The 72,089-nt window shown below is 44.1% G+C and overlaps 2 protein-coding genes across 2 annotated transcripts; both read left to right on the top strand.

The window, feature by feature from the left end:
* The first annotated feature begins 8,932 nt into the window (after window positions 1-8,932).
* Window positions 8,933-14,244, top strand: EVA1A (eva-1 homolog A, regulator of programmed cell death). The gene is made up of 2 exons (XM_063291496.1): window positions 8,933-9,186; window positions 13,797-14,244. Exons 1-2 carry the CDS (start codon window positions 9,084-9,086, stop codon window positions 14,153-14,155), a joined length of 462 nt encoding a protein of 153 aa, XP_063147566.1. The 5' UTR covers window positions 8,933-9,083; the 3' UTR covers window positions 14,156-14,244.
* A 28,082-nt stretch (window positions 14,245-42,326) lies between these two features.
* SPATS1 (spermatogenesis associated serine rich 1) lies at window positions 42,327-56,163 on the top strand. Its single transcript, XM_063302170.1, has 5 exons — window positions 42,327-42,336; window positions 47,116-47,277; window positions 47,978-48,104; window positions 49,887-49,947; window positions 56,113-56,163. The coding sequence occupies exons 1-5, from the start codon at window positions 42,327-42,329 to the stop codon at window positions 56,161-56,163; spliced, it is 411 nt and encodes a 136-aa protein (XP_063158240.1).
* The last annotated feature ends 15,926 nt before the right edge of the window (window positions 56,164-72,089 follow it).

Below are 72,089 nucleotides of genomic sequence, written 5' to 3'. Positions count from 1 at the left end.
ATCATCTGGGGGATTGCAGCCCAGATGTAGTAATTGTGCTATATAATGCTATGAGATCATATTACACTATTAGCATTACGAGCACAAGAACTGTTGTCTCTGATGCGTGAACGAACCCTGGGTAAGAAACCAGCCTCAGGCATGTTTGTTGCAATGCAGAGGTTTGAGACGTGTGATTGCGCGCTGTTCTCTGCAAAAGCTCCATGCTGGATGCTGATGTGGTCTTACGCTCTCTAGCTCCTCCCACCCTGCTCAACTTGAGGCAAGAAGAAACAAAACCTCCTTGAAGGAGGTGGGGAGGGAGCCAGAAGGCAGCAGAGAAAACAACCAGACAAAGCTGTGATTTAATTTTGTGGGAAACCACACTGAAGGCGAGGGCAGGTCAGGCAGCAGAAGTAATTGGCTCGGCAGTCCCTGTTGTCCTTCATATTGAAAAAGGATATGAGTCAAAAGGTGAATCTCACAAATGAAAAGCTGCCTTACAGTATTGTCTGCAGAGAAGAGGGAGTGGCGGCAATGATGGAAGCTGTGGATGGGGAGGCCAGGAGCTGATTTGCTTTTGAACAGAGGGGACTGAATTCCACCTTGGCTACAGCCAGCACCTGGGGACAGGGGAGGGCAGCTGCGAGCCGCTCTGCGGGTGCTAAGGAGAAACTTGGGTCCCAGAGGCAAAGACTCAGGACTGCAGTTAAAAACATATCTGAGCCCAAAAAAATTCCACTGGGGAGGCCAAATAATGAAAAGGTGGCCTTTAAGAAGAAACATTTATAAGAAGAAGGGGAGTATTTTTAAAAAATTGTTTTTGCCAAGGATTGTTGTTAGGGATGTGGAGTAAGCACTTAGCATATTTTCAGTGTGTTGCTGAACTCTTATTTCTGCTTCTGAATTCTTTGCTTTGCATCATTTACTCTTTGGAACCACTAGTGATTTGTTGTTAGATGTTCTTCATGTGAATTCCTTTTTAATGGAGTGCATTTTGCAGCACATATGTGGTTATATTTGCCTCGTCTTGTGCATGGATTGCCTCATTGCTTTTATCTGGATATAAATATGTTGTTCTTCTCATTTTCTATTTGTGGTGCACACATTTTTGTGTGGTTTATCTGCCAGACCGAGCTGTTGGGCTATTAGGCGCCACCCTAGCTCATCTACTCACGCACAGCAATCTCCCTACTTTCAGGTGTGAAATGCTGGTAGTGGAATGTCTATGACTAAGTTTGCTGAATCAAATGAATTAAGAACTTGGCAAACTTTATTTGTGCAGGAAGTGGAACAAGCTCAGTAGTTTAAGGCAGATCAAGACAGACTTGAAGTGGAAAGGGAGCAGCATATGTATCAAGCATATACTATGTTCTGGAAGAGAAGATGCTTGGCCAGGAATGAGCAACATGCGTACTCCCTGGGGGTGGTCAGTTCCTGCTCCTGTCAGGTCTAACTGATGAGTTGATCATAGATGGAGCCCAACAATTTCTGGGAGACCACACACTGTGACTCAAAAGCTAACTTTTTTTTACTACACACTATTGCTTTACCCTGTTGCTAGGCTATGTGGAAGCAAGGCCCTTTATTAGATCTGCACACTGATTAACCTGTCACTACAAATGTAAAGCTCTAAGGACAAATTAACCCTTAGTTTGCCCTTCTTTGTTTGATCCTCTATTCCAATGAAAGCAATCATAAAACTCGGAGCAGGCATAAAACAAACGACAGAAAAAAATAGAACATTTAAATGTATTAACATTTAGCTAGTACATATAGGTAATACATCTATTAATAAATACTTTATTTTCAGATCAATTCATTCTCAACTTTAATTTATGCACCAGTATTTGTGGGCATACATGGGCTTCACAGAGATTACTTGTGGCCTGATTTTGATATAAAATGAAATACAACATCTTTGTAAAAGTCTGTCTCATACAGCATTTATTCTCATAGGAATAAATCTTATAGGAAGTTTTTTTAAATAATAATAACAAGAGTTTCTCTTTTTTCCCATTCTGTACCTCTCTTGTTTCTTCCTCTGCCTGTTCTTTCATTTGCATTCAGAAGATCCTTCCTCATAGCCATTGACTTCCTCCCTTACAAGGGGTTGTGGCAAAAACAAGCAGCTTTTTCTATCGATTGCTGGCTTCTGCAACTAATTATGACGTTGCATAAAGGCTGTACAATGCAGGTCCAATGCTCAAATAGTGGAGAATTGACTGACCTTGTCTGAACTTCCAAGGGAATCAAACAGGGATGTATCCTGGGCCCTCATATTAATTCAATTTTTACGTTAATGATACAGTTCAGGCTCTTACCAAGCTGAATTTCATTTCCCCTTCTCTGGCCAGTAAACCAGTCTTGCTTCTACTGTATGCTGACAATGTGTAACCTTGTCTGTAGGGCTGTGATGCAGCCTTCATGCATGAGCAACCTACTGCCAATCTGAAATGCTAGGAAATCAACTACATGAAAACCAAGGTGGTTGTATTCTGTAAGTGGAGTGCTACCTACCTCAACGTTTGGGAGATCAGTAGCTACCAATCTGAGCAGGTGAAGGCTTTCAAATACCTTGGCATCTATTTCCAGTAATCTTTTCTTGGAAGCTTCACTCTTCAAATCTTTTTTTGTGGGCCCAAACAACCTCTAATACAATCATTCAACCCATAGGGGTAACAGTTACATGCCCACAGCAATTAAACTTTTAAAAGCCAAGGTGCTAAGTGTTTTGCTGCATGGTGTGCAACACTGCCCTGACAATAATATTGATGCATTAGAAGCTGTACAATCTAAATTTCTGAGATCCTTACTTCCAGTTCCCTGCTCTGTTGCTAATGCGCTTCTCTGGCTAGAACTCTGCTGTATTTCAGTAAAGGCTTGATTACGACTCTGCTGATTGATGTTCTGACTTAACCATATTTGGGAAGGTAAATCTCTAGCCCAGCTAAGTTTGACAGACAGATACCAGTCTTCTTGGAAGAAAGAAATAATGGATGTCCTGGCTCACTGTGGGCTCACCCGCCAGTTTGTATCACTGCTAGGCTTGGGTGAAGCTTGGAGAGACCTCAAGCAGACAATTTTAGATCTTGATTTACAAAAGTGACAGAACCAACACTTCTCATCTCTGCGAGCTCATGTGCCCTCCTTTTACAATACAATCTGTATCATTCATTAATTCCATCTCCTAGGAGGGCTTTTTCTTTGGCATGTCTAGATGCTCTTCTCTTAATGGTACTATTGGGTAGATACCATGGTATTCCTTACCAAGAGCATTCATGTATTTGCTTAGACATTGAAATTGAGACAGTAGCACACATACTTTTGATATGTCCTATCTATCACTTTTGGAGGACAGAGGTAACTTCCCCTCCAATTACAACTCTTCACACTGCTCTCATATGGCCCTCTTTTTAAAAGTCTTTTCAACTGAATCTCCCTGCTGATAAAGCTTCCTTGACCCTCTACCTTCAGGCTGGACTGATGCCGGGATCCAGCAGTTCATTCACTCAGTAGGAAATACTTCTGTGTAGGTTTAATTATACAATACACTAGGACAAGAGGTGGTGGTGGCTACCAACTTAGATGATTTAAATGAATTCTTAGGGGTTAAGGCTATCAGCGACTGTTAGTCATGATGACTGTATGTTACTTCCTGTATCAGAGACAGCATGCCTCTAATGCCAGCCACTGGGGAGTTACAGTGGGAGAGGATTATTAGATTCATGTCTACCTTATAACCCTCCCATAAGCATTAGTTTGGAATCAGTATGTTCCTATCACCCAGGTGAATTTGAAATGCAACACACAAGTTTGCCCATCTTAGGAATCTTGCTTTTTTCATCAAGGAAGGGGCCAATGACATACCTTCCTTTGATGTTTTTGTGCAGTTCATCCAATCTCCAGGGAGTCCTTGATATTATTTATTGTTACCCAGATCCATACATCCATGTTGTTTATCAAGAGGCAGTGGAATTAGTTCTACAAATAGATATAATCTCATGTCTGAAATTGTGCCCAAAATGTTAGCTGAGCAGTCTATTTTATTACCAGCTATTACTCACACAGGTCATTCTTTAGGCCACTTCTTGTAATGCTAGATTGAGGTCAGATTAGGTGAGGATGAGTATTTTTTCAAGCCTAGCATGTCTGGTGAACTTTGGCTGTCTGTAGCAATTGCAGCTTCATCTTTCATCAGTTCCAATGCCTGCAGTTTCAGGTATAACTTTTGGGCCCATCTCACCTTAGAATAGTAATCAAGAATGGCTAAGATTATTAACAAATGTTTTCAAAAATATTTGTTTGAAAGGGTTTGTTCTTCTCATTTTTTAAAATATGCTCCAATACATTGATTATTTACCTAATGTCCCACTTAATATGAAATACCATATACAGGAGCATAAAACATTGGAATTAACTTTACTTTCCATGCTTTAATATAGTTAAGATATACAGCCTCCTAAAACTTCTCCTGCGTATCTCTTTCTGCAATAATTTAGTTCTGTTTTCACCATCTACTTTCTCCTGGCCTTCTACACCCCCCTGCACTTCCCCAAATCTGCTCTGCGCAGTCCTACAACCCTCTAGAGTAGATTTAGAGAGAATCCATTCTGCTAGAACTGTTTGTTTTTCTGGTAGATGGGTACCACCAGATTTTTACCTCCAATTCTGATGAGTATTTACCCTAATAATACTACTTTCCTGCTCTCAGTCTCCAAGAAACCGCTGTGAGAACCGTCTTCCAACTTGGACAGCTACCAAGAAACTTGGTGGATACATGTTTTGCAGCAGCCAAGAAAATGTAATCTTAGCATAAAAAGTGATGGGGTTTGTGCCTCTGATTCCTCATCCTGCAACACAGAGCTAATGTTGCCAGATAGCCCTTCTTATAAACAATCATGGTGAAAGTGATGTTTCAGTGACAATCATTGTTTATTCATATAACTGATTTCTTAATCAGGAATGCCTGTGGCTGACATGTATCACCCTGACCCCAAAATAGTACAAGTCTTCCAGTGGATCAGTATATATGTTTACATAATATTTGTTTTCACTTGTGAACCAAAGACCATTTTCTTTCTGGTATTTATTTCTTTAATCCAACACTAGGTCACCCTTTGTTCAAGGAGGTGATATGTTTCATTCCCTTTCATGCTCCATATGATACTGCAAAGTGGTTTAGTTTAAGAGTACCTGTGCTTGATCCAAGGTCACAGAGCGAATACCATGGCTGCAGGGTGATATGTATCTAAATGTCTGTAAGTCCAGTTCACAGTACCTGTCAACTGTTGCAGTAAGATATTTGGGAGATTGTGCCATGAAGGATTTTTACATCTTTCAGCATCATTTAAACAGTGCCCTTCCAGGTCATCTGGTATGATATGAGGCATCATTCTGCATTGTTTCTGTTTGCTGGGGGAGAGGTCCCCAAAAGTTATGCTGGGGGATTCCTACTCATCCCTCATAAACTCTTACAGGATTCTCTCATGTTCCCCTTAAGATCATGAAGCCATGGACCAAGGGACATATGTTGACACTCAAGCAAGTCTGAACAATGCCTGGATGGAAAATTGCCTGTAAACCCTATCTCTCTTACTTGGAGATGGGATATAAGTATTAACACAGTATATTAAAGTGATTGATTTATTAATTCTCATGTTATTTAACCTCTCAGTGAAAGTAGTGTATGAAGTGATCAAGGGACTTAAAGTAACATCCTGTCATCAGTAAGCTGATAGCTCTCAGCTACCCTGCTCTCCTACTCATTAGCTGGTCTATGAAAATTCATAATTATATCTGGAGTTAATGTAAGTTATAAATAAGCTGGAAAACTGAAGGTTAGTACAGACAAGGCATATATGAGTACCAAGATATCCAGGGATAGTTGTGTTATTGAAAAAGTTTAATTCTTCCTGAAGGGTCAGGCTTCTAGACTGACATTCCTCTAGAGTTGGCACTTTTCTGAGCACCAGGTTGGATCACGGAATGAAGAGTTTCTGCCTGACTGAGGTAGTCCTGCCACCATTATGTATGCTCTGGTCACTTCTAGCTTGGATTACTACTGTGGCCTCCCTATGGACTGCCTTTGACAGCTGTTTGGTACTAAGTTTGTAGTCCTTAAAGACTAAGACAATGTGAGACCAGAATATTGAGGGAATTCTTCTTCACTCCATTTTGGGGTATAGGTAGTCCTCGGATAATGACAGTAATTGGGACCAGAATTTTCATTGCTAAGCAATGCGGTTGTAAAGGATGATGTCACGTGAGCACATCGCTTAGCACCAGCAATCCCAGTGTGGTGGACTGCAGGGCGGTCAAAAGGGCAGAAATGAGGGGGAGATAGGCAGGTGGGGGGAGTTGAAATGCCCCTGTGATCATACGTGTGGGCAGGCTGCCAAGTGCCCGAATTTTGATCACGTGACTGCAGGGGCACTGCAATGGCCATAACTTTGGGGAACAGGCATAACTACCATTCGTTCAGTGCTGCTGTAACTTCAAACAGTCACTGAATGAATGGTCATTAACCAAGGACCGCTTGTATTTAAATGACGTTCCACATTGTGTCCTACCACTATCTGGGAGACCATACTGGAGAGGCCATTTTTGGTACTAGTACTTAGGACTGGAATTTATTACCCCAGGAAATGCATCTTCAACATTTTTTGTTGGATTTTAAATGCTAATACGAGATCCTTCCATTCAACTGAGTATTTGACTTGAGCAGCAACCAAGTAACCTAAACAATATTTGTCTTGCTGCTGTTCATATTTATTCCTTGATGCTTCTGTTTTTATAGATTAGGCCATCAATTTGTTTTGATTGGTCTTTTTTCTGAATTAGTTCTTATTAATAGTTACTTATTGTGCCATTTTGTTTGCACTGTAAGAGGTAGTGGAGCTGACTTGATCCTAAATGGACAAGAAGTCAGGGTGAAAATATTTTAATAATTTATAGTGCCAAATGGTGCTTCCTAGGAACTGGAAGTCATCACTCTTCCACTGTTAGCTGCAGGTAGGATTATAAATGGCCACCAATGTAAGGGTATCCAGCACATTTTGGGAGTACGTATTTCACTGTTTCATCTATATTATACTGATATATTCAACTTGCGGGGTGATTCCCTCCCCTTTACCCCCACCATTGGTATGTTGGAATAAATATTTAGATTATGGTGATTTTGAGTAGGCCATTGTTCCATTCTCCACTTTCTCAGCCTTGACTTCTAATATTTTGAAGCTGCTGTAGGGGGGCGGGCAAGGGATAAAATGTGTATTGTGATTTTGCAATGCAAGCTGCCTTTTACAAAATTGCATATGACAGTATAATGCAGTATGAAAAGACAAAGCTTGTGTTGTGATGTCATGATGCAAGTTTGCTCATTTTGTCATTATCATGGTTAAGGATTTATGCCTATGGCTGCAATGGAGGCAATTGCATTACAGTAGTGTTGCTTAGGAGCAGCATCCGATGTTCTTGGATGTTGTTATTACTGCAAATTATCTATGTGTTATCCAAATAATACATATGTTTATCTTCCCTAACAAGTCATTCCCACCTCCCCAAAGCTTCGGAATTTGGGCGCAGGGAGGCAATTAGTAATGATAAAGCAGATGGGCTTTGGAATCTCTTGCTCTTCCTCACCAAGGTCATTTCTGAAATTCTTTTTCTCTTGCAGGATTTCAAACATGTTTGTATGGGTAAAAAGAGATTTATTGCAATACATGGTATATAACCCATTCAGTTTGAACATAAATTCTGAAATCAGAAGCAAAAAGAAAAAAGGTATAAAATGGTGGGTTGCCTTCTCCAGTATATGGTCATGGGCATTTGCTAAAATGATCAAAGGAGACCTGGCTAAATTATACTACAATCTACGGATTGTGGTTATAGTCAAGCAGGCCACCATCCTTTGGCATATTGTCTCCCTAATACATCTGAGAGATGCTAACTGTGGTGTCTTTCAGATAACTCTGAGGTATCTCTTCATCCAGATCTTCACTGTTTCAGAGTTACGTGTGTTCGAAGCATCTGTATGTATGTGCAGTCTTTCAGTGCTTAATGCTTTAACTGTCTGAGTGTTAAGTTAGACTATAATTGTTACTGTATTACATGATCTGTGTTTTAAGCTTTATCTTGCTGTTTTATGCTACACCTTTCTTTTTGGGGCGTGTGATCAAATAAATAAATATTCATATATGCATAAAATGTATTTATCCCACTCATTGGGTAAACAGAATTCTACCCAGGAGGCCCTTTCTCTTCCTTGAAGCCCAAACTAGTTGATATAAGTGGGAGACCTTGTTGTGAGGTACAGATTCCTTATGTTAGGGACACTGATCATTCAGATTGTTTATTGTTTTAAAACTCTTGATGTTTTCCCTACTGGCAAAGGAGTTAGCAAACGGATCAGGGTTCAGTGAGTTCTCAGTAATAATTCAGTAAGGTCTGAAAAGGTCTCTTTCAAGCTGAAAAAATGAACCGCCTGTTGAGCTACAAAACTTCAGCAAATAAAATCCAATCATTAACTCATGTCCATTGCAGCCTTTTTCTTTGTTAAAGGGGGCGCACGAAGAATGCAGCCTCCTCTAGGAAGTCATAAAGGGAGTTAAATCCTCCCTCAATTTAATAAAGCTGGAGGGCAAGGCGTACTGTTTATCGTGGGTTTGTCACAAGCTATAGAATTACAGCCAGACCCGAGCAGAAGGCTGCCTGTTGACTGTGATTTTTCTAGAGCTCCGAAAAAGGCCCTTTTGACTTCAAAATGGGGAGGAAAGAAAAGAAAGGCCTCTGATTATATGTTTCTTTCAATCATCTGGATGAGCCTAACCAGGGGCTTGAAAGTGGAGGAAGTCAGGGGAGGATAGACCCAACTATTTGGAGCATGTTCTGAGTGGTCAGCTGAAGTCTAACTGTCATACCAGTGCACTTCATAGAAATGGTTGGAGTTCTTTGCTACAATTTTCAAAGGCAGGAGAAAAGTTCTGTTGCTTGAATGATGGGCCCTAAGATCAAATGTGCTTCATCCCCAACTTGCTTGTGTTCCAAAACAGAGAAGAAGAAACAGAAGCCGACCTTTGACCCAGACCTTGCTCCTGCAGTGAATGAAGCACAGAGGAGAACATCAAAGAAGTATGAAGCCTGCAAGTACCAGCACAGGGATATCCTTGTTCAGCAATATTCTGTCAGCGTATTCCTTTATCACAGGTACTCTTCTCACCACTTACGCCTGCTGAGTGTTTTCCTGAGCTAGCCTCAGGAAAATCCGTCTCTTCGTAATATTCCTCTCTATTTTTCATCTCATGCCTTAGTTATATTTCTGGAGGGAACAAAGGAGAGGAAAGATGCCCATACGTATTTATTATTACTATATGTAATTTCTAATGGTCTGCTTGGATAAGAAGTGATGGGAATCCTGGTCCAAGTGGAATGTGTGAACTACGTCAAAAAGAGGAAAGCAATGTGGCATGGTCAAGCAGTTTTATTTATTTATTTATTTATTTATTTATTCATTCATTCATTCATTCATTCATTCATTCATTTATTCATTCAAATTTCTATCACCGCACATCTCTCCCGGAAAGGGGACTCTGGGTGGTTTATTTTCAATGCCTGATCAAAATCAGCGTATGGTGAGAAAATGTTATAATAAAATTTGGTATTTGTGAAGTATTTCCAATGACTTTTCCCAATACATCTCCAGATACCCTTGTTAACCCCATATTTTGGGTAGCAGGCTGAGGCTAAAAGGTGTTACCTTGTTTTTGGCATCCTGAAATTCAGGCAAAGGTGAAATTCAAATTAAACCTCCCAATATAATTCTTTGCTATCCTAATTATCTTTCTACTGTACCACTAGTGTTAGGAACAGTGCAGTTTTATTTAAAGTGATGTTATGTGCCTATCAGACTGTTAGATTTGCTGTTATCACTAGAGATTTAGCTCCTCACAAATTTATTATTCTTTTAAAAGGGTTATATAGACAATACAAATTTTCTGTTGTGTAGTCTGAGGAATTAATTGCTACATATATTTGCTGTGCCAGTTAATTTGATTTTACTTCAGTGGATTTTTTAAAATAAATAATTCCTTAGGTCACAGAGTTTATTTTTTGTATCTTTGTTATGTTGTAACAAAGTTTACAAGAAACCTTTCCATTCTTTTCTCCATGTCTTTATTTTGAAAGCCTCCCCCACTGTGAAAATTAAACATTTTTTTCTGTGTTCCAGCTGATCCTTTGATTCTACCCCAAGGAGAAAATAAACTCAAATTTTGGTCCTTTAGAATAGTGGTTAGTTGTGGTGGTAGTAGTAGTAATAATAGCAATAATGATTTTTTTAAACCCCTTTTAAAAATTAAGCTTATCTAAAAATATTTGAGTGAAAAAGAGCAGCTATTATAACTCAAAATAACCTGGTTCTTCAGCTGCAAAAGGCACTTTAACTTATATTAAGACATTTCAATCATATTTTAGTAAGAGCTGTCATGGATAGAGTTTATTTATTTATTTATTGTTTGTTTTTGTTTTGGTGCCTTTGAGTCAGTGTTGACTTCTGGTGACTGCCTTGACAAATCCCTGCAGTTTTCTTGGCAAGGTTTCTAGAAGTGGTTTGCCCTTGCCTCCAACACAGTGGTTCATATTTATAGGAGATGTGGGCCCTGTATTCATGGTAATCGCTATATTTCAGTCTTGTAATGTTCTTTAAATGAGACTTCTCTTGAAAACTGGGGAAACTTCAGTTGGTATATAGTGGCTTGTGCAAATAGTTGCCAGGATGGAATTACTGTGCAGCAGTACTTAAAAAAAGTGAAGATATATAAACTATGTCAATTTTTGTGTATAAAAATTATTTGTGATAATAAAGTGAGACACAAATATGAGCGAAGATTTAAACTAAGTAGTTTACTGATGAATGAGCAGCAACAGACCAGTTAGGTGCCTCCACAGAAATTATGGAGTGGGGAGAACAGGGTGGCTTAAGTACAAAGACAGTATTCTAGCACAAATTCTCCTCTCCCCTTTTCCTGTACATGACAACAAATCCACCATTAACTAATATATGCTCCATATTTACCACACATATAATCCTCTTTTTGAAATAGTTGTCTTGGTTGCCTTTATGTTCGTGGGATGAATTCAAGATGCTGGTCTTGGGGTAAAAAGTTCTGCACAATTTGGGGCCAGTAAACGTGAAATAAGGTCTCACCTTGTACTACCTGACCCATATGTTTATATCTGGAGGATGGAGAGGCCTGTCTCATATCACCAATAGTTGACATACAGTGCAGGTTGACATGAGATGGGACCTTTTCCATGATGGCCCCTGAATATCAAGCGCTAAACTCCAGGATGTACGCTAAGCACCCCATAACTGATATTTCAGTTACCCACTAAGATCCATCTATTCCACCAAGCATTAATGAATGGGTGGCCAGTGTAATATAAGAATTGCATGCATGCGTGCGTCTTTTATTTTGCTTTTTTCTAGTGTACTTACTGTTTTTAAATTTTGTACTGCTATTCATTTACAAATTTATTCTATAAAATCTACATTATGTTCTGCTATTACATTTGCAAGATTAGACTTAATTCCTTGGTTTTACTTTTTAAATACAAAACTTCTTTCTTCTTATTTTTGCTACATTTTAAGTTCTAGACAATTGCTTGGTGAAGGGGCTACAGCAGTTGCTTTGGGGAGCCAGTATAGGGCCTACAGGCACAGGGTTCCCAGTTATCTGAATAGGCAAAGGAGAACATGGAGAATTGGAAAGGAGGGCACACTGTTTAACTTGACAAAAATTACAGTGAAAAACTGGAAAAAATGTACTTGGCCTACATGTACAGTATATGAACTTATTTTTTCCAGCTTCAGAAAGACTAGTTTTTCACTTACAGTATTTTTCCAACAAATCTTTATTTTCAAGAACATGCTAGCAATAATATAGAATTGATGATGTGCTTTTCAAATTTCACATAGAAACGTATGACAAGTCATGTGACTACAACGATCATAGATTTGAAGGGGCTGGATTGAAGCCAATTGCCAGAATCAGGAAATAAATAACATAAATCTAGGATGTTGAGCCTGTTGATGGAGAATGGAAACAAAGAAGCAGAGAATTTACAAGGTCACCATCCATGGACATTTGAATGACGACTGTTGTGAAAACAGTCCAATTTTTTTTTAAAAAAACAAGGTACCCAAAAAGCTGGACATTATTTGATTATTATTTGATTTTAAGGCTATGCCTGCGGGATGGAGGACATGCGCTCCTTTTGCCAGACATCTGGTAACCCTATACCGCCCAGAGTCCCTCTTTTGGGGGAGATGGGCGGTAATAAAATTTGAATAATAAATAAATAAATTCTTAGGAAATTAAGATAATGGCAGCTGCTGCAGCCCTTTCACCAAGCAAGTTTCTTATCAGGGCTGGGTGATCATTCCCCAGTAAATTAAGGTCCTCTTGGAAAGAAGAATGCTGCTGGCAGATAGTTCTGCTAGAGGTGTGCAAAATATTTTGAATTCTAAATGGGGCATTATAAGTTCAAAACATTCTGTTTTGAATTCGAAACTGTGTGTTTTGACTTCACTATCAGTGTTCCAAAGCTATTTCAAACTTAATGAGCTTGAAAAAGCCTCACAAAGTTGGAATAGCTTGTCTTTAACTTGAAATGATGGTTTCAAGCTCAAAATGGATGTTTTGAGCTTTTCCATACCCATAAGCCCTAAAAGCAAAAGTTATTTTATTTAAAAAAAGGATAAAGAGAAGGAAAGGTACCTCTCTCATTATCCTACTTGTCCTTTATTTTATCTCATTTGGGGATTCATTTTCAAAGTCAACTCCAAATTGGACAAACTTCCCAAATAACATATACATTTTTTCTGTTATTAATTTGGCAGTTGAATTTTCCTGTATTCTATTTTCAATATTTGCTGCCACTTTTGTTTCCATTTTAGCTACCTGAAGAATAATACAACATTTGTACAGGTTGGAAACTCATATTGTGGGTATTGATGAATCAATAAAAGCAGCCATCTGTTTAACTATATAAATTTATTCATATAGTACCACATTGCATTTCAGAATGCATTCAGATTTCTGAGAAACATTCTCCACTGAGAACTAAATAAGCCATCAGCCAATGAATGAGCACACAAATTTTTTAATTTCAGAGTCTGAAGCTTTATATGATAATAGCCTATTATTCAGAGGCATCTGAAAATGGAAGACAAAGCAAAAAATATTTTGTTAGAGAATTGGGACTAAGAAAAGAATTAACTGCTCTGTTTACTCCAAAGTATCCCCCCCCAAAAAAACACATTTTCTTTTGTCAAATTTTCATGCACCGGTTAGATTCTTTCATCTAGTTCTTCCTCTACTTTCTCACCCATGATCCTTGATGTGGCAATAGCCAATTGTGTTATTACTATCATCCCTAATAATTTGTTCCTTTAGTTTTCTCCCATGCTTTCTGGGCTACCTGTACCCTCACTCCCAGAGAACCCCTAGACTGTGCCTTTGAAATTCAGTGGTCAATATTCGGCAAACATGATGGTTAGCAATTTTCAGTAAAACCAAAATACAAATCAACGTTAAATTTCTGGGAGGCTTTATATATCAACTTTGACTATTCATCCCTTCCCAAAGAGCCCAAACCAAGCCAAAATATTATGTGTTGGTCTCTCCAACCCAAGTTCTGTCAGTCACTTCGATTTGTAAAAAAGGCAAAAGTTACATAGTTATTATCAATAGCAAGGTTTCTGTTTGTGAATATATTTCCTGCTCTCTTTAAAAAAAATCTCTTCCATCTTTCAGAAAACCCTGAACGTGCCGCTCTCTGTTTTCTGTCTGGGATTTGTATTGGACTTCTCTTGACCTTGTTGGCTTTAGTTGTCCAAATCTCCTGTCAGACTGATTGCAAGCGGTCGTCAGCCCAAAGGCCATCATGCAACAGTGACGGTAGCTGGAGTGACAGCGACTCAGATACCACCTCGGACCTGTCTGTGCGACTGCAACGCCGGTTCGAAAGGACTCTGAACATGAATGTTTTTACCTCGGCTGAGGAGCTCGAGAGAGCCCAACGGCTGGAGGAAAGGGAGCGCATCATCCGAGAGATATGGATGAACGGCCAGCCAGACATTCCAGGAACCAGGAGCCTGAATCGCTACTATTGAGGGCAGCAAATAGGATTGAACTCCTGGGGTCTCTTAAGCCTGCTGGGAAGAGGACTGAAGGCCTACTGCGGAAAGGCAATACTTTTACTCTACCTTTACTTTCCCCTCTCCATCTAAGGACTGCCTTTTTCAACCTTTTACACAGGTTGCAAGGTTGGGGGAGCAGGCAGGTTCATTTCTTCCCAGTGCTTTGGTTGCTGCAGATTGGAAGGGCTGAGGGTGAGGATGGGGAGAGACATAAACGCACACAGATACTCCCTCCCTTTCCCCTCTCATCTAACCATGCTGAGGATGAATAGGAAAGGGATGCGTTTTTAGCTTTTCCCTTTTCTTTAGACATCACTTTCAAACTGGGTCCCCAGCATGACCTCAGGAAACAACACTACCAAACTCCCTGCTCTACTTAATGTTCCTGTTTAAACTTTTTTAATTAAAAAATGAATGGGAAACTAGCTTGCTGCAAAGCAAAACAGCGGCCTCACAGATAGCTTATCTCCAACAAGGTCTGTGGTCCTCCTGTAGAAATCGAAGGTGTTCTCTGAAGATACAATGGTAGGTGGTTGCAGGTTGGTGCTTTGTTTGCTGTCTGATAGATGGGTGCTTTGTGACTGGCCACATTCACCATGGCAGGACAATCATTTGCTGAGAGTGTCCATCCCTTGTTTTCTAAATTCCAAGTGTGCCCCATTGGGGAAAAAAGGTTGAGGACCCCTGCTCCACCAGATCTCTCTTTTCCTGCTTCTGTTTGTAGTAGGATCTGTCCCTCACTGTGCAGCTGACGCCTTCTAGGGAAAGTGGGCAGAGCTCTGATCAAATGAAGGAGTGGGGTATGTCCCCCTCAGCTGTGCTCTATAAATCTTCCTCTCTTATGCAGTCCACACCCTGCAGATATGCTGCGGTTAAGCTATCCATCTCCGTAATTCTGACAATCACTGTCCTCCCATGGTTAACCACCATCTTCACCAACAACTTTTCTTGAGTTGTTATTGGAAATAAAAGGGGGCATACTGTACATGCTGAAAGGCTCACTTTATAATTTGGAAAATGTGAGATTTATGGTGTGGAATCTTTCTCCAGGCATATGTCTAAAAATACAAATTTTAACTTGCTTAATGTTTTAATAATAAGGAACCCGATATTATGAGTGACCTTACCAACCAGAAAAACAAATCTAAAATAAAACATGCACTATCTGAGGTTGTGAGAAGTTATGGGCAAAGAACATGAAGAGCCTGAAGCAACCACTGGCAGCACCTTTCCACAGTTCAGGAGGAAGAAAGTTTGGGGTGATGCTTGTAGGCATTCACACTTACCCATAAGCTGTAGCTAACAAAGCATCCAAATGTGCCTTATTAGAAGACAGTACTGGTGAAGGAGGAACAGAACAGGAAGGCATTCTGGTGAACAGCTATCTCATGACTTTGAAAAGTCATGGCATTGACCTGATTTCTCTTTCTTTCCCACAGATACTTCAAAACTGGGCATTTCCCCATTATGAAATCAGCTTGCTAGCTGCACATTCAATAATACATTGTGTTATTTAAGACTGTGTTTTAAATCTTGCTTCGGTGGCAGCATTTTTTTCCTGACAGCTCAGGGATAAAATTCTTCCCTCAACTCAAGTTCCCACATTCCCCTCCTTGCCCTTGTTTTCTGTTCAGTCTTCTTCCAGTCAGGAATTTTATATTAGTATAGGAGTTGTGCCAGTTTTAAATACATTGTTAACAACCTCAAAATGATTGGCAGGATTTTGTGTGTTTTTATGTGTGTGTACATATGCCATTTGAAAGTACTGATTAAAAATGTTTTCTTATAAACTGTGATATAGTATTTTATATAGTATAGCCTCTCATAACAGAAATTGAAAAGAAAAAGAAAAAAAGGCTGTACTTTACAAGTTGAAAATGGAACTAAGAAAGGTTAAGATTCTGCCCTATGCAGATAAAACTCTGCTTTCTTTACACACACACACACACACAAACACACACACCAGATCTTCAGTTTTGGGTAGATGCTTTGTTACACTGGAATGCACCTCATCTTCCCCATATTTAAAGTTGCTACAACTATACAAACAGCAAACAGCAAGATAGTCCTGTAATAGTGGATTAATGCCTGAGCATTATTAGTGGTCCAAGCAGTTCAAAGAAGGGGTGGTCCTAAATTTCAGAAGATTTGGAGCAGGCTGTCCTGTGCTTTAAGTATATACATGTAATATATAATTCAAACCATTGGAAGCGTTCAGCTGCATTTCACACACTCATCCCACATGTGGTATTTTTGCTTAATTCCCTGATGTATCCCAATGATAGTGTTTATTGCTTTTCTTCTGTCAGCCCTGGTATTAATATTCTGATGAGAATTCCAGTGAATTAATGAGGCATGATTTCCCCTTCCTGAATCTACAGTAATATGCACACACACATGAGAAAAAAACACTTTATGGGCTCTTTGTATTTCGCAGGGCTGGATTTTTCTGCAGTCTGTTGGAGAAATTCTCAGCTATTTCTAGAAATTAGCCTTTTATTATTCCAACATTCTTACTGTAGTTTCAACAAGAATTTGGTAACTTGAGTTATGCTCTTGATATCAGTCAGAAACTATGCAAACATATTTTGTTCAGCCACTGGTTGGAATAAGGATATAGCAGGGCCAGCAATCCTTATCTCCCTATCCCAACAAGGAAAAAATAGGAAACAATATAAGGTTTGCAGGATGTTTTATTCTTATGGAGAACTCCATAATAGTCAACAACTCTACACACAAAAATGCCTCCTGTTTTCTTATTCTGTTTTCTTATTCTTAACAAAGAGCTTTGTTAAATACATGAACCAATTTCCTTCCTGTTAAAATACCATTTAACAAGGCCTGCACTTCTATATCTGATTTTGTTAGAACAAGAAGTAGACAAGGGTAAGGACGTGCTGTAAAGTGTCCCATAGTTTCATGCCCATCAAAACTGTTATGTTACATATTATATTGCAGCTAGATAATTATTACCCTGCATTCATCAATAGCAGTTGTATAAATCACTTCTTGGGCCTAGCTACTACTTTTCATCTTTTTCTGGTTCATTCTAATTTTTCCATATACACATTAGACAAGAAAAAATCTGGATTTCTTGCAGAGTACACTAACAATACAAATCCTCTCAGTGAATGCCAGCTTTCTATGGTTAACCAGAAGTTATCTTAATAACATACATAGTGTGGTTTAGATAACCTGGTTTAATAGCTTTATTTGAAGATTCAAACATGGTGTGTTGTACATGACGGAAGAATGTTCCTATTCCTGCTACTGTATTCCAGCACAAGAAAAAAGATTCTTCTTTTGCTTACCACCTTTTCCATTCAGAGCCCAAGGGAACTTAAAAAAGCTTAGGCCTGCCCTAATCCCAGTCAAAGTTTTTTCTGTGGGTATTTGTCGACAGCAAGCTCTATCTTCTTTTCTAAAAGCAACTAGCTTAACCACCATTATTTATAAACTATGCCTCATGCAATCCCAGGGCGTGGTCCATAAACAAAAGCCTACATCCAAGGACAGAGCTCTGAGGAAGAGCTTTTGTTCTGGAGTAAAAATATTCAATAAGTTTAAAATGAGAGTATCAGATCACTTCAATTTCCACTGATGCTTCAAAAACACAGGAAATTAGAATACGGGATCAAGAAATTTCACATAACACAATCTGTAAAGACTTTCTTCTATGGGTAAAGGAGGCAAGTGATAAAATGTGCATGACCACATCATGCAAATGCTGTGACATCTATCAGGACATAAGTGTGTAATGGAGGCATTTGTGCCATGACATCATGGTGTGATGCCAGTGTGGTTTCGGGGTATGCCAGTTTTGTTCAATCTTGTAGTTAAGATGAATGTATAAGTGAGGTCCATAGCACCACAATTTGCACTGGTCTTTCAAGTCAACCTTGCTGGAGAGGAATGTGTTCAAGTAGTTTATTCAAGAAGTAAAGGTTCTCCAATCACTTGACAGAGACGCCGCTGATGAAATTGTGCCTAATGCATCTGTACAAGGGTAGTGCTTCTGCCAAATTTCTCCTATTGTGGTAATTGTGCAGATATGTTTTTTTAAATTTTTATCCCACCTTTATTATTTTTATAAATAACTCAAGGCGGGGAACATACCTAATACTCCTTCCTCCTCCTATTTTCCCCACAACAGCAACCCTGTGAGGTACGCTGGGCTGAGAGGGAGCGACTGGCCCAAGGTCATCCAGCTGGATTTCAGGCCTAAGGTGGGACTAGAACTCACAGACTCCTGGCTTCTGGCCCAGCACCTTAACCACTAGACCAAACTGATGCAGAGCAAGAACATCTCAAAATCTAACAATCTAAAACACTGTTTACTGAAAGCACAGAAAAGATGGCAGTAATGAATTGGCAATCAACCATTTAAAAATGGTTAGCTACCTAGTCTTTGGAGAGAAAACCTATAAAGATTTCCACTGAGGGGAGTAAGTAGCAACCCTTAAATTGAGAGTTCTGCTACACCTGAAGTGCCTTCACTACTTAGTGAAGCTCCTGAATAAGGGTTCAGTTCTATGTCAGCCTCACCGTTAATGTTAAACTGGGATCGGAGATTCCTTGACTCCCATTTCCCATGACCAAACACATAGAAGAAGCCGACGTTACCAAACGTATTATACATATTCTATGTGGATAGTGGGGCAGGGTATCACACATTATATATGAGTTAAGTATCTGCTAGAGAGAGAGAGAAAAAATGAAAGAGAAAGCAATTTGCAATTTATCTCAAATTTCTTCTACATAATTCTCTGAGGCTGCAATTTAATACATGCTTTAAAAAGGTAAAGGTTTCCCTTGACATTAAGTCCAGTCGTGGGAGTAATTGGTGGAAGTTATTTTGGAATAAATATTCATGGGAAAATCATGGTCATCTTCTCTTTCTTCTTCCTCTGCCCATTTGCTTCAGATTTTATTTCTTAATTTTTTTTCTTGTGCATCACAAAATTGATGCTTCCCCCCCCCCCTTTCTACCTGTTTTGTTTAATTGCACTTTTTATTAGCTGGATACATACCCAATCTTTCCGAGCAGGATAGAATTCCATTTTTTTTAAGCAGAAAAGCAATGTATAATTATGTTAAAGAAATTTTAACCAGAAATTTTCCAGTAATTCTCTCTTTCCTTATCCACCTGCCTGCCCTTATACTGTAAATCTTACCTAGGTCATAATGCTCAATGTATACTTCCAAAGGCTACATTTCTGAGTTAAGCTTAGTGTCTCTAAAAGAGCCACCTCTCTGGGAAGAAACATCCAAGATTTTGACCTAAGTGAGTAATGTCTGCTCTAGGCAGTCTCAAACAAAATTGGCTTCTCTTCCCAAGTCCCATAGCTTATACAAACTATGTTGAACAGAGCTCAGCACCACTCCTGGCTAGGGAAGGAGGCTTGTTCTTCTTAATTGATTTTTTTGGTGAAAGGGGAAAGATAGAAGAAATTTCTATCTTCTTTCAAAGGAAGGTTGAATCAAAAAAGATTACAAATGGAAGATAACTTACTTTGTCACATATATTTTTTTACTGTAATAGTAAAATCTAATACAAACTAAACTTAAAGAAAAGAAAATAGGAGTAAAAAGTGCAAGCAAAAAGAAAAGAAGAGTAAGAATATAATAAAGAAAAAGAAAATAAATATATAAAGAAATGACTTCCAACCTTCATCACAACAAGTGTAAATGAATTTAGTAACTGTTCAGCCTCTCTAAAGTTACAGACATTTATCTCTTTATCCCATATCCCATCTCTTATCTATAAACAAATCTATGAGACATCATCTTTTCAGTCCTGGTGTCAGCAGAAAGTCCAAAAAGGGTTGCCAGAGGTAACAACATATCTTATTTTAAGTGTGATCAAATAAACAACTTTATATTCCTTCCTTTTACTTCCAACAGTCTTAATCTCCATTCAAATATTGTCATAGGATTTGATTTCTCTTCATTTCTCCTTTGTCCCATTGCACAGAGTTCTTCAAGGCTTTAATAAGCCTCTTTTGTAAATCCAGCAGGAAAAATTATCCAGGTCACTCTCTTGGTTTGTCATTTGTATTTCCTTTTTAAATTTTAAAACCTCAACCAGTTTCTTTTATAGATCCAGTGAAACATCCTTTTCTAAACTGTTCTCTTAGCCTGTCAGTTGTAAATCCACTTTCGATAACATCTCTATCTTGTCAGATAAAATTTGTTCTTCATCTGACATTTCTTCAATAACATCTTTTGGACATAGTCAATCCATAGAAGGAGACCTCATTACTGACATTGTTGATATCGTGTCTATTTTCTGATTCCATTCTTCAAAAGTCTCCTTCTGTATTTTTATTGTCATAAGCATCTTGCAGGTTTGTATATCTTTTGTCTGCCTAAAATCTTTAATCTCTTCTAGTATCGAGTTTTTGAAATCATGAAATTATCTATGTTGTATCTTGTAAAAACCAAAACAGGATCTATTTCCAATGAGAAGCTGTTTGTACTTTATAATTAATTGCAAAATCTTACTGTAAAAGTTTCAATATTCCCAGGCTTCTATGGGAGGTATGGTGAACTGAAGACAGCTCTGTGAAAGTGGAGCCGATGACCATGGTAAAGAACCAAGAACTGGTTAGTAGACTGGTTCCTTGGAACCTCTCTGGATAAGGAGAGGACGGGAGATTGCCCACATGTACTCCAGATGGCTGTTTCTCATGAGGAGACCGCAGGAGAGTGTTTTTCCATGGGTTTGAGCACAGGAGATGACAGGATCAGCCATCTTGCTCGCAACTGAGGTGGAGACTTTTAAAGGACACTAAGTTTGCAAACCTCACTTTCTAATCACTTTTGGAAATTACTCATTAACTACTTCTAAGCTATTAGAGACCTTCAGAATGACAAATTTGAAAACGCCAGATAAGTCTGCCTTTAATCCTGAATGTAAGAACACTTTAAGGATGAAAAAGTGAAGTGGTTAAGAATTTAAAGAATCTGAAATAAGCAGCAAAAAGCTAAATAAGATTTTGATCTTAGAAAGTTATAAATGGACTAAGGGTCCAGATAAAATTGGAATATGGAAGATGACTTACTTTGGATTCTCAGGAAAATTCCATATCCGAGTCAGGGTGGTCACACATAAAAACCTCTAGAAGTACCCTGATAGCAGCATCTTAAGCACATCTACTTGAGAATAAAGTCCATGAACATGACAGGATTTGCTTGAGAGACCATGCATAAGTCTGAAGTGTTAAATCATAATTTTGATGTTGCTAACAAATTCAGTGATTAAAATGATTTCAACATTTGGCATAGAATCCAGGTGAATTTACTCTGGAAAATTGTATTCCCACCACTGAAAGATTAAAGAAAAAGTTATTGTCTTCAGAAGATTGAAACTGGATCTACACTGGCATACATTAGGACCGAGAGATACTGCTGTAGTAATATATGCTCCAACAACTATTGTTGCATAGGGGAGATTTGATAATAGATATAGTGGAATATCCACTATATAAGTGGAAGCACATGCCATATACTGTAATGTTTTACTGGGTACAAGTAGGAATTTCAGTAGCCACCTCTGTCTTCCATCTTAGAAGGCAGTACTGTAGGCTTTGGCTGCTGCTGTTTGTTTTTGAAAGGGGTCTTAGAATTGTGGCCCTTGAGATTTTTTTCAAATAATATGAGAATGCATACACCATATTTTTCTCTTTTTCGTTGGAAGAGCAAACTAAAAGCTAGCAAATAAAGAGAAGACATTCTTGCTAGCCGCAGTTCTTCAGATCTGAGGTTAGGGCGGTGAAGCCAGTTCAGCGGCCTGCTAGAACCACTGAAATGGAGCAGAGCTTATAACACAGCTGAGAAGCTGGCACAGAAAAAGAAAATTATCTTAGATAGCTTCAATGAGCATGTCAGGGAAACACAGGTTATTAATCTTAAACACTCCCAAGCATAAAGAATCACACGCTTAGACACATTAGGTTAAGATAAGTAAAATAATTTCTTACTGAGTTTATTGTTGCTTCTGTTACATCCATCTTGGTGAAAACAAAAAGTTCCTTTGTTCTTCTTTTCTTTCTAAATACTTAGTTTTGCCCTAAACTCTCAGCCCTACAGCTGCCAAGAGCTGCATGGAAGAAAGGGGAATTCCAGGCCCACCACATGGTGCCCAGAATGGAGGAGAGCAGCACACACCTGTGTGCTTGCTTCTGGTGTAGAAGCAGAAAGAGAGGGAAAAGAAGTGGGATTGGCAACAGACAGCTTCCTCAGAGTTGCATTGTGGGACAACTCAATTTACATGTTAATTCACATGCAAATGAGGCATGCTGGACTTGCCAGAACTTCCAACAGGCGGAATCTTAGGCAGAGTTCAAATTGTTTGTTTTGCCTGGCTTTCGCATCATATAGCAGTGGCACCATTCAGATCATTATTGTTCCAGCATCTTTGGCCAGGTCATTCTAAGGTTTCATAGCTTCCAAAGTTTCCAGTTAAGATAGGTTCAAGCAGCACAGGTAAAACTGAAGCTGTTCATCTTACTAAGATGGTTCTCTTCCAGATTAACTATGATGATGTCAGAGGCATTTGTTGTGAATAGTCAGCCTGCATTCACAATCCTGCAGCCTCCCAGTCTAAATGCCAGACAGCGTCTGAGTTTGAATGCACACGTTCTCTCAGGAGTAGGCTTTAGCACATATACTAAAGAGATTCCCTCTACTCCCTTCTACCTCCCCTCCTAGGTAGAGGGAAAGTTTTGTTCTTTTAATGACAAAGGAAGAACTTCAAGGAAAAAGAGCAAGACACTTCTGGAGCTGAGATGGGAAAACAAGTGAGAGTATACCATATATCCAACAGCTCTGATAAATGGCTGGAATTACCCCAAGAAGTCAGGAGAAGTCCAGGGAAAAGAATCAGAGTAGTTAATTGTTTTAATCAGAAGCTACATTAAAATTTAAGTTATTTTGTATATACATGTTAGTTAAGTTTTACTGTGTCTTGTTATGATTCTGCACAAGTCAGGAATTACATAGAATTAGAAGATGTATTTTCTCTTTATTAATGTTTTGTGTGCTGAAATACAACTTGGAAGCAAAGTTTCTACCTAAGATCACTAATTTTAGGAAACCATTACCATCTTGTGGTCTATTGACAACACGGCATGCATTTTTTGTAAGTGGGATTTCACATCTTTGAATTTCTTTTTTTAAAAAATAAAGTTTGATTTTGTTTATCTGATGTAAAATTGATTTATCTAAAAAAAAAAGGATGAGGGGAAGAAAAGGCTGAAGCCTTTAATCACAGGCCCTCATGCTATAGGGACAGGAAGTTACATACATACATTATTTCAATATTCCTTTATAATTTTTTTCCTGCTGCTAAGGCAACACAGAGAGCCAGTTTGGTGTAGTGGTTGAGGCACCAGGCTAGAAACCAGGAGTCCGTGAGTTCTAATCCCATCTTAGGCACGAAGCCAGCTGGGTGACCTTGGGCCAGTCTCTCTCTCTCAGCCCTAGGAAGGAGGCACTTCCACAAAATCTTGCCAAGAAAACTACAGGGACTCGTCCAGGCAGTCTCTGAGAATTGGACACGATTGAATGGACTAAAAAAAATAGGCAACACAAGTGGCAGTAGCCCTATTTCTCTCACACATTGGGGTTAAAGAGAGGATATCAGGTGAGGTGCCCCCAGAAGATAGCGTTGGCGGTAGTAACTGCCAACCAGTTACACCAAGGCAAGAAGGTGGGGCTAGGATTGTAGACCCAGAGTGGTTTTGGGAGAGGATGTTTGAGATCTCAGCCTTTACTCTAAGGGCCCTGCTGTGCTATTACAGCATTAAATCACATTTATGTGTTTTTTTCATTGTGCTATGGACAGCTATTTTTCTTGCCTCTCTGTCAAGCACCACTCCTCTGGGCAAGATAAGATTTCAGTAAAGTGTCTTTGCCAGCCTCTAACTTTAGAATCTTGGAAATTATAAGAGGAATTTCCCACCCTCGTTTAGATTGAGTTAATTAAGGTGGAAGCTCTGAATGATTTGAAATGCTACTTCCCAGGTTTCTTGCCACTTACTTTGGCAAATTGCTATAAATTGCCATTTATGAGATCAGCTGTCAACTAACTCACTTTCTGTCTCTTGACTGTTTATGTTGACTCTTCCACTCCTTTCCCAGCCTCCCCACAATCTCTCACACTGTCAGTGCTATGTGTTCTGAGGATCATTTGATTCTCTGAGAATATGCCATCTGAAACTCTGGCAAAATGTATGTTCTCCAGGCTTGGAAGGGCTGGAAGGATTTTAAGATTTCACCTGACATTTGCTTATACTTTTCACCAGTTCATTAAAGCCAGTAGTAAATGATGACAGAATTCTTTCTGGATGTCGTTTTAGCTCATTCCCAGAGAGTTTTATGCTGTCACATCCTAAAGCCAATGGTTTTAATTAAGGCCAAGTGTTCATTAAGTAGCTATAATCCATCCTGATGATGTCTGCTGGATTGAGTGGACTTGCCCACTAGTGGTGATTGGACAGGGTTGAATCTGCAACCATGGAGGGGAAAAGAGTTTTAAAATATATCAGGGATGGCTGGGGACAGTTTTGGGAGGACTAATAAGAAACTACTTTCATGTCTTTCCAAGCAAGCTGATTTTTTTGTTTCAGAAATTGCTGAATTGTATATTGTAATATGCTGGTAAAACCGCTCGGGCAACATTTCTGTTCCCTTACGAAAAATGATGCACTCAATATTTTTCTCATGATTGTCAGGAGGCTTGCCTGTATATGGTGTATGCTGGAGATATATTTTCTAGGAAACATTCCTTTCTAGAGTATCTCCAAAACCTTTTAGAAGAAAGAAACTTGAAAGGGTATCCTCTTTCAGCAAAGCGGCTGGAGAAATCAGGTTGAAAGGCAAGCAGATCCCTCAGCGGGGAGAAAGCTGGTTGGGGATTTCTGAATGGATGACTTTGTACCTGTTTTAAAGATCAAACCATATGAAGGGCTCCCCCCACTCCAAACTTCAAAGCAATAATTTGCTCATGCAAATCGACATAAAAGCTAATGGCCTGATATAAGAAAAATGTTCAACCTATTTTTTTCTTTCAAGAATGTTTTGAAAAAGTCCACTTGAATATGTGGACTCTGAGTATCATTAACGGATCAGAGTGTTACAGCCAGTTCATCTTGTTTTAATTAGCCTCCCTTTGCCTGGGGTTGCCTTGGTTCATCAGATGAAAAGCATATGCTATAGCAGAGGCAACCTTCTTGAATGGTGCCCCATTCAACTCCCAGGAAAGACAGCTCAGCCTCTGGCCCTTTCATTTCCATTGGCTATTGGGACCCTTAACTCCTCAGTTAAACGATGGAAAGCTAGGTGAACAGAGGCAGACAAAGGTTCCCTTCCATTCCCCAAACATCTGAAGAGTAGATAATTTCTCAATAGTTTGTCCTCAACCACTAATCTACAAATGTGCTGAAGCACTGAACAGCAGAGCCAGGAACCCAAAGTCCTACTGACATGCTTTTATCAAAATAAAATGCACCACTAAAGGAAAATCCCAGCAATGCAAAATCTAAGGTATGCTGCCAGACAATACTGCATTTCACCAATAGCAGACCTTGACCAGAATGGCTGAGTCAAAGGCTGCATATGACTGAGCAGAAGTCCAGATATATAGGGTAGTTCAGTCTCCTGAAAGAAGCTGTTTATGTAACTCTGTGTCATGCGCTGCCTACTACTGAGTAAAACACAGACACTGATTCAGGGAAGAGCAGGTTCAGGTTTATTTCAGCATAGTGCATAGCTAGAAAAAGCTGAGAGTGAAGGGAGCGCGCCGGTGCGGGGTTTAAATAGCCCGCGCCGGTCAGCGCCCCCCCCACCTTGGGTTGTGTCATCCCCCCAAGTCCTGTATGCTTCATTGCCGGTAGGTGAGGGGTCGCGGGGCCCCTGCTGGTGCCCCAGGCTTCACTCATAATCGTTTTCTTCCTCCGGCCGGTGATTGCTGTCAGCTGGGCGATATCCGTTGCGTTCCTGCTGACAGCTTCAGGTGTGCCTCGTGATCCGCCCTGTCTTTGTCGTTCTTTCTTCCCCCTTTGTGTTCTAATGACTGGTTCTTCCGGCCGGGGTCGTTCCCTTCTCCTCAGGGTCTGTGTCTGTTGTTTTGCGTGCTTTGCTTATCTTTAAATCCCTTCCTCTAGTTTCCGAGGTATTGTCATGTGTGCCGTTGTGCTGATGCATTCAGCTCAACGGTGCTCATGACATACTGCCCCCCTTTCGAATGGTAGCCCCCCCCCGGCATTCCGGTTTTTTCTGGGAGAGCTGTCAAAAGTTTTTTTTTTTTTTTGTATTTCCCGCCGGAGTGCTTTTACCCCTCCCCTTGCTCCACCCTCTACCTCGTTTCCATCTTTTGGGTGTGTTTCGAGTGCGCATGCCTCGACCACACCCTGCGAGTGCGCATGCCTCGACCACACCCTGCTTGTTCTTGCTCAGTTCGTCGTGAGGGGAGGCGTGGCTGGTCGGGTGCTTTTCAGCTCCAGGTAGGATCCTTATCTTTTTGTTTTGTTGCTTGTTTATTTTGATGTTCGTCGTGTTGTCATGTGTGCATCCTGGGTATTTGCCCCCTGGCGATGCACTTATGACCAATCTTCTCTCCCCAGTGGGCCCGGTGAGGGCGGGGGGAGGGTGAGTCCCAGGGGGGAGGAGGTCTACTCAAGTCGCAGGCTTGGGGGGCCCCTTCCCCTGGGGGCGACGCAGGTGGGGGGGGGAGGCCCGAGGGGGGAAGTGTGTTCTAGGGGCCGGTTCGGCTGGGCGCCCCTTTGGTTTGTCGGGGTACGTCGTGTGGAATGCTCGGGTCAGGTCCGGTGCCTTGACGAGTTGAGCCGCCACCCATTCTGGGTGGGGGAAGTGTTTCCATTTCACTAAGTAGTATAGTGTGCCCCGTTGACGGCGGGAATCGAGTATTTCTTTTACGTCGAAATGTTGTTGGCCGTCGATCATCACTGGGGAGGGCAGAGGCATGCTTGGGTGCCATCGGGAGGTGGTTGCTGGTTTCAGGAGGCTGCTGTGGAATACCGGGTGGAGTCTCCTTAGATTGTGCGGCAGGTCCAGGCGTACTGCCACCGGGTTCACTATCTGTGTTACTCGAAGTGGCCCGATATACTTAGGCCCCAGTTTCTTCGAGGGTTGAGGTGATTTCATGAATTTGGTGGATAGGTGGACCATATCCCCTGCCTGGAATGTTGGTTGCTGGCGCCGGTGCTTGTCGGCCTGTTCTTTGTAGGCAGACTGTGCTTCCTTCAGCACTGCCGTGATTATTGGCCATGATTCCGCTATCTTCCGTCCCCAGTCACTAGCACCCACTTGGGGTCCCGGGGGTTGCGGTAGCTCCGGTATGGGTACGAACTCGCGCCTGGAGACTACTTCGAACGGGGTTTTCCCTGTACTCGTGTGAACGGCGTTATTGTATGCGACTTCTGCAAACGGAAGCAGGTCGACCCAGTCGTCTTGGTGGTAATTGGTATATGAGCGTATGAATTGTTCTAGGGTGGCATTGAGGATCTCTGTGGCTCCGTCCGTCTGGGGATGCCAGGCCGTGGATAGGGCTTGTTGGGTCCCAATCAGTTTTAGGAAAGCCCGCCAGAATTTCGAGGTGAATTGTGTGCCCCTGTCGGTCACCACACGTATGGGACATCCATGTAACCTGTACACGTGTACAAGGAAAAGTTTAGCCAGTTGCTGGGCGGACGGGACTGATGAGCAGGGGATGAAGTGTGCTTGTTTAGAAAAGTAGTCTTTCACCACCCAAATGGTTGTTTTCTTCTGGCTGGGTGGTAGATCTACTATAAAATCCATGGAGATTTCCTCCCATGGTCGGGAGGGCTCCGCCACCGTTTGTAGGAGTCCTGGGGGCTTACCTGGTGCCCGTTTGGCCATAGCACATGTCGGGCAGGACGCTACGTAGGCCTTCACGTCCCATCTCAATGCAGGCCACCAGAATTGTCATCGTGTTAGGTGCAGGGTCTTTAGAAACCCGAAGTGTCCCGCTTGTTTGCTGTCGTGTGATCTGCACAGGATCGCCTGGCGCTGCGAGTCCGGGACATATATTCTGCCTTCACCCCATGCTAAGTCCTGTGCCATCATCACCTTGTCGGGGTTTGCTAGTAGCCAGGGGTCGGTTTTGAGGGCGGCAGTGAGGTCCGCGCGTATTCCTCCTGGCAGTTGCGGGTGGCACCGTCTGGTCGCTGGTTGGCTTGCCGTCGGTTGAGACATGGGGTTGAGCTGTTTCTGAGCGCCGCTTCGGGTGGTCACAGCCATCCCCAGCTGGGAGGCGGATAGGACCGTCCCAATCATATCTGGAACGGGCTCTTCGTCTTGGGGCAGTCGGGAGAGGGCGTCAGCCAGGAAGTTCTTTTTGCCCGGTATGAACTTCAGTTGAAAGTTAAAGCGGCTGAAGAATTGGGCCCATCTGACCTGTTTTGGGCTGAGGCGTCTGGGCGTCCGGAGGGCCTCGAGGTTCCGGTGGTCTGTCCAGACCTCGAATGGTTGGGTGGCTCCTTCCAGTAGATGCCTCCATGTTTCTAGCGCCGATTTTACCACAAACGCTTCCTTCTCCCATACGTGCCAGCGCCTTTCCGTCTCTGAGAATTTCCTCGACAGGTAGGCGCATGGCTTCAGGATTCCTGTGGGGTCCTTTTGGAGTAGGATGGCCCCCAGGGAGAAGTCTGAGGCGTCGGCTTGGACCACGAACGGCTGTTCTGGGTCCGGATGTGCGAGGATTGGCTCCGTTGTGAACAGCGCTTTCAGTCTGTTGAACGCTGTCTGACACGTGGGAGTCCAATTTAGTACTGTCCCTGGGTTCTTGGCTCACCGTGTGTCCCCAACTCCTTTAGTTTTGAGGAGGTCTGTTTGGGGGAGGGCTATCTCCGCGAACCCCCGTGCGAATGACCTGTAGAAGTTCACGAAGCTGAGGAAGCTTTGAAGTTGGCGCCTGTTACGTGGGTGTTCCCAATTCACCACCGCCTCGACTTTTGCGGGGTCCATTTCTATGCCTTCGCCGGAGATTCGGTACCCCAGGTAGTCTAGGCGTGCTTTATGGAATTTGCACTTTGATGGTTTGGCATAGAGTTTCGCCCTTCTTAGCTTCTCGAGGACTTGTCTGACTAGGGTTACGTGTTCTTCGTGCGTCTGGGTGTAGATGAGGACGTCATCTATGTAGACTAGTACTCCTTTGAACAGGTGTTCATGCAGTACCTCATTGATGAGCTGCATGAACACTCCCGGGGCCCCTGCTAGTCCGAATGGCAGCACCTTGTACTGAAAGGCGCCTAGGGGGCAGTTGAACGCTGTTTTCCATTCGTCCCCCTCCCTGATTCGGATCCTGTAATACGCCTCGCAAAGGTCCAGCTTAGAGAATACTCTTCCCGTGGACAGGTGGGCGAGCATGTCTTTCACGAGGGGTAGGGGGTATTTATTGGATAGGGATGCCGCATTGAGGCCCCGGTAGTCGGTGCAGAGCCGTAGGGTGCCGTCTTTTTTCTCTCGGAATAAGACGGGCGCTCTGACCGGTGAGCATGCCGGCTCTATGAAACCCCTAGCCAGGTTTTTATCGATGAACTCCCGGAGGGTTGTCATCTCCTTCGGGGTCATCGAGTAAATCTTCGGCCTGGGTAAGGGGACATCGGGAAGCAGCTCAATTCTACAGTCCGTCTTGCGGTGGGGGGGTAGTTGGTCCGCCTCCTCTTCCCCGAAGACCTCTGAGAAATCAGCATATTGTTCAGGTAGGTCTTCTGGGGTTGCTGTGTTGTCCTGGGCTGCAGCCTCTACCCGTCCCACTGTGGAGTTGATCCTGCCCGCCGGAACTGGCGCCCGGTACGCACCGTCGTCGAATTGGAAGGTGCGGGTCTTCCAGTTAACGTGCGGGTTGTTGGTCGCGAGCCACGGTATTCCTAGGACTATGATGGGCCGCCCTATGTGGGTTACCACAAACGATGTTCGCTCGGTGTGGGTGCCCATTTGCAGGGTGACCGGCTCGGTCTGCGTCGTGGCTGGTTTCCCTCCCGCTGTTGAGCCGTCCAGCTGGTGGAAAGCCAGCGGTGTGGGGAGGGGGAGGCAAGGCAGGTCGAGCTTGGCGACTATGTCGGGGTGGATCAGATTCTTGGAGCACCTCGAGTCCACTAGCGCCGCGGCCGTGGTGGCTCTGTTGCCGAAGGAAAGCCTGATTGACCCCATTATTACGGAGCTTTCGTCACTCTGTCTATGTGTTTCGTGCCCCTGTCCCACCACCTGCCTCGCGGCGCGTTTTAAGGCAGGCAGGGAGCGTTTCCCACCAGCCGGTCTGGGACTTTGGCATCCTCCCCTGCCAAGTAAGCGTCCACGTCTTCGTCCGGTGTCGCTGTGGCTCCGGTCATCTGGTGGTGGTGGGGGCGACGGTGGGTTAGTTGGTTTGGACGTCATTTTCGGTGCGGGTTTGGGAGCGCTAGTTAGTGTTCGGTTAGAGAAGCAGTCTGCCGCTTTGTGCCCCATTTTCCCGCACGTCGCGCAGGGTCCGCGAGCAAACTTCTTCTTTTGGTACGTGGGACCGGCCGGCCCCAAGTGTGGCGCGGGTACCTTTGGGCTGGTGTTTGTTTTGTCCTCTGCCGTCATCATTAAGAAAGTGCGCTGAGCGTGTTCCGCTCTCCCCACTAGGTAGATCCAGCCTTGCAGTGTCTCCGGGTCGTCTCGGTAGAGTGCCCATTGGAGTACCTCGCGGCTGAGGCCCCTTTTGAACATCTCTAGCAGGGTAGTCTCGGACCAGTCGTTAATCTTCCCTGCGAGGGCTTTAAATTCGAGGGCGTAGTCTGCGACAGTTCATGTGCCCTGTTTGAGGACTTGAAGCGCGCTTTTAACCCTCTCCTTGGCTAGCGGGTCCTCAAAATAGTGCTTCATCTCAGTGATGAAGGCGTGGAAGTCAGAGAGGGCGGGGGAATTGGACTCGTACATTTGGACGTACCAGTCCGCCGCCCTGTCTTGCAACTTGATTGCCACGGCTGCGATTTTGTCCGCTTCGGAGTCAAAGGAGTGTTCATGCCGCCCCATGAACTCCCTGGCATTCGTGACGAAAAACGACAGCTTCGCGGGGTTCCCGTCGAAGAAAATGGAGAAGTCCTTTGGGGCCCTGGTGTTTGGTGGATCCCCTCTCCTCTCGTCCCGTCCCATGGCTTCTTCCGCCGGGGAAGCTTGCCGGTTAGCATTTGGCCTGTGGGGGTGCCAAGACCCGCTCAGGGTTTGAATAGGGGTGTGTACCTGCACGGGTATGTTCCTGTGAGGCATGGAGGACATCAGCGACTGCAGCATGGTCCCGAGGTCCCTTAATTGGGCCTCCATGGCCGTGAGTCTGGCTTGCGCTTCTCGGTCCAAGGTCTGCGTCGCAGCCGTGGTCGGACCGGTCGGCGTCTCCGCATAGTTGGGCCACCGGTGGGGTTCAGGCGTTTCCGTCCACTGGTCAGCTCCCTCGACTTGGGGGCGAATCAGCTGGTTCGTCTCTCCGTCCTCCACCGCGTTTGTTGCAGTTGGGCTGAAGCTCCACGCCTGTGGCTGGGGTGCGATGTGGGGCGGGGAGGTCTCCGCGGGTCTCGGGAGGTATGTTGCTCCCTCCCGTGGTTGGGTCACCTCCGCCTCCCTCCGGGGGTGGGGCTGAGGCTCGGGATGGGCCGGGAGGGTGTCCGCGGCTCCTGGGGTCCGCGTTGCCTCTGGCCTCTGTCAGTTCTCCTCCGCCTCTTGCCGTGCGGCTCGCCCGTCTTGCCTGCGACGCGTCAGCTCCATCGCTCTCCGCTCGTGTTCTTCTCGCCGTCTGTTCCTCCCGCGGCTCGTTGTTGTCCGGTGGGGCTTGGCGAGGCTGAGTTTGTGACTCTCAGCTTTATGTCATGCGCTGCCTACTACTGAGTAAAACACAGACACTGATTCAGGGAAGAGCAGGTTCAGGTTTATTTCAGCATAGTGCATAGCTAGAAAAAGCTGAGAGTGAAGGGAGCGCGCCGGTGCGGGGTTTAAATAGCCCGCGCCGGTCAGCGCCCCCCCCACCTTGGGTTGTGTCATCCCCCCAAGTCCTGTATGCTTCATTGCCGGTAGGTGAGGGGTCGCGGGGCCCCTGCTGGTGCCCCGGGCTTCGCTCATAATCGTTTTCTTCCTCCGGCCGGTGATTGCTGTCAGCTGGGCGATATCCGTTGCGTTCCTGCTGACAGCTTCAGGTGTGCCTCGTGATCCGCCCTGTCTTTGTCGTTCTTTCTTCCCCCTTTGTGTTCTAATGACTGGTTCTTCCGGCCGGGGTTGTTTCCTTCTCCTCGGGGTCTGTGTCTGTTGTTGTGCGTGCTTTGCTTATCTTTAAATCCCTTCCTCTAGTTTCCAAGGTATTGTCATGTGTGCCGTTGTGCTGATGCATTCAGCTCAACGGTGCTCATGACACTCTGCAAAGGTGGTACACAGAACAAGGTCACTGCCTGCTGTATGTGGTCTGTTTTCTTACACTAGAAGGGATGGAACAAAGATCTTACATTACAGGAAGGTAGATCTATCATATTTGATTGAGTGACTGATTGATTGATTGATTGATTGATTTAGGAAAAAACTTTGAGAGGTTCAGCAATGGAATCAATTAGACAGATGGTGGTCCCCTTTTCACTGCATGTCATCAAAAACAGGATGGACAGAGACTGAATAAATTTGTACCAAGAGGATATTTGCTCTGTGCCACCCCTTTCTTTCCTTTTGCCCCTTTCTGGGCACCCATTTTGAATGTGGTCCTTAGTAGGCCACACATCATAAAATGTGGTCCTCAGCCTAAAAAAACATACCCATCCTCTCAGCTGTTAAAAGCCTTGACGCTTATGATGTTTGAGGGCTTCTTCCCCAAATATTTTGGAGGTGGGTATTGAAGAAAGACAAGCAATCTCTATAATCTGATGTTTAGGGCAAGAAAGGGGCCTCCTCCCCCTCAGAGCAAGTACACTTGCACTGAGAGACTTTCCCAACCAGCAGCTCAAGACCAGCACCTCAAGCCTTTCCATGCATGCTTAAATTAATTGCAGTATTTTCAAGATGATTTTATATTTTCTGATTTATGCTGATATTCATAGGACTATAGTAATAGTCAGTTTTGCAAGTCTGGAGTTGAAAGAGCTCTTGCTGCCTCCAGCTGGTCAGTAGCTGAACATCTTCTGTATCAACTCACAGGTCCTGCTTTCAGTGCATTTGGAGATTCCCAGGTCATACACTAGACAAAAATTTCTACAATCCCCCTTCCATAAAAATAGAAGAAAATAACGTACAAGCATCTTCAACCCTCCTCTCACTCCATGTCCAGGTATTCATCTATATTTGTCTGGCTATTTGCAAAGGAAAAAAAATCCATAACTTTTATGAGGGGTGCTGGCTGAGCAAAATAAAAAATGTAAATGAAATTAAGGAATGAAATAAGAGCTTGGAGAATCAGTGGCAGCTCTGTAGGGACATTTCCCCCCAGTGAAGGGAAATGCCTCCAAAAGGAGATATTTTTGGCAAGTGTCCTGATTACCAGGAAACACACTGAGACAATGACTTGGTCTCTAATATTTATTAGTAGTACTTAACAAGAATCCTAAATTAGAAACATTGGAGGTAAATTCCAGGCAAAAATGGGTATGATCAAAAACAAAGATGGCAAGGACCTAACAGAAGAAGAAGAGATCAAGAAAAGGTGGCAAGAATATACAGAAGACCTGTATAGGAAGGATAACAATATCGGGGATAGCTTTGACGGTGTGGTCAGTGAGCTAGAGCCAGACATCCTGAAGAGTGAGGTTGAGTGGGCCTTAAGAAGCATTGCTAATAACAAGGCAGCAGGAGAAGACGGCATCCCAGCTGAACTGTTCAAAATCTTGCAAGATGATGCTGTCAAGGTAATGCATGCTATATGCCAGCAAATTTGGAAAACACAAGAATGGCCATCAGATTGGAAAAAATCAACTTATATCCCCATACCAAAAAAGGGAAACACTAAAGAATGTTCAAACTATCGAACAGTGGCACTCATTTCACATGCCAGTAAGGTAATGCTCAAGATCCTGCAAGGTAGACTTCAGCAGTTCATGGAGCGAGAATTGCCAGATGTACAGGCTGGGTTTAGAAAAGGCAGAGGAACTAGAGACCAAATTGCTAATATCCGCTGGATAATGGAAAAAGCCAGGGAGTTTCAGAAAAACATCTATTTCTGTTTTATTGACTATTCTAAAGCCTTTGACTGTGTGGACCATAACAAATTGTGGCAAGTTCTTAGTGGTATGGGGATACCAAGTCATCTTGTATGCCTCCTGAAGAATCTGTATAACGACCAAGTAGCAACAGTAAGAACAGACCACGGAACAACGGACTGGTTTAAGATTGGGAAAGGAGTACAGCAGGGCTGTATACTCTCACCCTACCTATTCAACTTGTATGCAGAACACATCATGCGACAAGCTGGTCTTGAGGAATCCAAGGCTGGAGTTAAAATCTCTGGAAGAAACATTAACAATCTCAGATATGCAGATGATACCACTTTGATGGCTGAAAGTGAAGAGGAACTGAGGAGCCTTATGATGAAGGTGAAAGAAGAAAGTGCAAAAGCTGGCTTGCAGCTAAACCTCAAAAAAACCAAGATTATGGCAACCAGCTTGATTGATAACTGGCAAATAGAGGGAGAAAATGTAGAAGCAGTGAAAGACTTTGTATTCCTAGGTGCAAAGATTACTGCAGATGCTGACTGCAGTCAGGAAACCAGAAGACGCTTAATCCTTGGGAGAAGAGCAATGACAAATCTCGATAAAATAGTTAAGAGCAGAGACATCACACTGACAACAAAGGCCCGCATAGTTAAAGCAATGGTGTTCCCTGTAGTAACATATGGCTGTGAGAGCTGGACCATAAGGAAGGCTGAGCGAAGGAAGATCGATGCTTTTGAACTGTGGTGTTGGAGGAAAATTCTGAGAGTGCCTTGGACTGCAAGAAGATCAAACCAGTCCATCCTCCAGGAAATAAAGCCAGACTGCTCACTTGAGGGAATGATATTAAAGGCAAAACTGAAATACTTTGGCCACATAATGAGAAGACAGGACACCCTGGAGAAGATGCTGATGCTAGGGAGAGTGGAAGGCAAAAGGAAGAGGGGCCGACCAAGGGCAAGATGGATGGATGATATTCTAGAGGTGACGGACTTGTCCCTGGGGGAGCTGGGGATGTTGACGACCGACAGGAAGCTCTGGCGTGGGCTGGTCCATGAAGTCACGAAGAGTCGGAAGCGACTAAACGAATAAACAACAAAACAAGAATCCTAACAAACTGAGGAAGCGTGGGAAAACCCCCGCCATATAAACCCCAAAGGTTAAGGCGGTCCCGATCTGTGTCTCTTTGAATGGCTGAACAGTTCCTCAGTGCTACGCATGCGCTTGACAGTCTGGGTGGGAGCCCCCTGCTCGCCATCCTTACTCATGACAGCAAGTGACTCAAGTACAGGAGATATGTTAAACATATTTCTCATATATGCTTAATTATTACTTTAACTGTTGTTTTCTCTGTAAACATTTCTAGTAAATACTGCTAGTTTCCAATAACTATTTGGGATGAATGTCATTTTTTAGATTAATAAAGCTATTATTCTATATCTATATTGACCTGCCTTACTCATCTATTGGATTTAGGACAAAATGTTGGGTTCCTTGTACTTGCAAAGGAAGGCAAGCAGGAAGGCAGATTTTCCATTTTGCCTGGACCAGAAGCAGACAAGGAAAATAATCCCAAAATAAAACCAGAGGTGGAGGTGGCAGCATACCAACAAGGAAGGAAATTGTGGTTGTCTTAAATGGCAGCCAGCCAGAGGAAAGGGCCGATGCTGCCAGAAAAGCTATAGAAGGGGTCAGGCATGAGCTGGAAAGAATAGGGATCACTAGGCTACACTTTTTTTTTCTAAGAGAAGGGGAAGGGATATTTTATATGGAGTTATGGGATGCGCATTTTGCATATTTATTGGAACAAAAATAAACCCATTCATTCAGTAAGGAACAGAATCTCCTAAAGGATCTGCAAATGGCCCAGACAGCCTCATCAGGATTCTTTTTTCCCTGTATTTGTTGTCTTCTGTTTCCTTGGTATCCAACGGACAATGGAACTCTTGTCTGGAGGTGGTAGATCTGTGCCATCATTATCTATTTACAAGGTTTGAGTGTATACATTTTGCAGCTAAACAAGAATTTTTGAGTGCTACTTAGGCATGATGAAAAGAAAGGAAACCCAGAGCCTTCTCTTCTCAGGAGATTATGACTGGTAAGATATCTAGGGAAACACTCTCGATGAATTACAAGGAAAGGAGAGATGGGTGTGCTTCCCAGAGACCAGGAATGGAATCCCAGTTAGTTAAGACCATCAATTACTTAAGTGTGTATTTCTATCTGTTTGTATTCAACACTGTTTGTTTTGCTGGAATAGATGTGCTATAGCCAGATAGAAGATGGCTAGACATCCCGTGGCTCAGTCATTCAGGGATTTTGGATGCTGTAAGCATGCTTCGCAGGAGCTACAGAGGGATGTATGCTGCAAGCCTCACAGCATGTTCAATAAATCTGTTGGAGGAGATGCGTTTAGACCCATTCCAGTGACTCAAGTCTCAGGAACATGAAGTCCAGAAAGAATTCCAGAAAGGATTTTTCTTGTTCTCATTTGTATTCTGTCTTTCTAGATAAATATAATCAAGGTGGTTTTCAAACCCTTATATTAAGCGATAACAACAGTGCTGAATGAATAGACTGCAGCTCAGCCCTAGCAAGGCTGAGTGGCTTTGGGTTTTAGGGTCTCCTAGACCCAGTGATCTTCCATCTTTAGTTCTGGATGGGGTGGCACCGCCTCAAACAGAACTGATGCACAATTTAGGGGGCCTCCTGGACTCAAGGCTCCTTTAAAGATCTGGATGTGTTCCTAGGCATTGGGATCAGCAGGTGAGTTGGACCCTGTGAGATATTATTATTTTATTGTTGTTAATTAGGCTTTTATCCTAACGTGTGTTGATATTCATTTTTGTATTGTGTTTTTATGTGATGTTAGCTACTCAGAGTTTTTATGGTGAGATGGGCAACCATATAAATCGAATGAATGAATAAATAAATAAATAAAATGACAAGGATCCTTTACAGCAAAAATGTCCAGCAATGAAGTAATTCATGAGAGGTGGTTCTACAGCCTCTTCTGCAAAACCTCCAGGACAACCCATAACCTCTGTTGCTAGCCTGTTCCACTATTGCACAGATCTTACTATTAGGAATTTCTGTTGGAATTATCAGGGGTCAACTCAGCATTGTCTCACAACAATAGTAAGGTGGTTTCTCTATTGTGCTTGTGGGATGTCACATGGGTCGCCTGATTTCCATGTCCTCCTCCTTCTTGGGCTTGGGGATTAACAATCTCCATTACCCTTCTGGCACACATGCAAGCAGGAGGTGCTGCGTGCAGCTCCTCCCCCTACCATCTCGCTTGCATGCAGACTTTCTATTCTACATAGAAAGTGTCTACAAAGAACCAGTGATGATTATGGGCTTTCTGCTATGAACCTGCCTGTATCCAGATCTACTGAATAAAAGTAAGCCATCTCTCTTTTTCTTCATCTAACTACAGTATGAAGACTGAATTTATTTCTGAACGTAATTAAGCTTAATGTGCAAGTTCCTTTTTTGGTTCACGCTTCTACTCTGCAAGATTGCTGTTTGCTGCTTGGAGTTCTTTTATTAACCTTTAAAAACTCCATCAACTTCCCCCTCATGTATAGCCTCTAAGTTCCAGTCTTCTTCTGTGAAGATGCAGTTCTCTGAAAAATCAAGCAAGCCAATCTCATTGGCAAATGAGTTTCTTCTGCAGCAGCTTCCACTTTTTGGCTGACTGTCAAAAAAGGAAGCATTATCTCCTTTTGCCCTTCCTATGCCCTAGGGACCCCTGCTTAAAGAGCAGGAGAAAATATCAGAAGTGATTTTATACAGAGCAGGGCAGACTTAATCATAACCACCATTACCACTTAAGCATCTAAAAAGAGGCTGAATCTAGAAGTGTTTTCAAGCTCTGTGTGCCTGTTTTAGGCTGACTCCCATTCCATTTTAAATAGGCTATAGGCCTACTCCTGGAAAATAAAACACTCCAACCAGCAATAATTCAGCATTTAAGCTTCATTTTATTCACCTTCACCTGCTCTCAAACAGCTCTTGTCCCTAGTCTATTGCTTTTCCAGAATCAGACAGTGGAAATGAGGCATATTGAACTGGATGTCAGCTGCATAGTGAGGAAACCACAGCCCACATGTTCAGAGGCTGTCTTCTCATATAGAAGCTAAACAATATGGGAGGCACAATACCACTTTCTGAGACTACCCTGCAGTTAGGATAGGAGCGGTTATAGTACGGGGTTGCCTATCCTTGTAAGGTAACTGAGAAAAATCCCACAGTTAATGAAATCCAGAGTCCCTGAGAGATCCTGCGTTGCTTCATCTCCCACCACAAATAATCCAGCATGCAATCAAGAATTTAAAAAAGAGACTTATGAGGTGGTACATAAAGAAAAGTGTGAACTTTTAAATCCACAGTCAATTTTGGTAATAGGAGAATCACACCTAGGTTAAAAGAGGTGTGGTCATGGATGTTTCTGTGAAGGGGTCCTGTCAGGGGTAATTCTTATTCCATTGCAGAGTTGTTGTTGTTGTTTTAATTGGCCATATCTCTAGGCATCCTCAGTGTACTTCAGATAGAGTTAATCACCCTGTTTTGTTCATTACCTTTCAGAGCCAAGCAAATGTTCAACAAAATCCACAGTTGACTCAACATTGCCATCCTTCCAGCAAAATAACAACCATGAACATCTAGAAGCACCGAGTCAGCCCTGTGGAGAACTCCATCTTTCAGCGTATGTACCAGATGGACAAATATTTATGTAGCATTAATTTATTCATGTAACTAATAAGACCAATTTTGTTTTTGTCAGGCATGACTCTCCTTTGAAATCAAACTCCGCTTCATCAGCCTTTCCTCACCCTTCTAGTAGTCCTCCACAAAAACAATATTTGGTAGACGAAACAGGCCAATTAGATAAGTTCAGATGGCAGAATTCCTCACCAAGTAAGTAAAACTGCAGGAACATTTTGAAAGAAATATTGTTTCATTATTCATAGCATAGGATGTCACTTTATTACACATACATTTGAGTTTGATTTTTTCCCCCAGTTATATTCTGTATACTAATAGCAGATGCAAATGCTGAATTTGTTATTTTGTAGCCAAAATAATGCTACCGAGAAATAGGATGGAGATAACAACACGCTTAGCAGAAATTTATGGAAGGTTTATGGAAGGGAAGGATTAAGGGGAAACTCTGCCCGAACTTCAACTATTTGGATATATTACTGCAGAAATAAGTATCTACAGGTTTACAGATAATTCCTACTTTTCTTTCAGTCACTCCTGTTTACATGCTATAATTTTCATAACTGTCTCTGTGTGTATAAAAAACAGGCTATATTTATTATTTGGTGCCTTATTGGCAACATGTAGCTCTCACAAAGCAAACCCGCTCTCCAGCCAGCAGGGCAGGATAATTACAACTGAAATGGAATTGGTCTGTTGGTTAAAGAACAGCGCTTCTCCAATGAGAATACTTTATATATTTGGGTTTCCCCCCCCTGGATGTTCTCAGCCCCTGCCCTCCCACACTAACCTCTGCTTATTTCCTTCTGGGGGAATTTCTGACCTCATGGACAACCAGGCATGGAAGGAAACTGTAGGATTATTCCCTGAGGTAGTGATCTTAAGCTCTATGGGAGGGGGCTTAAGGGCCAGAGTAAAATGCAGAAGTGTCCCTCAGCCAGCAGAGAGGAAGGCCCACCTGCAGGATGGTACATCCACTTCCAATATGGCTCCCATTTGTGGTAGCAGAAGGCTTCATTGTCACTGCCCTGCCCTGCCAGTAGGAGGATCAAAATAGAATACATTGACGTTAATGCCATACATCTCAGATTCATTGTCAAGCTAACACTCGAGTTCTTCAGAGCCAGGGAAATAAAAAACTACAGCTACACAGCTGAATAGAACAGGAACAGATAAAACTGCCATGTTCTGTCAAACTATTGGACCGTTTGTGTCAACATTTAATTTACTGGGGCCTCAGGTGGGAGATCCTCTCCAAGTCTCTTTAGCTGAAGATAGAAATGACTTTCTTTAGGCAAAGCATGTACTAATTAGTTGTGCTCCATCTTTCCCATGTCAGCTATCAGTTAGGGTATTTCTTAAACTTTTTGCTCTCAGCACCCCTTCGCACTTCTGGAGAATTCCAAAAGAGCTTTTGTTTGTATGGGTTATATTTATCAATTTATTTGATAACCTTGTTAAAATTCATTCATAGATTATTTATTTATTGACTCATGTAAAAATAACAATATTAAACCCATTAGATATTAATATAAATAAAATGTTTTTCATTGAAAAAACCCTCTATTTTTTAACGAATAAAAGTAACAATGAGAAGAGTGACATTGTTTTAAATGTTTGCAAATATCTTCAATATCTGGCAAATAATTTTGATTTTGCAGACCCCTAAGAGGGTCTTGGGGGCCCCCAGGGGTCCTCAGACCACACTTTAAGAAGTTAGGGTTGTGCAGTGCTCCCGAGTATGCAGAGACACAAATGTAGCCCCTGCCTGCAGATACTAAAACCAGCTGCATTATTTCCCAGGATCACTTGACAGGTAGCTGTGCAATTTCAGGAAAAGATGCAGCTGTTTTAAACAGTTGCAGACTGAGATTATGTTCACGCCCCTATCTGGTCCAAAGCACCTTTGTTTGAATGATTTCCAAAGCACTGCACAGTCTTAATATCCATGTGTCCATCTAGTGCACTGAAAACAAAACTGTGAAGAGAAATACTGGAATTAAGGTTTGGGATTTCTCTGTGCATTCTTTTTGTGTGTAATGAATGCCTATTCTAGAACACTCTCAGACTCATGAGCAGGAATTCAAAGATATCTGATTTATTAAAGAATAGTATGCAGGATCACAGAGAAAGCTGAGAATGATAAAAGCACGCCAAATGCAAACTAAAAACCCTCAGTGCAAATGAGATCCCTCCCCCCGTAGAATCTTCCCAAGCTCACAATCCCAGGTGCTCCTAATGGCTTCTGATGGTCTTTGGGAAAAGTCCTTGAACAGAGCACATAACCCAAGCACATTCCATTGAAATGAACATAGATACAGAGCTTGGCACAAGGTTTCACAGCAGTTCCCTCCCAAACAGAAACGCGCATCAGCGCCATGGCATGTGAAACGTTACGATGTACAGTGCACATTGAAACAGTGAACATGACATACTGCCCCCCCAAAAGAAAGAAAACACTAAGCAGCAGGCTTCAAAGGGTACGCCAAGTGGAAACGGCAAATTAAATCAGGGGCATTAACATGGCGAGCAGACACCCATTCAGGATGAGGAAAGTGTTTCCATCAGACCAGATACTGGAGGTTGCCTTGAAGCTTGTGAGAATCAACAACCTCCTTGACCTCAAAGTGCTGTTGGCCGTCAATCATGATCGGAGCAGGAGGAGGAGGTTGGGGATGCCAGCGGGAAGAGTGGTGGACAGGCTTGAGCAGGCTGCAATGGAAAACAGGGTGCAAGGGTTTCAAATTGTGAGGCAGGTCCAACTTAACAGTAACTGGATTGATAAGACCAACAATAGGGAACGGACCAATGAACTTGGGAGCAAGCTTTTTCAAGGGCTGTGGTGACTTGATGAATTTGGTAGATAGATACACCTGATCTCCAATCATGAAGTCGTGTTGCAAGGAACGATGCTTATTGGCTTGAAACTTGTAAGCAGCCTGGGCATCAGCCAAAGCCTGTTGAATCACCGGCCAGGAATCAGCAAGCTTAACAGCCCAGTCAGAGGCAGAACATGATTGGGAAGGGGGTTGTGGCAGTTCAGGGATGGGAACAAAGTCGTGACCAGAAACCACACAAAAAGGGGTTTGCCCGGTACTCTGATGGACAGCATTGTTGTAAGCCACTTCAGCAAAAGGCAGTAACTCCACCCAATTGTCCTGATGGTAGTTAATGTATACTGTAAGAAATTGTTCAAGGGTGGAGTTTAAAATCTCAGTAGATCCGTCAGTCTCAGGATGGAACGAGGTGGGCAGTTCCTGTTTGGTGCCAATCAATATTAAAAATGATTTCCCAAACTGGGAAGTAAACTGTGTCCCGCAGTCACTGACCAAACAGGAGGGGCTACTGTGGAGACGGTAGATGTGGATGAGAAATAGGTGCGCCAATTGCGGGGCGGACAGGATGGATGCACATGGAATGAAATGTGCCTGTTTGGAAAAAAAAATATTTTACAACCCAAATGACAGTTTTCTTCTGACTGGGAGGAAGATCCACAATAAAATCCATAGAAATCTCATCCCAGGGATGGGACGGGCTGGCCACAGGCTGCAGAAGCCCCTGCAGTTTCCCCCCTTTACGTTTTGACATTGCACAAACAGGACAGGAAGCCACATAGTCTTTTACATCGCATCTCAAGGTAGGCCACCAGAATTGACGACGAACCAAATGCAATGTTTTAACAAAACCAAAATGCCCAGCAAGTTTATCATCATGGGACGCTGTAAAATGTCAGGTCTTAAAGTTTTGGGTACATAAAGGCGGTGTTGCACCCATGCCAGACCGTTTTCAAAAGAAACAGTGTCTTTATTAGCTAGCAACCAAGTGTCAGATTTCAGCGCCTGGAGAAAGTCTTTCTGTAACTGGCAAGGAACTTGCACTTTCCGCTTCCCAGACTGGGCTGGGGGCGGGGATGCCTGCGCACGGGTCTGGCTCCGGGTGACAGCAACTAAGCCCAGTTGTGGTTCAGTGAGAACAGTCCCAACCACATCTGCCACGTGGTCAAGGTCCTGAGGTAAACGTGACAAAGCATCAGTCAGAAAGTTTTTCTTTCCCGGAATAAATTTTAACTGGAAGTTAAAGCGACTGAAAAATTGAGCCCAGCGAATTTGTTTAGGACTGAGACGCCAGGGGGTGCAGAGGGCTTCCAAATTCCTGTGATTGGTCCAAACCTTGAAAGGGCATTTAGCGCCTTCCAGGAGGTGACGCCAGGCTTCCAAAGCGGCTTTTACAGCAAAAGCTTCCTTTTCCCAAACATGCCACTGGCATTCGGTTTCAGAAAATTTTCTGGACAGATAAGCGCAGGGTTTTAAGTGATTTTCAGAATCTCTCTGTAACAATATAGCCCCAACTGAGAAGTCAGAAGCATCAACTTGGACCACAAAGGGGTGTTCAGGATCGGGGTGCTGTAGAATAGGCTCAGCAGTGAAGAGGGTTTTTAACTTCTCAAATGCTGCCTGCATTCAGGCATCCAATTCAGCACTGCCCCAGGGTTTTTTACTTTGCGTGTCTCCCCCAAACCCTTGGTACGAAGTAAATCAGTGAGGGGCAAAGCAATCTCAGCGGACCCCTGGATAAATTGGTGATAGTAATTACTGAACCTGAGGAAACTTTGCAATTTCCTCCGGGTGCGGGGACGTTCCCAACTTAAAATCGCCTGAATTTTTGCAGGGTCCATTTCAATGCCCTTGTCAGACACCCTATAGCCCAGATAGTCAAGATGGGTTTGTGAAACTCACATTTGGAAAGTTTGGCATAAAGTTTGGCATCTCTATGCTTGCTTAACATCTGTTTGAGGAGGCGTTCGTGTTCCTCCTCAGTTTCAGTGTAAGTGAGAACATCATCTAAATAAACCAGGACCCCTTTAAACAAATGATCATGTAATACTTCATTAATCAATTGCATGAAGACTCTGGGCGCCCCTGCCAACCCAAAAGGGAGGACTTTGTACTGAAATGAACCCAGTGGGCAATTAAAAGCGGTTTTCCACTCATCTCCAGCTCGTATGCGGATGTGGAAATAGGCTTCACGAAGATCGAGCTTGGAGAAAATCTTGCCCTTAGACAAGTGAGCTAACATGTCCTTCACGGGCGGAAGAGGGTACTTGTTGCAAATTGAGATGGAATTTAACCCCCGATAGTCCGTACAGAGTTGAAGCGTGCCATCTTTCTTTTCCTGGAATAGCACAGGGGCCCCAACTGGGGAACTTGCAGGTTCAATAAACCTTCCTTGACAGATTTTTGTCAATAAAGTCCCGTAATGCCTCAAGCTCCTTCTGAGTCATTGGATAAATTTTTGGCTTGGGCAATTGAGCGTTGGGAACCAACTCTATTGCACAGTCAGTTTTCCGATGGGGGGGGGGTAGCTGATCTGCTTCCATTTCCCCAAAGACGTCTGCAAAGTGTTGGTATCGATCAGGCAAGCCTTCTAAATGTGCCAAGCTAGGGCGCGGCGTGGCAATTGCAGCCCTTCCAACCCCCGCACGTGAAGCTTTCTCCGCTGTAGGAGCTTGGTGAAACCCATCTTTAAAAGTCACAGTTCTGTGTTCCCAGTTTATATATGGGCTTCGATAGGTCAACCAGGGGATCCCCAGAATTACCAAGGGATTGCCAACAGGTGCTACTACGAATTTTGAAGTCCCACGGTGGCTGCCCATTTGCATTGCGACAGTTCCAGTGGAATGGGTTGCCAGCCCCCCCCCCCCGCCGTTGAACCATCCAACTGTGTGAAGATCAAAGGCTGCTGGAGGGGGAAGCTAGGCAGGTCCAAAGCAGCAACCAGATCAGGGTGAATCAGACACCTGGAACACCCAGAGTCAACTAAAGCCCAGACCTCTATAGTCTTTGTGCGGGAGCCCAATTTCACTTTCACTGCTAGAGTGGGACAGTCAGCACTCACTATAGCATCCTTGTGCCCATCCTCCTCCACCTGCCCACAGGTGCTCTTCATGGCAGATGGCTGGCATTTCCTGCCGGCTCCTTAGAGTCATCTTCAGCCTCTCCCGAGAAGTAGAATACTTCCTCAGTGTCGGCTGCGCCCTTGGCTGCTGTCATCCGCCGCGAGGGGGGAGGGGCGATTTGGCTGGCAGCTTGCCCGCTCAGTCTCCAGCCTTGGCTTTTGGGCAATCAACTGCTCGGTGCCCTTCCGTTCCACATCACAGACACTGACCCCTCGCATAGCGCCGATCTCTCTCCTCTTCCCAGGCTCTATAGCCTGGCCGGGCAGCAGTCGCAGCACTTCGGGGTCCCCTCATGGTGGCTGGTGGTTTTTCAGGTCGTCTGGTTTGCATGAAGGTATGCTGGGCGTGCTCAGCCTTGCCGGCCAGACAGATCCATTCATACAATGACTCTGGGTCATCTCTACACAATGCCCACCACAGGACGTCCCTGTTGAGTCCCTCTTTAAACCTTTCTACTAAGGTTGACTGAGACCAGTCAGGGATTTTCCCAGCTAAAGCCTTAAACTCCAGGGCATAATCAGCTACAGACATCTGGCCCTGGGTAAGATCCTTCAGTGCCTTCTTAGCTCTTGCCTTGGCCAGAGGATCCTCAAAATGCAGCTTTAACGCCCCCATGAAGTCCTCGAAATCCTCAAGCTCAGGGGAGTCAGCCTCACTTAATTGAACATACCAGTCAGCCGCTCGACCCTTCAACTTGGTGGCAATGGCAGTTATCTTAGCCTCTTTGGAAGGGAAGTATGCTCCAAACTGCCTCATGTAACTTTTAGCATTGGTTAGAAAGAAAGATAACTTGGTTGGATCCCCATCAAACTTGACAGAAAAGTCTTTCACCCCCACTCCTGTTGGAGCAGAATCAGCATCTGCTTGAGTGGTTGGGCCCCAGGTTACAGTAGTTGTCCCTCTTTGGGGTGGGGACACTGGTGGTCGAGCTCTGCGGGGTGGAGATTCATCCTGGAGCCGTCTCCGGCCCTGCTCCGCTGGCGGTCTGGGTGGGAGGATGGGGGATGGTTGCATGAAGCTGGGACCTCTGTCGTGCCTCCCCTGCCCCCCCAATGATAGAGACAGGTTTCTTAACATGTACTCCATCGATTCTATTTTGGCCTCCACCACTCTTAGCCTTTCAGGGGTTTGAGATTCCTCCCTCCCTTGCGTGTTAGGCTGTCTCTCCGTTGATACCGTGGTAGATTCTACGTCTGGGGTCAGTGGGAACCGATACTTCCAGGACGCCTGGGACATCCCTGGCTGGGGTTCTCCCATTTCATCCCGGGTGATCAACTCTGCGGGTGATTCGCTGGGTGCCGGTTGCTCTGGTTCTCCCCCATCGTCAGATTCCTCCACCTCAGGGCTGGAACTCGAATCCTGCCAGAAATCTGAAGGTTCTGGGGTGAGGCTCAGTTCTCCGCTCTTGACCGTCGACTTGGGCATCAAGCTAGCCGGCTCCTCAAGTCCCCCAGTTGTGAGCTTGGACTCGGCCATCGTTAACTATTTTCCCTCACAAGAAACTGATCTTGGTAGGAGCTAACGGTACAACTTTGGTGATTCTCTGCTTTATGTAATGATTGCCTATTCTAAACACCATCAGACTCATAAGCAGGATCACAAAGATATCTGATTTATTAAAGAATATTATGCAGGATCACAAAGAAAGCTGAGAATGATAAAAGTGCGCCAAATGCAAACTAAAAACCCTCAGTGCAAATGAGATCCCTCCCCCCATAGAATCTTCCCAAGTTCACAATCCCAGGTGCTCCTAACGGCTTCTGATGGTCTGTGGGAAAAGTCCTTGAACAGAGCACATAACCCAAACACATTCCATTGTAATGAACACAGATACAGAGCTTGGCACAAGGTCCCACAGCAGCTCCCTCCCAACCAGAAACGCGCATCAGTGCCTTGGCATGTGAAACGTTACGATGTACAGTGCACATTGGAACAGTGAACATGACATTGTGCAGTTTAAAAGATGAGGGTTTAAAAAATACTGACTATATTACTTGATAACATGAAAGTGGACTGGGAGGATTCTGTAACTTCAACTTTCTCACACTTTTATTGTTCTTCCTTTTCAGGACATAATGAAAATTCAAGTGTAGAATGGACATTTTACCCAAGTTCTGGTAATCACACTTATCATACAGGAAAAAGATGTTTGTTTCACGGTATCCACCTCCGAAATAAGTCTACATCTTCTGAAAGGACGCTGGAAATGTCTATAGGGAGGAAGAAATATGGTATAGCCTTAGAAGCCTTCTAGTTTTGTTACTAAATCCTAACAGTTTAAAGGAAGGTTCTTATTCCAAGCATTGGAATTAAGTTTTCAAATATCCATATATAGATATTCCATGGTGAAAAGTGATTAGTAGGATGCAAGATCTGAAATATTGAGAACCACTGGTGTATGCAAACCTTTGGACTAATAAGCTTGAGTTCTTTTTGCAATTAAGCAACAAATTGTTATTAAAAAGGCTATGAGGGTAATGAGCCTCCTTCTGAATTATTAATGAACATACTGTGTTTCAAACAGATCTTTAGCCAAAAGAAGAAATGTACTTTCAATTAAATTCATGTGTTTTGATGTACACACACACACTTGTAGAAGAACTGTTCGCGAAATGCAAAATTTATTTATTTATTTATTTTCTATCCCACCTTTATTATTTTTATAAATAACTCAAGGTGGCGAACATACCTAATACTCCTTCCTCCTCCTATTTCCCCACAACAACCACCCTGTGAGGTGAGTCGGGCTGAGAGAAAGTGACTGGCCCAAGGTCACCCAGCCGGCTTTCATGCCAAAGGCGGGACTAGAACTCACAGACTCCTGGTTTCTAGCCCAGCACCTTAACTAATACATCCAAATTGCTCAAATGTCAGAAAATATGCTTGTGGTCAAGATGTTTTATTAACTTCTACTTTTGTTTTTAATACCAGTGGATGAAACTTCCTCCCGAAATGGCATTGCAATGAGGATGCTCGGTGACCATCCATTTGCTTCTCCTGAGCAAAGTACAGACTTTCACAAAAAGGGTTCAACAATATCTCCAGTGAATTTTGGGAGGCAAGTCCTTACCCAATAGCTTCTTTTTTAAAATTAAGTCACAACACCTCCTTTGCTTATAGAAAATAATTGAGGCAAGATTTGCTGGATTACCTGGAAAGATGGAAAATCATGGGAAGGGGCTACCTACCTTCCTGATTTCCGCACCCTGTCCTGCTGCTGCTGGAGCAGAGAGCAGAGGAAGAGGAAGGGAGGCAGTGGAGAGTGGGTCTTTGCAAAAGGAAAGGGGCAGGGAAACAGGCAGGCCCAGAAAAATTGAAGTAATTTAGGACTCTTCCGTTTAATCCAATGAAATATTTGTTGTGACCAGGGTTTCTCAACCAGGGGTCTGTGGCACCCTCGGGTATTGTGAGAGGTCACTAGGGGTTTAAAAAATTATTTCAAATTCAGGCAACTTCACATTAAAGAGGTCACTTTCATTCTTTATTTTTAGTTTAAGAACACTGTTAATGCATACATACAGCCTACACATGAAATGAATATCGTAATTTTGTAACTTCTGGCCTACAGTTGAGCCTGAATGTGCAGGGGTTCCCTGAGGCCTGAAAAATACTTCAAGGGTTCCTCCAGGGTCAAAAGGTTGAGAAAGGCTGGTTGTGACTCTTTGTCGTTCTGTTACTTTTCTTTGAAATATATTCATATCTGACATTACTGTACTTGAACTGTGATCCATCGCTGAGGCAGAGAACACCTGTGATATTGTTGGAGGTTCTATTTGTGCATGTGAACATTTCCAAGAGCCAGAATTGGACCTGAGCAAGGATTTGTCAAGCGGGTTTTATAATCATAACAGAAAGGAGATTATTTATAGGAAGTACAGTTTAGAGATAAGCCAAGCCTAGCACTACAGTACATCCTCCCAGGAGGAATGTCAGAGAGCGAGGAGTCTGCCTGTGTGCCTGGGCACCAGGGCAGATGGAAGTGACCTGTGATTCTTAGAGAAAGGGCGGGCAGAGTGACAGACAAAGAGGGGGCCTGCAGGAAATCCTTCACTTACCGCACTGCCCCCTACTGACACTTCCGAAAGATATGTAAGTCAGTGATGTGAGAAGTTGAAAAGGAAAATGAAGGAACACTTTTTGGAAGATGCAGATGTAATTCCGAATGAAAGATCAGATCTGCAAGGATTTCTCTTTGTACAATGATAGGTAAAGGCACTGTATATGAATACAGGTTATCTTTCAGATTACATGTAAATCGTTGAAAAAATTTACAGTTTTGCCTGGGCTTTAGTAAGATGTCTAATAAATCAAATGTTTGCATGTAATGTTCCCCGAGCACTTTGACCAGTCTTCAACAATAATGGTATTATTTTCACATAACAGTATTTCTGCAACAGAATGAAATATTTGGGTTCTTTTGTATTTCACTTTTCTCCCCCATATATGTGTAAAAATATACTGTGAAGGATATAAATATTAAATATCATGTAGCAGCATAGATTATGATATCATCTGCATGTGGTTTGAACTGGAACCAAAGCAAGAAACGTTATAACTTTAACTATAAATAGAAAATGCTAAGCTTCCCAAACATTGGAAGCAAATTAGAAACTTCATCTTACTGCTGATGCACACAAAAAGAAGCTCTTGCTTCCCTTCAATTAGCATGCAATGCGAAATGTGGATTTTATTTTTGCATATCAATGTTTCACGGTAGACTGCGTAGGAAATTGCAAACATTCCTAATGCAGCAATATACAGTAATCAAAGCAGGAGCTGGCATAACCATACCAAAAGATCCCTCAGCTCAAAGTCTTTTGTTTCCTTTTCATAGTTTTAGGTATAAAAAAAAGTCAGATACCTTTATTCCTCTCCAGCGTTTGCCAAGAACTCCATGGTATGTATCACATGTTTTAAGTAACATTTATTTTCTTCTGTAGGCTTTCATTGTATATACTTGTATTATTCATTTCTAGAAGTTATCTACTGCATTACCAGCTACAATAGATTTTGACATTTTCTACAATATACTGTAATATGCAGCAATGTAAACTTTATAATAAAACTTCAGTAACATCCCCTATCATGTTGTACCTTGCTTTGAGTACCTTCTTTAAAAGAAAAGTAAGGTTGCAGTAAAGAATTACAAAAAGGAGGAAGTAAATGTGGGACTATTCTGTAACATTTGAAAGATGAAAGGTGCCCTGTGCAAGCACCGAGTCATGTCTGACCCTTTGGAGGGACACTGCTTTTGCGACGTTTTCTTGGCAGACTATAGAGCGGGGTGGTTTGCCATTGCCTTCCTCTGAAATATTTACCGGCTTTAAAACTGGCTGAGTATATATGATTTTTAATACAGGTGGTCTTTGCTTAACAGCCATTCATTCAGTGACTGTTCAAACGTATGATGGTGCTGAACGAGTGGTAGTGACCACCAGACATGGTACTTATGGCTCTTGCAGTGTCCTGTGGTCACGTGATTGCGATTTGCAACCTTCCCTGCCAGCTCTCCAAAAGCTGGCAGGGAAGACAGCAGGAAGTCAGAAGTTTCAGTCATGTGAAGTCCTCCCTTAATGACCTGTGTGGTCCTCATTTAACAATGGCAACCAGGACTGCCGGAACTGCTGTCGCTAAGCAGCACAGTCATGTGGTTTTTCGACTTACAGCCTCATCACTTAATGATGGAGTTTCTGGTCCCAATTGGCATTGTTAAATGAGGACTACCTATAGGTAAATGTAGCTCCAAAGTACTGTTTTTTTACTGACCATCTGTGGGTCTTTGTAAAATCTGAACATGGTAAAATAGAGAGGTTTATAATATGGGAGTTATTCAGACTGACAGAAATCACTTGACATGTCATGTACTGATTTGATAGCTGTGGTTTTTCATGCCCCACCATTCCCAGTTGTTGAGGTTGTCCTAGCTGCACACAGCTCTTGTATGGTCTGGTTTACCCACATGCTAACAAGTGGGTACACTAATCCTAATACAAAAACTGATTTATCTTCATGGGTAAAGTTTCATTTAAAACAAGGGTGAGCAATCCATGACGTACAGGAACCATATGGGGTCCAGCTTTTCTCTCAAGGTCATCCCACTGAAAATTTAAAAATCATGCTGCTGATTGTATGTATATTAACCCTACAACAGTGCACATCTGTAAGACTAAACATCCATACTTCAGTTTGTACAAATGAACAAGAATTCTAACTCTGCCCTCTCTAGTGATATAATCAGTAGCCTTGGAACATTTAAAAAAATGTTCTTCCTCTGTGCAAAAAGCTTGCCTATAATTAATGATCAATTTCTTATTTTCATTTCTTGTTTGTAAAAATATTATTTTGACTTTATTGAAAAAAAATCTAATGTTATTGAAGATTAGATTGTTTTAATCAGACCTGAACTCTATTTGCACTGCAGTAAAAAATACAGAGTTTGGTAGCACTTTAAAGCAGTACAAGCATGAAAGGTGAAAGGTGAAAGGTCCTCTGTGCAAGCACCAAGTCATGTCTGACCCTTTGGGGGGATGCCGCTTTCCTCTTGCATATCAAGGCTAAAAAAAAAAATGAAGACGACCACTAGATGGCAGCAAAAACAGACCAAAAGCTTGGACCATTTGCTACCATCCAGTGGTAATCCATATTTGGGCAGTCCAGATCTAGCACTCCTGCTTTAAGATTATCTAATTTATTTCCACAAGAGCTTCAGTCTATGAAACTGAAAGCAACAATTGATTTCTGCCTAGCAAAGCTGTATAGTATCTCACAGCCCTATACAGATCTGCTCAGAAGTACATTCCACTGAGTTCCATTGGACTCAATTGTCAGCAATACTGTAGTTTGTCTTTAAAATATTATGGAACTGTTTGTCTGAATATAGTTTGGAGTTATAACCTTGACAGAGTCAGAACAAAAAAAATTCCACTGGTCAATGGCAAATATTTCTAGTGTTAGTATTCTGTGAGTATGATATTCCTTACGTACTTTCTCCATAATGTTGACATGATGCCAAACACACTTGTGTTTTGCTCCTGCCTTTGCAGCAGACCTGACTGTTGTCAAGGTAAAAATCTGTGGTTATGCAAACAGTGAAGCAGATTATCTCAGGGCTGCTTCTGTAGAGAACCTTACGTGCTGGTGGGAAAAACTATTTTGACACAGCAATGTTTCCAATATTTTGGGACAGAAGCAGGAAATTGTCAAAATAATCTAGAGAGCAAAATGTTTCTTGGCAGATAATTAAAAAGGCAAAAGCCGATGCCCAAGGGAAGTACATAAAATTTGCATATGCTAATATATATGCAGTAAAGGTGAAAGATTAAACCAATTTTAAGTGAAAAAAACACTTCCTTAGCGTGGGCTAGAGAATGCCAACAGCATTTTCTGGATTGTATATATAGATAAGTTTATGCTGTAACTGCAAATAGTAAGATTAATCCCAGTCCATCTTTCAGAGCTGTTTTAAAAGCTACCCAGATTTAAATGCACAAATATCAGAAAGACTGTCCACCATGGTGTACATATGGGTCCAAGTTCACATACTTGTTGCATTCTCCCATTTCTGAACAAATGTCCTCATTCAGTAAATGCCTGCATAGAATTGTACAGTATACACTGTATAATATGGAGTATTAATCATACATGGATGATTAGTTTGTTACACGGCACTGCCTTCTATGTGAGCAACTTTGTTTCAAATAAAAGGACAGTAAGAACAATACCAAAAGTGGGGTCAGATCTCTGTGGAAAGTCCTACCACCCCTTGATCAGTCAAGGGGATTGATGGGTGTTCTTGTTCATGCCAGACTGCAGCTGCTTCTGAACGTATGGAAGATGAACAGTGACGAGATTGGGTGACAGGCCTTGGTGGGAGTCTCTTCTTTAAATCTGGACCAGCTTCAACAGGATAAAATAGTTGGCTTAGAAAAAAAAATAGCCCAGGAATCTCAGTGATAGAAAAAGGAATCTTGGAAGGTGACTCCTTATAAATTTAGAATATAATTCTAAAAGTTCCTTTGTTCTACTTTCCTGTTTTTAGTTTCCATTGAATTGTTTTGTTTTTCCCCTCCTTGTGGCTACAGCCTCTCCCAGATCAGGAAAATGAAACCAGAAGATAGGAAATACCTAAAAGAATTTTGGCTGATAGGACAAGTTTCAAGATAGCAACTATATGTGGACATTTTTTAAACCCTTTTGATGAGTTTGACTACGTAGCAACATTTGTATTTGAATTGGCAAATCATATAACATGAAAATATGTGCGCAGATTAGTCCAAGGTCACCCAGATTATTTAAACCTGTAGTTATCAGAGCTAATCCTGCACAGCAATATCCACTGTTTTGATAATCTTTGCTAAGGCCAGCCAGCCGCAGCACACAGAAGAACTGAGGCTGTGACCCTTGGCTGCATTCTGATTAAATCATTGAACTCCCTTGGTTTCTTAGATCAGTCTCTGTAGTTTCTTTACTAAGCATGTACAGGCATTTATACAGTTGTAATCAAAATTATTCAACCCCCGTTGCAGATCAAGTTGATTGTCAAAACGGACAGACTTTCAGCTGTTTGCAATGAACAAATCAAACAAAGGCAATTGAAATAGCTCAGCACAACAAATGCTTCAAGTGGTGTCCGCAAAGTCAACTGAAAATGCAACTTATCATGACTTCTCCAGTCTCAAAATTATTCAACCCCCTGAATAGAATCCGTCACAACAGCACACATACAGTTCAAGGGCTTCATTAGTTGCACCAGGCATGCTTGAACTGGAAAACACGAAATACCTGACCTGGCTAGGGGTTTGTTGAATGTCACTTTTGACTGCATGTTAGAAATACTGCATGGCCTAGTCAAAAGAATGGTCCAAAAAGGTAAGAGAAGAGATCATCACCCTTCACAAACAAGGAACAGGATACAAAAAGATAGCGAAGGCACTGAATGATCCTAGAGACACATTGGAAGCATAGTTCGCAAGTTCAAAGTTAAAGGAACAGTGGTTACACTACTTGGACAGGGCAGAAAAAGGAAGCTGTCAATGGCTGCAACCAGGTTTCTGAGAAGGCAGGTGGAGAGAAACCCTCGAGTGACTGCAAAAGACCTGCAGCAAGACTTGGTGGCAACAGGCCCTGAGGTTTCAGTGAGCACAGTAAGGCACATACTAAACACAGAAGGTTTCCATGCCAGAACTCCAAGACGTACACTGCTACTGACCCAAAAGCGCACAAAAAGTCGGCTCCAATATGCTCAAATCATATAAATAAGCCACAGAAGTTTTGGGATTCTGTTCTGTGGAGCAATGAAACAAAACTGGAACTTTTTGGCCTGATGGATCAGCGGCATGTCTGGAGGAAGAAGAATGAAGCATACGCTGAAAAGAACACCCTGCCTACAGTTAAGCATGGTGGTGGCTCGGTGATGCTCTGAGGCTGGTCTGCATCCTCTGGGACTGGAAACCTGCAGCGTGTGGACAGCAAGATGGATTCATTGAAGTATCAGGAAATCCTAGGAGAAAACGTCATGCTGTCTGTAAGGAAGCTGAAGCTTGGGCATTATTGGACCTTCCAACAGGACAATGGTCCCAAGCATACCTCAGATTCCACTAAGGCTTGGATGCAGAAGTCCTGGAAGATTCTACAGTGGCCATCACAGTCACCTGACTTGAACCCCCTAGAAAATCTCTGGTGGGATTTGAAGAAGGTGGTTGCAGCACGCAAATCCAAGAATATTACTGACCTGGAGGCCATTGCTCATGAGGAATGGGCTACGATTCCTCAGGAACGCTGTCAGAAGCTGGTGTCTGGCTATGCATCTCATTTGCAGGAGGTCATAACAGCAAAAGGGTGCTCTACTCAGTACTGAAGATGCTTGCCATGAAGGGGTTGAATAATTTTGAGACTGGAGAAGTCATGATAAGTTGCATTTTCAATTGACTTTGCGGACACCACTTGAAGCATTTGTTGTGCTGAGCTATTTCAATTGCCTTTGTTTGATTTGTTCATTGCAAACAGCTGAAAGTCTGTCCGTTTTGACAATCAACCTGATCTGCAATGGGGGTTGAATAATTTTGATAACAACTGTATGTTTATAAAATAAACAACTAAAATTCATTTTATCACTATGGCCAGATGCTCAGAATATTATGCCATTGTTTTTAATAAACCCACATTCTTCAAGAATATTAGAACTGGCATAAGCGTTTTTCTATAAAGTAGTTAGGTACGTTTAGGGATTAGTGATGGAAAGAACTAGCCTAATCAGGTTTAGAATTGGGCTGGGGGGATTTTATTTTTGGAAAATGATTTATTCATTATTCAGCCCTATTATTCTTCATGATACCATTACAGGGCAACAGGGCTGGTTATCTCCTCCCAGACTCTAAAATAACAATGCAGCCGCCCAGCTTCCATTGGTTTGGAGTCTAATGGTAGCAGCCCCCCTTGCTGCTAATTAGTTGGGAAAAATAGTTGTATATATTTGGGGAGGAAGTAATTTTAAAGCTCTTCTTTGTTTGCCCTTAACCACAACCTCAACATGCCTGGCAGCAGCTTTTTCCTGCCATGTCCTAATGATATAAGATGCTTTCATGGCATCTCCAGCACCCCCTAAAAGTTGTTCCAGTTTTAAATAGTGCTTTCCCTGTTCTCCCAACAGTTTTTGTGTATCCAGTTTGGCATATTTCTCTGACAATTGGATTGCTAATCCCTGCTGGCCCCTTCAGGCTGTTGTGGGCACAGCCCTCCCCCCCAGCCATGGGGCACTGCCCCCTATGGCCATTTCGGTTGCAGGACAGACTGGACACCTGGCTTCTGCAGGACAGCATTTTCCATAGTTCTTGTTAGGTCTTACTGTCAGCCCTATAAGGTAGATGAGACTAAGAAACCAAAGCCCCAAAGGTCAGGACTAATTTTACTGTAAAACTATAGTAACGCAATCTTGCAAGTCTGAAAGTGCTTCCCACTCCCTCGCTTTATCCTCGTGTGAACTAGGGAGGAGCTTGTCCGAGATGTTTTCTCAAATTAGGTTCTTGACCCAGGTTCAAGCCCCTCTTTCCTGACCATTGCCTTGGTAGCGGCTCTTCCTCCTGTCCTTTGAGGCCATTCCTGATGCCCTCTATGCTTAGCGGCTGGTATGTCATGAGTGCCGTTGAGCTAAAGTCATCAGCGCAATGGCACTCATGACAATGACAAGGAAATAAGTGAAGGGGCACAAGTTAAGTAGCCATCAACCCACAACAACTAACGGCTAACAAACAATAGCTAAACGAATCACGGAGCCACCCAAGCCATCAGCGGCAATACAACGGGGATCGCCCAGCTGAAAGCAATCAGCAGAAGAATGGAAACCTGAGGATGGGCGATCCTGGAAACCCTCAACCAATGGCAGGGCAACGCATGGGACAAAGGGGGGTGACGTGACCGTGAGCGAGGGGGCGCTGACCGGCGCGGGATATTTAAACCCCGCACCGGCGCGCTCCTGTCACTCTCAGCTTTTTTCTACCAACGTTGTACCTACCCTGAAATAAACCAGAACCTGATTTGCAAACCAGCGTCTGAACGTTATTCAGAGGTAGGCAGCGCATGACATAAAGCTGAGAGTCATAAACTCAGCCTCGCCGAGCCCCACCGGACGACAACGAGCCGCGGGAGGAGTAGACGGCGAGAAGACCAGCAAGATGAGGCCGGAACGGCGCGGGCCAGGAGGGCGAGCCGCGCGGCAAGAGACAGAGGAGGACCGACCGAGGCCAGAGGCACCGCGGACTCCCAGAGCCATGGACGCCCACCCCACCCGACCCGAGCCTCAGCTCCAACCCCAAGGGGAGATGGCGACGGAGGCAACCCGACCGCGGGAGGGAGCAGCACGACTTCCGAAACCAGCGGAGGACCCCGCGCCCCACATCGCACCCCAGCAACGGGCGTGGAGCGACAGCCCCACGGTGCTCAACACGGAGGAGGACGACGGAGACACCCATCAGACGGAGGAGGAAGCGGACCCGCGGCGGAGGGACGATGAACCCCACCGGCAACCCACCCCCGAGGACGCGCCAACGGAACCGGCCCCAGCGGCGGCGCGGGCTGTGGACGAGGAGGCACGAGCTGAACTCGCGGCCATGCGGGCTCAGCTGACGGAACTCCGGACCATGCTCCAGACGCTTATGCCCCCCGCGCCACCCAACGACGTCCCCGCACAAGCCCACACCCCGAGCGAAGCACCGAACCCACACGAGCCAGCGGAGAGCCAGCAGACGGCACAGGCGGCCGACACCACACCCCGGGAAGCGAGAGGCGGGGCCGCACAAAACGCCCGGGCCCCAAAGGACTTCCCCATCTTCTTCGATGGGACCCCCTCAAAACTCTCGTTTTTCGTTACCAACGCTAGGGAGTTCATGGGGAGGCACGGACACTCCTATGACTCCGAGGCCGACAAGATCGCCGCCGTGGCGATCAAACTCCAAGACAGGGCGGCGGACTGGTACGTCCAACTGTACGAGTCCAGCTCCCCCGCCCTCGCCACCTTCCCTGCTTTCATCAAAGAGATGAAAAACTACTTCGAAGACCCCCTAGCTAAAGTACGGGCGAAAAGCGCACTCCAGAGACTTAAACAGGGCACACGCACGGTCCCTGACTACGCCCTGGAGTTCAAAGCCCTCGCGGGAAAGGTCTGCGACTGGTCTGAGACCACCCTGCTGGAAATCTTCAAAAGGGGGCTCAACCGCGACGTTCTCCAATGGGCCCTCTACCGCGACGACCCAGAAACGTTACACGGGTGGATCCACCTCGCGGGGAAAGCCGAACACGCGCACCGCACCTTCCTTATGACAACCACGGAAGACTCAAACTATGTCGGGAAAAAGGTACCCGCACCACACGGGGGGATGGCCGGCCCCATATACCCAAAAAAGAAGTTCAACCGGGAGCCCTGCGGGAGGTGTGGCAAATTAGGGCACAAGACGGCGGATTGCTTCGCCAACCGACCGCCGACCAGCGCGCCCAAGCCCGCCCCGAAAATTAGCCCCAAACCACCCAACCCGGGGCCGCCCCCTCACCGCCGAATGACCGTGGCCACAGCGACACCGGAAGAGGGCTGGGACGCGTACTGGGGGGAAGAGGACAATACCGACCCCGACCAGCCGGCGGGAAATGCTCTCCGCCTGCTCTGAGACGCGTGGCGAGGCAGGCGGTGGGACAGCAACGCGGACCACCTCAACGAAACGACAAAAGCTCCGTAATATTGGCAGCAATCCAACTCTCTGCCGGCAACGGAGCCACCACGGCTGCGGCACTAGTGGACTCGGGGTGCTCAAAAAACCTCATCCACCCCGACCTAGTCGCCAAACTCGACCTCCGCTGCTTCCCCCTCCCCACGCCGCTGGCATTCCACCAGCTGGACGGCTCTACAGCGGGAGGGAAACCAGCCACGCTACAAACCGAGCCGGTCACCCTGCAAATGGGCACTCACACCGAGCGCACATCGTTCGTAGTCACGCCCATCGGACGGCCCATTGCAGTCCTGGGGATGCCATGGCTCGCGAAAAACAACCCGCGGATCAACTGGGCGACCCGCACCTTCACATTCGGCGACGGCGAGTATCGAGCACCAGTACCAGCTGGCAAAAGCAACCCCACGGTAGGACGAGCGGAGGCGACCACACAAGACAACGCCGCTACCACAGCAGACCTACCAGAACAATACGCCGACTTCTCCGAGGTCTTCGGAGAGGCAGAGGCAGACCAACTACCCCCCCACCGCAAGACGGATTGCCGGATCGACCTACTGCCCGACGTCCCCTTACCTAGACCAAAGATCTATTCGATGACCCCGAAGGAGATGGCAACCCTCCGGGAGTTCATCGATAAAAACCTAGACAGGGGATTCATAGAGCCAGCATGCTCACCGGTCGGAGCCCCCGTCTTATTCCGGGAGAAGAAAGACGGGACCCTACGGCTCTGCACCGACTACCGGGGCCTAAACGCGGCTTCCCTGTCCAACAAATACCCCTTACCCCTGGTAAAGGACATGCTCGCCCACCTGTCCACGGGCAAAGTCTTTTCCAAATTGGACCTTCGCGAGGCGTACTATCGCATCCGAATCAGGGAGGGGGACGAATGGAAGACGGCGTTTAACTGCCCCCTAGGCGCCTTCCAGTACAAGGTACTGCCCTTCGGACTCGCGGGGGCCCCTGGGGTGTTCATGCAGCTCATCAATGAGGTACTGCATGAACATCTGTTTAAAGGGGTCCTGGTCTACATCGACGACGTCCTCATTTACACAAAAACACACGAGGAACACGTAACCTTAGTCAGGCAAGTCCTCGACAAGCTCAGAAGGGCGCAGCTCTATGCAAAGCCTACAAAGTGCGAGTTTCACAAAGAGCGCCTAGACTATTTGGGGTATCGAATCTCCGGGGACGGCATCGAAATGGACCCCGCAAAAGTCGAAGCGGTGCTAAACTGGGAGCGGCCCCGCAACAGACGGCAACTACAGAGCTTCCTGGGATTCGCGAATTTCTACAGGTCCTTCGCCCGGGGGTTCGCTGAGATAGCCCTCCCCTTAACGGACCTCCTCAAAACCAAAGGGGTGGGGGACACCCGACGCGCCAAGAACCCAGGCACAGTGCTGAATTGGACTCCCGCGTGCCAGACCGCATTCGACAAGCTGAAAGCGCTGTTCACGACGGAGCCAATCCTCGCGCACCCGGACCCAGAACGGCCGTTCATGGTCCAAGCCGACGCCTCAGACTTCTCCCTGGGAGCCATCCTGCTACAAAAAGACTCCACGGGGCTCCTGAAACCATGCGCCTACCTGTCAAGGAAGTTCTCCGAGACAGAGAGGCGATGGCACGTCTGGGAGAAAGAAGCCTTCGCGGTGAAATCGGCACTAGAGACATGGCGTCACCTACTCGAGGGAGCCACCCAACCATTCGAGGTCTGGACGGACCACCGGAACCTCGAGGCCCTACGAACGCCTAGACGCCTTAGCCCAAAACAGGTCCGATGGGCCCAATTCTTCAGCCGCTTTGATTTCCAGCTGAAGTTCATGCCGGGCAAGAAGAACTTCCTGGCCGACGCCCTCTCCCGGCTGCCCCAAGACGAAGAGCCCGCCCCAGACACCATTGGGACGGTCCTATCCGCCTCGCAACTGGGAATGGCCGTGACCACCCGAAGCGGCGCACGGAGGCAGCTCGACGCTACGGCGCAGCCGACGGCGGGACAACCGGCGACGGAAAGAAGCCAACCGCAACTACCAGGGGGAATGCGCACGGACCTCGCCGCCGCCCTCAAAACCGACCCCTGGTTCCTGGCAAACCCCGACAAGGTAACGATGGCGCAAGACCTGGCATGGGGGGAAGGCAGAATCTACGTCCCGGACTCGCAACGCCAGGCGATCTTGCATAGGTCACACGACGCCAAGCAAGCGGGACACTTTGGGTTCCTCAAGACCCTACACCTAACACGGCGCCAATTCTGGTGGCCCGCGCTCAGGCGAGACGTAAAAACCTACGTGGCGTCCTGCCCAACGTGCGCTAGGGCCAAACGGGCACCAGGCAAACCCGCGGGGCTATTGCAACGGGTGGCAGAACCCTCCCGCCCATGGGAGGAAATCTCTATGGATTTTATAGTGGACCTCCCACCCAGCCAGAAGAAAACGGCCATTTGGGTGGTGAAGGACTACTTCTCTAAGCAGGCCCACTTCATCCCCTGCACGTCGGTCCCATCCTCACAACAACTAGCCAAACTCTTCCTCATCCACGTGTACAGGCTACACGGATGTCCCGCACGTGTGGTGACCGACAGGGGCACACAGTTCACCTCCAAATTCTGGCGGGCCTTCCTGAAGCTGACGGGGACCCAACAGGCCCTATCTACGGCTTGGCATCCGCAGACGGACGGAGCCACTGAGGTTCTTAATGCCACCTTAGAGCAATTTATACGATCATATACGAACTACCACCAAGACGACTGGGCTGAACTGCTCCCGTTCGCCGAAGTCGCATACAACAACGCCGTCCACACGAGCACGGGGAAAACCCCGTTCGAAGTAGTCTCGGGGCGCGACTTCGTCCCCATACCGGAGCTACCTCAACCCCCGGAACCCCAGGTGGACGCCAGCGACTGGGGACGGAAGATCGCGGAAGCATGGCCAGTAATCACGGCGGCGCTGAAGGAGGCACAGGCTGCTTACAAAGAGCAGGCCGACAAGCACCGGCGCCAACAACCGACGTTCCAGGCGGGGGATATGGCCTATCTCTCCACCAAGTTCCTAAAGTCAACCCAACCCTCGAAAAAACTGGGGCCTAAGTACATCGGGCCGTTCCGAGTCACGCAAATAGTGAACCCGGTAGCAATACGCCTGGACCTGCCACACAACCTCCGGAGACTCCACCCGGTGTTCCATACCAGCCTCCTAAAACCGGCAACCACCTCCCGATGGCACCCAAGCACGCCACAGCCCGCACCGCTAATGATCGACGGGCAACACCACTTCGAGATCAGGGACATCCTCGACTCCCGCAAGCAACGAGGAACTCTACACTATCTGGTCAGGTGGAAACACTTCCCCCACCCGGAATGGGTGGCGGCGCACAACGTTAACGCGCCTGACCTGACCAGAGCATTTCACCGGGCATACCCCGACAAACCGCAATCAAGGTCAGCAAAACCAACCCCCCCCCCCCGCAGGCCCCCCCCCGCCTCCCGTGCCCCAAGGGAAAGGGCCCCCCCCCAAGCCCGCGACTTGGGTGGACCTTCCCCCCCCCGGGACTCACTCCCCCCGCCCCGGGCCCACGGGGTGGTGACAAACGATCGCCAGCACCCTCCCCCCGCCCCCCGGCCGCGGGGGAGTGGCAAGCAAGTCAACAGGGCAACCTGGGGGCAACGCCCAGGAGACACAACAAAGGCGACGCACTCTAAATAAGAAAAGAAGGGCCCTACCTGGAGCTGAGCAGCACCCGACCAGCCACGCCTCTCGCCTCGCCGAACTGAGCCAAACAAACAGGGTGTGGTTGGAGCATGCGCACGCCAGGTCAGAACCCGAGCATGCGCACCATGGACACACCCTGGGAAGGCACGTGGTAGAGGGAGGAGCAAAGGGAGGGGCGACAACTACTCCGGCGGGAACTTTGAAAAAAAAAAAAAAAAAAAATGTGGCGTTTTGACAGCTCCACGGGGAAAACCCAGAAACCCGGGGGAGAACACTATTCGGAAAGGGGGCAGTATGTCATGAGTGCCGTTGAGCTAAAGTCATCAGCGCAATGGCACTCATGACAATGACAAGGAAATAAGTGAAGGGGCACAAGTTAAGTAGCCATCAACCCACAACGACTAACGGCTAACAAACAATAGCTAAACGAATCACGGAGCCACCCAAGCCATCAGCGGCAATACAACGGGGATCGCCCAGCTGAAAGCAATCAGCAGAAGAATGGAAACCTGAGGATGGGCGATCCTGGAAACCCTCAACCAATGGCAGGGCAACGCATGGGACAAAGGGGGGTGACGTGACCGTGAGCGAGGGGGCGCTGACCGGCGCGGGATATTTAAACCCCGCACCGGCGCGCTCCTGTCACTCTCAGCTTTTTTCTACCAACGTTGTACCTACCCTGAAATAAACCAGAACCTGATTTGCAAACCAGCGTCTGAACGTTATTCAGAGGTAGGCAGCGCATGACAGTAGCCCTGTGTTGCACAAAAGGTTGATTTCACTCAAGAAAGAGAGCCCGGCTCTGCAGCCGTGTGTCGCTCGTGCTGTAACCACTGCGTGCATTACAGGTTTCCTGCAGCATGCATAAAAAACAGGCGGAGCTTCAACTGCACTGACGTGGCTGCCATTATTATGACTACTAGATTTTTACCCACTTTTTAAAATATGTAACTCAAGGTGGAGAACATATACCTACTGCTCCTTCCTCCTCCTATTTTCCCCACAACAGCAACCCTGTGAGGCGAGTTGGGCTGAGAGAGAGGGACTGGCCCATGGTCACCCAGCTGGCTGTCAGGCCTGAGGTGAGACCAGGACTCCCAGTCTCCTGCTTTCTAGGCCAGCACCTTTACCACTGCACCAAACTGGCCATCTTGACTTTTTTGACCATACTCTGAAAGTACCCCTGGGCCAGGCACTATTTTGCCCATTCCATTCTAGCTGCAGTGATGATGATGATGATGATGATGATGATGATGGTGATTTTTATGAGTGGGCTAATCCCTATTTTGCAGTTCTGGAAGACTGCTGTAGCATGTGATCCCTGGTTACTGCCAGTCACAAGGTCAGAACTGGACTGGTTGATACTCACTCCAAGCACTGCCGTCCCCTTGCAGAACTGTAGTAGTCATGCATGGAGTTTGCTTGTTCACAGTCACTTTTCCTTCATCTCCTCTGCACTGGCTACCAAGAACCCAAGAACCTGTTTACAGTAAATCCAAGCTTACAGCACTTTCAGAAATAGCCTAACTGATAGGTAGCAGGCAGAGAGGAGGGGTTATGTCAAGTGGGATCATCGCCCCACCTCCCCCCTTAGTGGGAGCGTCACCTGCCATTCTGAGAATCCACCTAAAGTTGGGCCCCCTCCCCCCATCAGGGAGAGTAATGGGTGATTGTTCTTGTGCTAGCAAATGATGCCTGTGGGTGCTGCGGGGAACTGGCAGCACAAGTTATGTCAGCCGACTCTTCTGTTCGGTCCATGACCTTAATCAGGATAATATACTAGCAAAGAACAGCTGAGCAGAAGGGAAAAATAACAGCAGGAGATGCAGAAAAAGTCAATCCGTTTCTCTTCGGTTCATTGCTGATTAGCTGAACAGTGCTGAGAGTGGTTTATTCCTGGCCTTGCCTCCAGTTCAGAGCAAGATCAACCTTCTCCCACCCCCTCACCTTTTTACTGTGGCTTAAGAGCAATGCGAAAGGGATTTTCTTCAAGACATGACCCTTCCTCTCTCTTCTTTCAGCCCCCCAGCGGATTGGGCGGCTCAGGGATAGGGGTGTTGCAGATTGCAAAAAGTTAGACAATGACTGTAAGGTTGCCCACCTCAGAATTAGCTGCGTTTATTAGAAAACTTACCGTGAGCTAATACAAAGTCAAGCCAAGATGTGGCTTTGGGAGATTAGCTGAACTGATTGAGAAATTTATTTTTTAACATTTATTCCATCCATATGGCTGCCCATCTGAAACAAGTGCATCTGGGAGACTAACAGCAATTTAAAAAGCAGCAAAAAAAAAGCAAAATAAGTAGACAATTGGCAGCTGAGATAGAAACAGCAAGAACAAAAAATGGCCATCCATATAAATAAAACACAAAATTTTCAACAAGACTAGTTCACAGGCTCTTTTAGACATTCCAACCTCATTTGCTTGCATGTGGACCTATGTAATGCAATAGGCACACACCTATCTTTATGGGCATGTTGTTTATGCATTCTCTTTAAGGTATGGTGAGCGCACCTGATTGCTGATTTTTTCACATCTTTGCCATTCACTTATGTTGCCCTGAACAAATATATTTAACTGATGTATTTAACTGAAGCTGATGTAGAGACATCCTGTTTGCTTCAGTCCTGAATCTACATATTCTGCTAAGCTAGTGATTATTGGGCTGCAATTACTCTGTTTGATTTTTCTCTCCCATTCTCCCACCAGCGTGCCTTTCCACGTAAAAGAGAAACAGCAAGAATTAGAGAGAGAAAAGATGGAGGTGAAGAACCTGGAGACATGGAAGCCTGGCCCAAGTTTGATGCAATCTTTACTTGGCAATGGAAATGTCAGAAAACTAACTCTTCAGTAACTGGAGAATGGAAGGCAAGGTTTGTCTGAAAGTCCTGATTTTGTGTGTAGTAAGTTGTAAGACGTATCTGGGAATATACCCGCTAGAAATTCTTGCCGAACAGTCATAACCACCTTTTGAATAATTACAGAAATGTAGTTGTTTCTCTGTACTATGTAGTTGTTTTATGTACTTGTTTCTGTGTACTAAATGAATGAATGAATAAATGAAGAAATAGGAAGTTTAATAAAAATAAGTTTAGTTCATTTATTTCAACATGAAGTTATGATTTTATGAAGGAAGAGTTTATTGATAGTTTTCTGAAGAAAAGTTAAGCAGCTTTTCTCAGGGTTCTTACTGTTGTAATATCTTCATTGTGTCTGTTCAGCAAAGCCTTAAAGATCCAATCTTTGGGGTTATTAGGATTCTCTGTAGTTTTGCTTGTACAGACTTGGTCACAAGCTAAGCAAGATACCCACACGCCACAAAGAATGCAATAAGACAAGCAATGAGGTTTATAAGAATGTGAAACCTCTGGCACCCATAAGTTAATAATAAAAGAAGAGATAGCACAGAACTTGATCCACAATAAAATATAACCTGGAGAACTGGGCTTAAAACTTGCAGAGAGTATTATGCCTATTCTTTATAGTCAGTTATTCTGACATAATAGAGATTAGGGTAACAAGCAACTGCAGTAATAAATGCAACTTGATTTCAAGAGGGGAGTTCAGACAGACCTTGCTGTGAATAAATGAACTGGAAGGAAAAGCATTAAGGAACAATTAAGGGAAGGGAAGAAGGCAGTGGCAAAACACTTTTATACTGTTGCCAAGAAAACTGCACAGGCATATCAGGGTAGGAACCAAGAGTTGAGCTTGACTGGAAGGACACCTTTCTTGCTAAGGAAAGGGCCTGGAAAGGAAAGACTGGAAGGAAATGGTAGGCTGGTTTGGATGAGGACTGAAAGTAGAAAGGACTAAGCACTAGCAGAGATGACTCTATTGCTCTCCGTGCTCTTCATTTCTCTTCATGTGGGATTTGGCATTCCCCCTCTCAGTCCCCAAAGCTTCAAATCCAGAAAAATGCATCTAAATTAGCATTTTTTTCTTTTTTTTACAAATGAGTGGCCTGCCCCTGCACACACACACCCAACTTCACATTGGGTTAAAAAACTGCAAAAATCCCCCTGTTTGGTCTTGCTGTCTTCCACCCCCCACCCCTTACTTGTCTTTCTCATTTGTCTTTCTCTCATACTTCCCTCACTTTCTCTCTTGCTGCCTCCTTCTGTCTAGAAAGCTGAGCAGGGAGACCTGCTGACAAGTGCTGTTGGGTGGACTCCCTACTTCAGCCAGCATCATGTTTCTGTGCAAATTGCCTTACTTGTGGCATTTTTTCCACATGTTTATCAGTCTTACACAAGACTGCTAGATCTATAGAACCTAGAATGGTGGGTTGGCATAAACACTAATTCGACATTACATGAGGAGGTGACCAATACCTGATCACTACTGTTGACCAAGTCAAAAGTGACTCTAGTGACTTTAGGTGCCTGCAGAAGCCAAAAATAGCCAATCAGAACCGAACAGATCCCAGCCCTGCCACATCATCACCATGGTTCCCACTGAAGGGTCCCAGATCCTACATATTGTGAGGCTTGCATCAGGAGAAGATGGAAAACACCAACGTTTGATAAGTTCAGTATGAAGTTAGCTGGCCTCAGCTATGGGCTGGGTTGAGAAGAAGGCATGACCTTAAGGAAAGCTAGGGAGACATCTTTAAGCAACAGGGATGAGGATGTGTGGATGAGTATCACATCTTCGCAGAAGACATGAAGAACAGAAAGAATATGAGAAGGCGTGTTTACAAAGCATTTAAATGGCTTTAATTGGCTAATGCAACACCAAGTACAGATGAGACAGTTGGAAGAAAGTCCAACTGCTAGCTTACTTGCAGTTTAGTTGGGATTAATTTAATTGGCCTATTTGCTTGAGCATTCTCCTCCAACCATCAAGTTCCTTATAAGGAGCTTCACCATCTGGCATATATGAATCACTTCTGCAGCAGATAAGATAGATTCTCCGCTGTACTTTTCCCAAACTGCTTGATAATTCATATTCTTGGCTATTTAGAAGGCAAGACAGTATGGTTATATTGCTTCAAAATACCAGTGGTAGATTATTCAAGTCACCAGCATCCCAGGAGGCCAAGGTCTGGGGTTTATAAGCCTGCCAACTCTTGGAAGGCAAGACATCTGGCACCTTCTCAAGCCATCTTTTCTTTTTTGGTCTGATAAAATACTTTTTAAAACAGTGAAAAAGTATTTTGATTACATATTGCTGCAAAGTCCTATAGTTGACATTCAAAACTAATAATGTTTCTGCTGCAGCATTACTGAATGTTATCTTCCAAGTTTTTTCAGACGACAGTAAGGATGTGCCTATAACTCCCCAATGCTACTGTAATTCCAAGAAATACTGTCCTAGCTCAGCTTTCATAGTTGTTCCACACATCCACATTGTTGAAAGCTCTGTTTGTCTGCCATATTTCTTTTTTAATTTTTTTAATCCCCGCTTTTATTACTTTTATAAATAACTCAAGGCGGCGAACATACCTAATGCTCCTTCCTCCTCCTATGTTCCCCACAACTACCACCCTGTGAGGTGAGCTGGGCTGAGAGAGAGGGACTGGCCCAGGGTCACCCAGCCGGCTTTCATGCCTAAGGCGGGACTAGAACTCTCAGTCTCCTGGTTTCTAGCCCAGCACCTTAACCACTGGGCCAGACTGGCTCCTTACTTTGCTGCAAGTTTTGCCTGCACCATTTTAAAATCAAGGGAGTTTGTTCTTGTGGTTAAAGTTACAACCAAGAAACAAGAGTTTCTCAAAACCAATACTTCTGAATGGGCCCCACTGGTGTATGAGAAAATAGGTTCATACCCTATGTAATCTTCTACCCTTTGTTTTGGTTTGAATTTCCACTCAGGAAAAACTTCCTTGGGGCTGGATTTCTGGATTGCTGCTTCCTCCTTCCACATGTGCACTGGAGATATGACCAAACAGCAGCACTTATTCAAAGGAATGAACTGCAGCAACAAAATGCTGTTGAAGCTTCTTTACTCCCAATGTTCTCTGGAGCAGAAAATGGGCAAAACTCTTAATGGGCTGCAAGTTGTATCAGGAAATGTCAGAAGTGCTAGGGAATAACATTCTCATGCGTATTTTTATAACAAATTCTTCACTGGAGAGGTCAAAGTGAGGTTCCCACTGAGTTTATAATGAACTCGATGTATTGCTGCCTCATCTCTATTATATAGGTGAGCAGATGTATGAACGAAGTTGACAATTTCAAAGTTCCAAATAGGTGCATGATTTATTTTATTTTATTTTATTGCCTTGACCTTTTTTGCCTTTCTTGAATGATAAAAATATTTAGTTAATGACAAATGGATCATGAGCCTTAAAAAGTTAGGGCCCTATGGGAATCCCAGATTATATGTGAATGCTTCAGTTGGAAAATTTGCAATTAATAGAAACATATCCTACCTTGCCCCCACATGATTAGTCAGGGACCTAGAAGGTCTGTATTACAGAGACCAGATATATTGTTTGCTATTAGGAGCTCCTTCTTAAGGCATGCTCTGAGCTAAATGGTCAGATCTGACTGTCCAAGTATGAGGACTGTCAGGCTAGAGATGCCACAGGTTGCTGGGGCAAGGTTAACCATGGTCCAGCCAAACTCAGTGCTGCACATAAGCAATAGTTTGCATGCTAAATTTGCAGGCTCCCAAACACTGGACATAGGCTGGCCTTCAGCAGTGGGGCCAGAGCACCTCCCAAACTGCAGGAAGGCACCTCTATTGAGGACAATAGAGAACAGCAAAGTCCTCTCCTCTTGTGTTCTTATTGGGGCAGTGTATCCCACTGCCCAAACTCTGGCCAGTGATTAGTCCAACCCATGCTTTCAGGTTATGGAGAGAAGGATGGGGCCCCTTTAGAACTAATTGAGCACTATCTTGCGAGGTCCTACTATTCAGACCTGTCCAAAGCCTTAATGTCCTTGAAACAAAATCAAGCTATAGGATAGGGACACCTGACGTGCTTGTGCTTGTGAAATAGGAGTCAGCATGATGATGCAGCTATAAAGAAGGCAAGTCCAATTTGAGGATGCATCAACAGAAGTATAATTTCTAAATCACAGGAAGTAAGCATTCCGCTCTATTCTGCATTGATCAGACTACGTGTGTCCAGCTCTGGGCACCACATTTAAATAAGCATTGAGAGAAATTGAAACAGGTTCAGAGACAGGATAGAAAAATGAGCTTGATATGTTTAACCTGTTTAACCATGAAGAAAGAAGATGATTGACGCAGGGTATGATAGCACTCTTTAAATACCTGGAAGGATATTGCATAGAAGATTAAAATCTGTTCTTGTTCCAGAGTACAGAACACAGAAACATGGATTTCAGTTACAGGAAAGCAGGTTCTGAGTGGATGTTAGAAAAACTTCCTAACCGTAAGAGTACTTTGACAGTAGAATCATCCCCCAAGAAAAAGAGTGGGTTCGTTGGATGTGTTCAAGCAGAAGCAGGACAGGGATGCTTTACTCTGAATTCCTGTACTGAGCAAGGGGTTGGATTCAGTGGCCAGAATGGCCCCCTCCAAATTCTACAATTATGTTCATAACTTAAAATCAATTCAAAATGTCACATTTGTTTGTTTTTCTTTGCCTCTGCTTTATGGACTACGGTATGTTTGTCACTGGAAATACGAATTAAGTAGATACTTCAGGTCCCTCTGAGAATTTCAACACTGGCACCAACTTCATGGAAATTCTAACTTCTGGAGGGGAGGGCCAAACCATAAGGTACCATTTCACTCTGTCATACCCATGATTCTGGGATTATTTTACCTCACTAGATTTTTCTATGTTTAAATATTTTATTCCTGACCCAATAAGAAACATAGGTTAAAACATTGATAACTGATCCATTCTTTGGGGGAGAGCATTAGAGATGCTACCAAAGTTTATAACCTTCAGTTTGGATAATGAATTTGGGACTGCCCAAACTTCACCATCTCCTCAAATTCTCCTGCTCAAATTGTAATTACAGGCAAAAATAAATAAACTCAAACTTCTTATTCTTCTCCCTTCTCTCCAACCTTGATTTGCATTTCATAATAACAGTGATAATAATAGGCTACATTCCAGTGTTGTTTATATGTAGATTAAAATTTAATTATTGAAAGTGGTATGTTTATTTCTTGTTCAATCCTAACTCCAATGAAAGCATTAATTTTATCCATAGCAAGTGAGGAGAGATTGCACAAATTAATTTATCATTTTAGAGGGTTGCATAGTGAAAGTTTCCTTGTTGTAAGCTATTCTCCTGGCACGATGATACAGAAATAACAAATTGGCTGTTTTTTGACACTGTTAATTAAAAGCATTGACAAAGGAAAAGGATATAATACAGTCCCTATAAGAGAGGTTAGAAGGCAACTTTCCAAAAATCACATGTTACAACTTTGCAGCAGTTTATCAAGGAAAATTCAGGACAGATGTTTTATAAAATAAATACATGAATCCCTTTCTTTAGACTCTAATGAGGAATATTAGGAAGAATGACGTATTCTTATGATGATATGGCTCAAAGAAATAGATGAACTAGCATCATAAGCAAACCCTGGGGCTTCATCAGATGTCATAAAAATGGCTTAAATAGTTGCTGAATCCCTTTTGAAGTTAATAACAACAATAAACAGATGTTCACCTCATCCCAGGTGCAATTCTGCTTGGCCCAGAATCTCCCTAGTTCAAAGAAGTTGTCTGTCATTATTACATTGCTGAATGTCTCCTCTGTCAAGTTCTCGGCCTCTTTCAGTGGCTCAAGTCAAGAGTTTTGGCTTTAAGCACAACTTCATATCCTGATGGTCAAGAGTTCGCTGCACCCTGCAATATCTCTCTGGGCAGAGAGCTGGTTTTATGACACTCAGTGCAATGCACTGAATATCTCCAGCAATTTTGTTGGCTTTTTACATTCATGGCTGGTTTTTACTGGGTTTGTTTATAATTTCTATTAACTGGCAGAATTCAAGAAAATGTTGCTTTCCTAGCTGATTATGGGGGCATAACTCACATTCGTGTTTACTTTTTTTTCCCTTGATCTTTTCTGTTTTCTCTTCTCTCTTTTGGTGTATGGAGTGTTTCCTGCTTGTGTGCTTGCATTACCCTTCTTTGTGACCTTCTGACCTATGTTCTCCCCATTTTCTTCTAGTTTCCCTAGCCTGGCTGCCTTCCTTTGGTTTCCCTGACTATTTCCCAATAATACCACCAGTGAGGGGCTCAAATGGGCTGCTACCCCCTTTGGTCCATTGTCATACCTTAGTGAGCCCAGCATATCTATGGCTGGACAATAGAGAGACCGTATATGTGCAAACAGTGTAGACTGGGAAGGAATTGAGCAAGGAGGAACTAAGCATGGAGGAAATAAAGTGCCCTATGGGTGCCATACTGGGAGCTCATAGCTAAAGGATGATGCCAAGGAATGTGGGGAAGTTTGTCATGCTGTTAGTAACAGGTCTTATACTAGTTGATTTCATTAAAAAATTACTGAACTTTTACCTTTGTCTTTAGTGTTTATTTCCTACACCTACTATTAATTATTTTTCTTCTTAACTCACTTGTCATATCAAGTGTATGTTGGGGCAGATTTGCTGTCAATAAGAGTTTTCATCTGTCCTTGTACTATGAATTTTGATGGTTTTCAAGGTCAAGTGCCTTTATTAGAGGTTTTCATATATGAACATGTGGAAAATTGCTATTTAATTTGATATTATCTGATAAACTTGTTCACAGTAATTGTTGGCAAGGTAATCATGTATGAGAGACATAACTTGCCTTTATGTTTGAATGGAAGTAAATCAAAATTTTAAGATGAACTGACTTATTCAAATGGAAATCACTCAGAATAAATATATTATTTGCATACGCTATTATTACTCTCACACCTAATAATAATAGTAATAGTAATAATAGCAAGATTTCTGCTCCTAAGAAACAAAACTGAATTTCTATAAGTTTACCGTAATGCCAAGAATGCCATTTATTTCAAGCTGTGCCTTTCCCTCATCTTTGTCTGATTCTGGTCAGGGGAATCAAATGCTTGGAATTAGAGTTAGCCTTGAGTATCTTCAAATGGGGTGCTGATCAGAAACAGGGCAAATGTCAAAATTTGAGTAATCCATATTTGCAATGGAATGATCCCTACCCCTTTGTACTAGAGCCCAAAGGG

Source organism: Candoia aspera, chromosome 1, assembly GCF_035149785.1.
Source record: "Candoia aspera isolate rCanAsp1 chromosome 1, rCanAsp1.hap2, whole genome shotgun sequence".
Lineage (NCBI taxonomy): Eukaryota > Metazoa > Chordata > Lepidosauria > Squamata > Boidae > Candoia > Candoia aspera.
Note: the sequence above shows the minus strand (reverse complement) of the source record. Positions and strands in the feature narration are given on the sequence as shown.

What these genes read in the sequence shown, in the direction of transcription:
- SPATS1 (XM_063302170.1), top strand. An exon ending in TCTCCAGTGAATTTTGGGAG is followed by an intron (nt 48,105 to 49,886) that starts GCAAGTCCTTAC and finishes TCATAGTTTTAG; the next exon opens with GTATAAAAAAAAGTCAGATA. An exon ending in TGCCAAGAACTCCATGGTAT is followed by an intron (nt 49,948 to 56,112) that starts GTATCACATGTT and finishes TTGCCTTGGTAG; the next exon opens with CGGCTCTTCCTCCTGTCCTT.
- EVA1A (XM_063291496.1), top strand. Translation starts at nt 9,084, where the DNA reads ATGAAGCACAGAGGAGAACATCAAAGAAGTATGAAGCCTGCAAGTACC. An exon ending in AGCGTATTCCTTTATCACAG is followed by an intron (nt 9,187 to 13,796) that starts GTACTCTTCTCA and finishes TCCATCTTTCAG; the next exon opens with AAAACCCTGAACGTGCCGCT.